The following is a 72,089-nucleotide window of genomic DNA, read 5'->3' on the forward strand; positions in this document are numbered from 1 at the left end:
ACGCCTCTAGCCATTGTTGAAACAAACGACCCAGGTGGATTGAAAATTGTTGGTATGTTTCCCCTGCTCTAATAACCATCAGAAGTCTCGTTAAAACTTCGCAAGAGAGCTTGCTTCAACAAAAAGTAATCTCTAGTGATGTCGGCAGACAGGGACGTATAAATCTGTACCGGTTTACCACCCGGTAGGCTACCCAATCTTACAGCATAGCTATCTTTGTCCACACTAAGCACCTCAGCTACCCTTTCAAACCTAACAAAGTGGGAGGCGATGTCTTCTCCTTCACGATAAACAGGCAAACTAATTTTTGCTACATTATCTCGTATAGGGCCAGAGGATTCTGGTCTACTTGAAGCATTAATCCTAGCTAGTTCTATGTCTTTTTCTGACTGCAACTTAGCTAATTCGAACTCTCTTTCTCTGCTGCGCTCCTCTCTCTCTCTCTCTTTCTCTCTCTCTCTGTTGCGTTCCTCTCTCTCTTTGTTCTGCTCCTCTCTCTCGGCAGTTTGTTGGGTTGTCACATATCGACCAACGTCCGCACCCGTCAGACCCAGGGCCACTGCTTGACATTTCAACTCCTCAAAACTAGACATAATGATACAAAAGGCCAAGAGCCAAAGTGACAAATTAAACAACTTACCCCACAACTAGCCAAAAGTAACTACTTAGTGGCTCAATCAAACAATTAAATGATTCGATCCGGCTGGAGGAAACCTTGTTTCGCACCCAGTCCAGTTAAATCACCTCAGGGAAAAAAACAGCACCAGGTAAATCAACAACAAAATGCTATGGCAGCATCCACAGTGCACCCCAACCAACACTAATTAACTTCCGTAGCACGATGGAGAGCAACAAAATTAGCACAACAGAAGGAAGGGAAAAGCACCAAACAACACTTACTTCCGGGCCTCAGACAGCAAGCGGCGCGCACACGGCGACTTACAACAAACACTGGTAACGAATGTTAACCCTCAGAAACCAAGATTAGAGACAATCCTGGCAAGGTCGCCACTTGTAACTTGGACTTTGGGATATAAATCCATGGCCGGCCTAATCAAGATCTTATAAAAGGAAAGTCAAGAACCATGGGTTTCCAAGGAGTAACAAACAACATTTAGAGATTGATATCTCTTTACTACGAAAATAATCACAATAATTGACACTACTCACACATATATCAAATAAAAAATTACAGGAGTCAAACAATTAAGGGAGTCGACAATTACGGGAGTCAAACAAATACAGGAGTCAAACAATTAATGGACAATATCTTGTCTGGTAATGGGAACAAACCCATTATCTGCCTCAGTGCAGGAGGCAATGATATTGGCCGGTGTAGGAGCGAGGAGCTTCTTGATAATTTCAAGGCAGCTATAGATCGTATTAGGACTAAGGGAGGGATCCCTATCATATGCGGTGTCCTGCCTAGAAGGAGAGTTGGCAGTGAATGGTTGTCAAGGGCAGTTGGTGTCAACGACAGTCTTGACAGATATTGCAAGTCAATATCAGTCCCATTCATTGACAACTGGGACAACTTCTACGGCAGAAGGGACCTTTATGCTAGGGATGGGGTGCACCTGTCTAGGGATGGAGTAGCAGCCCTGGCAGGGGCTCTAGAGAGGGCAGTTCAAAAGATATCGAAGTCTTTAAACTGCTAGGAGAACATATGAGCACGGGGGTGGAGGAGACTGCAGTGGGAGAGGGTAAACAAAGTGAAAGATTACAGGGAAATAGTGTTACGAATGATGACAAAACTAAATTAGACAGGGAGTTTAAAACTAAACGCGGTAAGGGGAGGACTCAGAACACGACTAACTTAAATGTATACTACGCAAACAGTAGAAGTATGAGAAACAAAATGGATGATATTAGGGCCATGGTATGTACCGAAAAAATCGATATAATAGCATTCACTGAAACGTGGATCAACCTAGACACACGTGAGTTACCGGTCGAATACCAAATTGCGGGTTACAAACTGTTCCATACCGATAGGCAGACCAGGAAAGGAGTCGGCGTAGCAATCTATGTTCGGGATAATCTGAAGTGTGAAATAAATAAGGAAATAAAAACTGAGCGGAGTACAGAAACAATTTGGATAGAATTAATCGACGGTAGGGAAAAATTAATCACAGGAGTAATATATAGACCTCCCAATCTTGATAGAGTCAATGAGCGACTTATCTGGGATGAAATGCGCAGGGCTTCCATACACAACAAAGTCTGTATAGTAGGCGACTTTAACCTTGGCCAAATAGATTGGACTGACCTTACAGGTAACTCAGAATCAGAGGATTTTCTCGAGACGATCCAGGAGTGTTTTCTAAGTCAACATATAACCGAACCCACCCAGGGTAATAATATACTCGAATTAGTTCTGTCAAACAGAGAAAACCTCATTAGCAATGTCAAGGTAGGGAACGAACTTGCAAACAGCGATCACAAAGAAATTAGATTCCAGTTAGATTTTCAGGGCAGACGTAAGGCAAATTCCATTAAAGTAACAGATTTCAGAAGGGCAAACTTTGACAGTTTAAAGAGGCAGCTGAGAGAGGGGGTGTCGCGCTCGGCCGTGAACCTGACAGATGACACAGACCTGATAACGAGATCTGAGATTGCCGAGTTCCACGACAATTTAATTAGTGAGCTACTTAATGCACAAAGGCAGAACATACCATACAAAAAACTCAGATCAGACAACAATGACCCTAAATGGATAAATAATTATTTAAAGAACATCATTGGCCAAATGAAGGCTATAGGTAGAAGGATAAATCGTGGCGAAATTTACCTCCGGGATTATTATAGGGGATTGGCGGGTAGGGTTAAAACTGAGATAAGGAAAGCCAAGAGGAATAATGAGGTAAGGATAGCAAGGGAGGCGAAGACAAACCCCAAAGGATTCTACCAAATGTATCAAACTAAAACACGAGAAAAGATTGGACCAATACGGTCAGATACCGGTGAGCTCACTGATAACGACAGAGAAATGAGCAATAATTTGAATAAATATTTTTCAACAGTTTTCACCACCGAAAATTTAAACATGATACCCGAGGCACCGACTCTATTCAGAGATAGTGAAGAAAACAAATTAAGAGAGATAGTAGTGACTAGTAATGATGTTAGTAAGCAAATAGACAAACTAATGCCTAATAAGTCACCAGGTCCTGATGAGATATTTGCCAGAGTATTAAAGGAATGTAAGGAAGAGCTTAGTATGCCCTTAGCAAAGTTGTTTAACATGTCCTTAAAAACAGGTGTAGTACCAGAATCCTGGAGGATAGCGAATGTAATACCGATTTTCAAGAAGGGGATAGATCACTATCCTCTAACTACCGCCCAATCAGTCTAACATCAATAGTAGGCAAATTACTGGAAGCAATCATTTCAAACTCTATTCGAAATCACCTGGAGAAGCACCGATTGATCAATGATTCCCAGCATGGCTTCACAAGCGGACGTTCATGTCTAACTAATCTATTAACATTCTTTTTATCAGTTTTCGAATCGGTGGACGAGGGGCATAATTATGATGTGGTATATCTCGACTTTAGCAAAGCCGTCGACAGAGTCCCCCACGAAAGACTAATTAGAAAGGTAGAAGCACATGGCATCAAAGGTAATATCCTTAAATGGATTAGGGCGTGGTTACAGGACAGGAAACAGCGAGCGAGCATTAATGGCACTAAGTCCCTTTGGAGCAACGTCACAAGTGGAGTTCCCCAAGGCTCAGTCCTCGGACCATCATTATTTATTATATACATAAACGACATAGATATCCACATAGACAGCAACATAAGCAAATTTGCTGATGACACTAAAATAGGACGCGTTATTAAATCTGACGAGGACTCCACAAAACTAAAGGAAGATCTAAAAAAAAATTTCGAATGGTCTGAAAAATGGCAGATGAAATTCAAAGTTGACAAATGTAAAGTACTCAGTATAGGAGATGTAAACAGGGAAACCAGATACCAGATGAACAACGATGCCATAGAGAAATCCGACTGAGAAAGAGATTTAGGAGTAATGATAAGTAGAAACCTTGAGCCAAGTAAACAATGTGTTTTTGCTCGTAACAAGGCTAATAAAGTACTTGGGTTCATACAAAGGAGTGTTAGTTACAAGACTAGCGAAATCATCCTTAAACTGTATCTTGCTCTTGTGAGACCACACCTGGATTACGCAGTTCAGTTCTGGTCACCGTATTACAGAATGGATATAGAATCCTTGGAAAGAATTCAGAGGAGAATGACAAGACTAATCCCGGGCATTAGGAACCTTGAGTATAGTGACAGGTTAAAGCATCTTAATTTGCACTCCCTCGAGAGACGTAGAGCGAGGGGCGACCTGATAGAGGTGTGTAAGTGTAAGGCAGGGCTAAACAAAGGGGACATTACAAAGGTGCTCAGAGTATCCAACCAGGAGCGAACCGGTAACAATGGTTTTAAATTAGACAAATTTAGATTTAGGCGTGAAATAGGTAAACACTGGTTTGGAAACAGAGTAGTGGATGAATGGAACAAGTTACCAAATATCATCATTAACTCGAATACGCTGAATAGCTTCAAACATAGGTTGGATGCTTATATGAGCAACAGGGGTTGGGTATAAACGGGACTGCCCAGTATGGGCCAATAGGCCCGCTGCAGTTTCCTCCATTCCTATGTTCTTATGTTCTTATATTTCCTACGGCGGCAGCCTGGTGGAATGTTCCGTTGACGCTGTGGTCAGCTCTCAGGGGGAAGGTCCAGGGCAGCTTCCTCACTTGTCGCCGGCGTTTGGTGGGCCACACAGGGCATGGACGGTGGATAGGGCTTGGAGGAAGTGGCGATGACGTGACAGCCGCGGTAGTAGCTGGAGCAGGTGTCCGGAGGTTGACAGCCGAATAGTGAAACCCACGAGCCCCAGGAGCCTCAAATGAGCACACAACCAGAATTTGAACGAACAGCGGGGTGCAAGTACAACTGTGTTAACGGCTGGGTAGTGTCTGATGTGTGACGAAGCTGCAGCGACATTCTCACCTCCGTCTACCCCCCTAGTGGAGCCGCGAACAAGCAAATGAGCGGCGGACAACCATCCCGCTCGTTACAGCCCTTACAATACCAATGAAAAAGAGTACATCATCTGCAGACTTTGGTATAGGATATTTACGGATGGCCTCAACTTTGTTATCAACAACACTAACTCTGCCTTGGTCAACCACATGCCCTAAATATTTTATTCTAGGTTATAAAAACTTGCATTTTGACAATTTTAACTTTAAATTAGCATCTTGTAGTATAGCTAACACATGTTCCAGTCTCACGAGGTGTGAGGACACATCTGGAGACATGACAATTATGTCATCCAGGTACACTAGGACTTCAGAGCCTAATATGGAACGAAAGATACTTGTCATCAACTTTGAAAACGTAAATGGGCTACTTTGTAGTCCAAAAGCATGCACAGGAATTCCCAATGTCCCGAGGGTGTACTGAAGGCCGTTAAGGGTCGACTTTCCTCGTCCAATGGCACTTGCCAGAAACCTGATAGCAGGTCCCGGGTTGAAAAAACTTTACTATGACCTAGACTCTTCAACAGATCTCCCAACAAGGGCATCGGGAAACGGTTAAGACGACGATAGTCTACGTAAGGCCTCCAGGTACCGTCTGGCTTTGGCAAGATTTTAGGGGGCCATAGCGGGCTAGTGTAAGTAGTATATGTTTGGAGATAATGTGGAAACTGTGATTCAACTTTTTTGTTTTGTTACTTTGCCTTGTTAGGGGAGAAATCGGGTTTTTTTATTTGTCTTTTTTATTGCCATTGTGTGCAAACACAATACCTGTACGGTACAGTTTTGATATTTACATACTATGGTGCAGCAGCTAGTTTTTCATTTCAAACGGATTCGCTCAGATTGCATGATTCTAGTTCCTGTCAGCAGGGTGACGGGCGCTGGACTGAGTCACTGATGTCACATGTTCTGTACATGTCCGTGTGTCATCGCTTTACTAGTGGTGATCAGACCGAATGTTCTCAGTCTTGCTAAAGATATCATTAGGAAAATATGTGAGTGTACTGTGATTGGACTGTATGTGTAGGTTTTACGTGTGATTGCATAGGCATTTTATGTATGTTTACATACATTATGAATTGACTTCATGCATGTTTGTGTGTTTGCCATTCGGATTATTTTCTCATTTTTGTTTTTCATTATTTATTTTTAGTCTTTATCATTCGTCTGTTTCTGTGACATTTTGTGTTTTTTTAAAGAACTAGTCAACATTTAGAAAGGGAGAGAGAGAGAAAGATAATTTTTTTAGTAAAACCAGGAGATTCATGATTGTCTTATATTTCTGTGTTTTATTATTAAAATTTTTAGTCTGTATAATTCGTCTATTTCTGTCTCTTTGGCAATATTTTTGTAACAAGTCAACACTCGTATAGAAGATATAGGTAGAATATTTATAGTTGTAGGATTGTAAAGTGAGGAAGTTTGGTAGCGTGGCTGGTTAGTTATTTAACTGTAAATACGTTCTTAGGGGAAATCCTTCTCAACACCGCTTTCAATACAACTATTTATTATTCACTCAATGACGCGCACACATTAATAGAACCTAATATCGAAGTTACTAGAACATTATATTTACGTTGATAGACACTGACTCTCGGACACAAAAATGAAATGAATACACTTCCCACCGTAAGTAACTCACCCTATGGATAGCTCTGACAATGACTCACGTGTGACCTGAGGGAGGCTCAGCAGGTGCTGTTGAAGGGAGTGCTGGACTATGTCTCCTATGGGAGACTCTGCTCGCTGGAGACGCGGTGCTCGGGAGGGAAGTCTCCCTCCCGACCTCGACTAGTGACGAGCGTGACTCCGTCTTCTGTCGATAGTGATGTGGAAATCATGCCGTGGACATGAGCTGCAGGGCCTTTATATTGGAGGAGAGCTGGCAGATGACCTCTCCTAATTAACACTAAACTGGTTACATCTGGACAAATGTGTTTGTCTAGGTGCGTGGTCATGTCGCTGGTCGGTAATGCTTCCAAATTATTACCACTTTGGTGTGTCTTAGCTAGGTGTGGTTTCTTTAACACGGTCATGTCGCCGGGTTAAGCTAATCGCGCGGCGGTGAGGACTCTGGGTCAATGAGACTAACCTCTCTTGGGTCAGGTTTGGACAGCTTGTCCAGGTGTAGTTGTAACACAGTTATATCGCAGGGTTAACTCAAGTTCTTTGTGGCCATCAGCTCTCTTGGGTCAGGTCTTCATCTCACTGTAGGTTGTGTCAACCTACATGGGTTACCAAGTGGGCATCTAGTTACTGTTATATATGCTGTTCATCTCTGCTCTGTAAGCTATGGTCTGATAAACAATCATTTCATTTTTTTATATTTCCTTAGAATTACGATGATTGCCAGTGTTGCTAAGAAGCAGAAGTACAGTGATGAATACATGAACTACGGATTTACATCAATCCTCGCTGATCCCAACGAGAAACCTCAGTGTGTGTTGTGTTTCAAAGTGCTGGGAAACGATTCCATGAGGCCTAGTAAGCTGAAGCATCATCTGACGACAATCCACCCCCAGTATGCGGAGAGGGACCCCGATTTCTTCAAGCGTCATGAACGGAGTTTGGGAAAACAGAGACTGGATGAGAGTGGTGCCTTCCAAAAGCAGAACTTAAGTGTAGTTGAGGCATAATATGAGGTTTCCATTGAAATAGCAAAGAAGAAGAAGGCCCACACGATTGGTGAAACTTTAATTAAGCCATGTGCTTTAGAGATGGTCAGCAAGTTCTTGGAGAGGCAAGTGAACGTAAGATTCAACAGATTTCCTTGTCAGGCGTCACGGTGAAACGGAGAATTAGTGAAATGTTAGATGATATCATGGAACAAGTGATACAGGAGATTAAACCGTCTCCAACTGGTATGTTCACAATACAGTTGAATGAGTCAACGGGTGTGAGTTCTTGTGCACAGCTACTTGCGTTTGTTAGGTATGTATTCCTGCGTGACATCAAGGATGAATATCTGTTCTGTATACAGCTTGAAACTACCACAACAGCTTTAGATGTGATGGAAAAGTTGACTTCTCTCTTCACAACTAACGGGATCACCTGGAAAAAAATCTGTGGAGGCTGTACTGATGGGGCCCCGACGATGCTGGGATCGAAATCGGGGTTACAGAAGCACTTCAAGGAAGTAGCTCTGATTGCCAAAGGGGTTCATTGTGTGATCCATCGTTTTACACTGGCGTCGAAAACCCTCCCTGATGCCCTCTGCAAGATCCTGGAGGCAGTGGTAAAATGCGTCAACTTTGTGAAAACAGGAGATTTGAACTCTCGCTTTTTCCAGAACCTCTGTAGAGGCATGGATTCAGAGCATGAAGCCCTCCTCTTTTACTCCAAAGTACGATGGCTTTCCACGGGTAATGATGTGAATCGAGTGTTCGAACTTCGGGGAGAACATAAGTTGTTCCTGGAAATGAAAGGGAAGGATGATCTACTAAGTCACTACAACGAGGTGTTGTGGGAGCCACGTCTTTCGTACCTGGCAGACATATTTGAGCAGCTAAACAGGCTGAATCTCAAGCTACAAGGCAAGGAAAGAAATGTGTTTCACCACATTGACTGTATTCGTGCATTTCTTGACAAACTCCAGAACTGGCAAAGGAAAGTCAGTGCAGGAAATTTTGCCATGTTTGAGAATATCTCAATTGTTCTTGACGAGATTGAAGAGGATCATCTACTTGACCCATCACTCAAAAATTTTATAATTCAACACTTGAAATCTTTGGAAAGTGAGCTCAAAAGGTACTTCCCAAAATTCGAGAAAGAAAGGAAATTGGTGAGGAATCCTTTCTCTGGCACTCTTGATATTGCTGTCATTCCCGACGATGGTCAGCACGAATTCCTTGATCTCAGGAACGAATCTGCTGTCAGAGACCTCTATGAAGAAAAATATCTGACTGTTTTCTGGTGCTCAATGTATCAGTCATATCCAAAAGTTAGTGAGATCGCACTTCGAGTCATTTTGTCATTTTCTACTACTTATTTATGTGAATCTGGTTTCTCCATCCTTCTTCAATTAAAGAATAAAATCCGAAACCGGTTACATGTGGACCCAGACATGAGAGGTGCTTTATCAGTGACTCAACCTCGAATCAACCGACTGACTGAAAGGAAACAATGTCATCCATCCCATTGAACTGTAACAAAATATGCATTCTGTTTGATGATTGAAAACATTAAAATAAAGGAAGAGTACCAAAACAGTTTATTTTCATCATTATTTGTGAGGGACTTGGGAAAGAACTGAAGGGGGGTCACGAGGATTGTTGAGTGTTCCTCATGGGGGGAATGGAGTGAAAAGTTTGAGAAACACTGCTCTAACCAGTTAGTGTCTAGCTTGAGGGAAACTGTGGTTAACTGATCAGGGCTCAATTGTACATCATGTGTTAGTTTTCCTGAGCACACGCCAGAGAAGTAATAAGTGTTAACTTGTGGGCCAACCCCCACCGCTGAATTGAAGACTTCACCTAATTGGTCATTTCCGTGTGAGGGAATCTATCTATCTAAATTAATCGGGACAGGAACCTCGTTAACTTCGGACGACGCGTCGGTTAATCTGTAATTCTGTACGGTATTAGGAATTTGACGTAAATACGCGGCTAAGCTAACGATTTCTTGGTTGACAGTAATTAAATTCTCATGAGGGACTATTACTATCGGTGGGCTTTCATCTTTGGGAAGCCGACTAACAAATGCCCAGGAATGTAAATTCCGTCCGCAACATGGAAGAAGGCAGATATACAGCCCATTCCGAAGCCCAGAGAACCAGACAAACCAAGGCCCATCTCCCTTCTCAGCTGCATAGCGAAGACGGGAGAAAGAATGGCTCTCAACCGACTCAAGTGGAAAGTAGGCAGCCCACACCCTCACATTTTTGCTTACACCGAGAACACCGGCACAGGCAACAACATCGCCGAGATACTCAGCACAGTGGACTACAAACCAGCTCTGGTGGTCTTCCTCGACCTGGAGAAGGCCTTCGAACTAGCAAATCCACTGGCCATTACAACGACGCTCGCTGAAAAAGGCGTCAAAGGAAGGTTGCTGGGGTGGATCCAGAACTACCTCACACAGAGAGAAGCAAGAGTAGAGAGCAACCTCAAGCTACAGGGTCCATGAAAACGGAACCCCACAAGGAGGCATCCTCAGTCCAATGCTGTTCAATGTCCTGATGGAAAATCTTGTCAAACTTCCTTTCAGACAAACAGCCAAGCTCCTATGCTATGCAGACGACTTACAGCTTATAATAAGAGGATCAAACAGACTAGCCAACACGCAACACGCACTCCAACTTACAGAAGAGGAGTGCAACAAACTTGGACTCAAGATAAATCCAGCCAAGTCGAAAGCGATGGCCATCTGCACAGACACACCAGACAAGATGCTCTCCATACAAAACACGACGGTAGTCTGGACCAACACCCACCAGTGTCTTGGAATCTGGTTTGACCAGAAACTCACTTTCAAGCCGCAACTCGAGTATCTCAGGCACAGGACGAAGAGCAGACACAATATAATGAGGTCGCTCACCAGGACAACCGCAGGAGCAAACCTTCATGCGCTCAAAGCCTACTACACGGCCGCCATCAGATCGCTGGTAGATTACAGTGCTCCAGCACTCATTGGACTGAGAGAAGACCAAATAGCTAAGCTAGAAGTCATCCAAAATAATGCTCTCAGGACCATGCTCGGAGCACCCATGTGGACCAGAATTTGCAATTTGCAAATGGAAACTGAACTACCACCCCTGGCAGTACGAGTCAAGCAGGTGACAGCCGGTCTCCTCGCCAAAATCTGTAGTTCAGATTAGCCCACAGCTGCCAAAATTCGAATCAGTGCCTCCCTCCACCTGGACCACAGAGTGCGAGGGGCCACCTGGTCGCACGAGGCAAGCGAGGTCATCCGACACCTGCAAGGAGAAACACTCGTCAAGAACAACCAAGACACACGAGACAATGGTTACGTAGTTCCTCCACCATGGAGCTCTCCACCAGCCACATTCAACATTACCGACCTAGGTGATAGCAAAGCCAACCTCCAGAAGGAGGACCTCAAAAAAATAACTCTGGAAGCCATAGCCACCGAGACACCGGCTGATGCAGCATCATACTTCACAGACGGCTCGGTGGATCCAAAACATCATATATCCGGAGCGGCCTTCTGCACCCAAGGTCAGACCCTCCGATGGAGACTTTCTAATGACTGCTCCACCCTACAAACAGAGCTGGTAGCAATCTCAAAGGCCCTACAACACGCTGCAACACAACACAACAAGTCCATCATAATTCACACGGACTCGAAATCGGCCATGCAGGCGCTGCAACACAGTCAACCAAGAGACAATGTCCACATCATAACCTCGATCCTCGCACAGCTACAGGAATTCCAAAGACAAAACCGCCCAGTCGTCTTACACTGGATTCCCAGTCATGTAGGGATCGGAGGAAACGACGTGGCAGACGAAGCAGCCAAGGCAGCTACACGTTCTAGTAGCGTACACATTCAAGTTCCAGCAAGCGTGCAACAGATCAAGAATCACCTCAGAAATACTAGCAAGCTCCACATCAAAAAGAGCTTCCTTCACGCATTCAACGCTGGTTCCCAATCAGCCAAATGGTACCTGGCGGCTACAAAAGGGGAACCACCTTTCGCGGACAAGAAAACACCAAGACAAACCCAAGTTAGCCTTCATCGACTACGACTAGGGTACAAGTGCTCCTGGCAGATGATCGGAAATGACGTCATGGAATGCACCTACTGTCAGGAGCCAGCAGCCAACCCACTTGAACACTATCTCCTCGACTGCGAAGTCACACAAAGCCTCCGAAACAGAACTCAAATCTCCCAGGAAGCACACACAACACCAGCGGCTACTCTAACCCGAAAGGCCCAAACAAACCACATTCACCACCTTCTCCGGGTCATCACACGATACCCACCACCCAGATAGGTTAGAAGGTATCCTCTCCCAGCAAGTGCGGACCCCAGTTCGGGGGGCGCTCCACTCCGAAACTGACCACGTCCAAGAGTGGGGGTTGGTGGTAAGCGTCCACTGATCGGGGGTCCGCTCACACTTGCAACCTGCAGTATCCTTCCAAATCTGCAGGTAGGACCACCTCCAATCCCAATCCGGTCTGGCTGCTCCAGGAGCTCCAGCCGGAACCACCAAACGGGCCGCCTATCGGCAAAGGCCCGTGTCGGACTACGGTCCGACAATCTCAACAACAACACAACAACCCAATTTAAACTTAAGCTGCATGGCCCCAGTAACGTCAACTCCTGGGCCGTCTATACCTGTAATATGAGGTAGTTGAATGTCTGTCCAAGAATAGGAATCCGTAGCTAAAGTATTCAAAATATGAGAATCTATGACATTAACTTCAGCACCTGTATATAAAAAGACTGAAATGTTAGTCTGACCCCATATAATGGGTCCTGTTCTCCCTCGAGCCTGGAGAAAAGCGTCAAAGATCTGGGGTGAAGACAACACTTGTGGATCACAGGTACCGGAAACTGATAAAGTGTCATTATTTAAGTGGTTACTTGAGGAGGCAAACTGTAGGTTTCCCGTTATGGAAAAACAATTGTGTTAGGGTTCACCTGTGACTGAAGGAACTGTTGATATCTATAGCACTCAAGTGTGTCGTGTGTCCGGACTTTGTGGATGAAACAGTACTTGTTCCCTGGTGCCGGAGATGACTGACTCTTCCTAGGCTGTGACTGAAGGTTGTGAAACCCGTACCCTGTGCAGAAGGTGTAATAGGCTTGTAACCCGTAGCAGGAGAACGCCCGCCAGGAGCCGCTGAAACAATATGGTGAGAATTAATGCTTGGACATTTTGGTTTAATATGACCAGGGAGACCACAGAAGTGACAAACTATTGGTCCCGTTTTCTTAGGTTTCTGTTTTTTAGCACCTGTGGACGACTCATTGCTGTCCTTAGGTTTACTTGTCACTGTACAGACCAAAGCTTCCTTAGAAAATCCTCCCTAATGATTAATAAGTTCCTGTAATTCCATCAATGTAATATCAGGGGTTGTAATAGCTCCAGACACCTTACGCCTAACCTGTATAGGAACACTACGTAAAATGACACTAAATTGTAAAAACTTGACAATGGACGCAGCACTCGTCCCAGGGTTACTCCCGTTAACTGAAGGTAGGTCTAGCCATGTAGACTTTGTGAGTGAATTAAGTAAGTTTTGTCTTGTGAGATCAACACGCACTAAAAACTGTGAGGGTTTTTCATCAGAGTTCCGTTCCGTTGTCAAATAATCATGCAACGTTGAAAAAAATCAATCTGACGTTCATTTGAACAGGCTGATCGCCAAGCTTTCTTAAATTCATCCCAGGTAGAGATCTTACTCATCTCCCCATACTCGGCAGTATACCTGGCCTCAGACTAGGAACCCTTGTGATCTATTAAATTGTGAGTACAATTAATTATCTGAAGATCTGTGGGGTTCGTACATGAACACTTAGACCTAGCAAATTCTACACTGTTGGCAAACCAAGCCCCAATCTCGCTCAATTCCCCTGAAATGAATGGGTACTTGAGGTCGAAATTGGTATAGGTGTGGTTTACCACCTGGGTGGGAGGAGGGGTGGTTGGACGAGACATGTTAAAACTGGTTCTTCTAATCTCTTTCCTAAACCTTTTAAACACTGAGATAATAGGAGCACTAGACGATCTATGTCGGAATTTATAACTATGGGGCATAGAGAGAGCGTTTGTAGTAGGCAGTAGGCAGCTACCAAACAGGGAGGTACTACCGCCTGGGAGATATTGGAAGCATAATGTATTGTCTAATGGTAGGCCCTGCTGCCATATGGCATCACGAAAATTGTGACCAAGTCCCAGGTTGCTAATCTGACTTTCTGCCACATTTACACACAATTGCACGGTCTCAATTGTTTCTCTTACTTTGAGAGCACAGCATACTGTACATATATCGTTTCTGACTATTGATCCTTTTTTATTTTTTTTTATTTCTTTATGGTTTTATATTATCATTATTATTATTATCAATATTATTATTATTATCATTATTATTATTATTATTATTATTATTATTATTATTATTATTATTATTATAATAATCATTATTCTTATCAGTGTTGTTATTATTAGTATTGTTATTATTATTTTATTTTTTATTTTTTATTATAGATATTATTTACTATGAACTAATTATTATTATTACACGTATATATATATATATATATATATATATATATATATATATATATATATATATATATATATATATATATATATATATATATATATATATATATATATATATATGTAATATTCAGAAATTTCAGAATAATTTCAAACGCCACGTCATTGGCGATACTGAGTTTTCAAGGTCGTCTGAGGGAAGAGAGCGCTCCCCGCACATAGATAGAGGTTGTGGAACTAGGCCTATAAGATATTAAATGTAATTTGCCGAATTAATAATGATGCCATTCATGAAGTTAAGGGACTATTATTGAATTTGAAATTATTATAGATCGTTTATCAGTCTCAATAATGTTACGGGTGTCCCAAGGAGTTATTAGTTAGGCGGAAAATATGTCACGTAGGCCTAAGCTAACGCCTTGAGAGGACACGAGGCTGGCTAGTCCTCAGTCACGCGACAGTGATCGGACCACCAAGACGTCCCTGCGCGTCTGTCCACAGAAATAGTCACGTGGCCTCGTCACCTGTGTTGTGCTATGGCAGTATAACAAGTAAGTCTCATTCGATCTCAGATAGTGGTTAGATAGGGCAGTGATAAAGTTATCAAGAGCTAACAGTAAGATAATTTCAGGGTTTCCGTCAGAACCCACTGGACTGCGAGAGATTGACTGCCGGGGTAGCAAAGAATCTCTTGAGTGAACCTAGCCGTCTGGGTGCCCAGCTAACGACGGGACGATCGTGGGGTCATCAACTCTCCTCTACCTCGGCTCACAATACCACATATCTCAAGCAGCTTAGTGAAACCCTTTTGCTAACGGGAAGCTAAAGCTTCTCTCAACTGTATGAGGTCTGATTGGCTCACTCCCTTCCGCTTCATGGATGTACTGGGGGTAAAGTGAAGCCAGCTGAGTGATACAGGGTCGCACATAGGGACCATGAGTCAGTGGAGCTTAGAGGTACACTTTTCAAGGTGGAGAAAGGCTGATTTGGGCCTTAAACTACGGGTGCCTGTTGGGTGTGCCTTAAACGACTACGGAGTGCAGGTGGAATCTGTGTGTGTGTGTGTTAGGTTAGGAAGCATGGTTCACGGGTATTGGTGGACTTAGTAACTTCTTAATAATAGTGACAATATTTTTGTGTGTAGTTAATACTATTTTTTCAGTTACTAAAGTATGCTGTGTGCATTTAATATTTCTTTATAATCTCAATCTCAGGTATAACCTTTGTTCTCCAGAGTAGTGTTTAAGTTAGGTTAGGAGGTGTGTATCTGTTGGGGTAAAATAATTCTGTTGAGCGCCCTGAAGGCCTATTCAGGGTGGAGTTAATAAGCTCTGATTTTTATACCATTTTCTCAGTGCTGGATATAATTTTGGTGAGCGCCCTTAAGGCCTATTCATTGTAGAGTTATTAATTTCTTATTTATTTAATATCATTTTCTCAGTGATTGATATTTTGTTGAAAGCCCTTAAGGCCTGGTTCATGTGTGCAAGCAACATTTCTTAATACTTTAAACTTATTATACTCTAATGAGGCATTGCCTGAGTTTCTAATAATTTCAACATCATGTATAACTTTTATTCCCCAGAGTAGTATTTTAAGTTCAGGTTAAGAAGTGAGCATATTGGTGTACCATTATTTGATTGTGTTTGTAGTGTTGGAGGGAATATAAGTGTAAATTTTACAGTGTGTCTCATTCATCCCAGTCACAGACGCTATCCTCTTGTGCTGGTTCGGGATTTCTCACTATGGGGCGCTTCCACTGCAATTACCATCTAATAATCTTTAATAAACCCAAAGTCAAGTGACAAATTAAAGTCCAGTAATTCCGATCGGTTACATATATATATATATATATATATATATATATATATATATATATATATATATATATATATATATATATATATATATATATATATATATATATATATATTTCATGTAGATCCACAATGAAAACGTGCCCTGTTCGTTCATGTGAGGAATAATAATCATCCCATTGCTTGGGAAAAAAAGCTTAGAAGTATTTAAATCATCTTGTGTCACAGAAAGACTTCTGGTTGAAGCTAGTTTGATAAAGGAATTAAAATCAATAAACCTTAGTGATGGTCAGTTCAAAACTGATAATATGTTACATAAATATATTTGTCAGTGGCCCAAGGTTAAAAATGCTTTGAAAACCTCTGATCTAGATGTATGATAGCTATTTAGTGGGTCCCGTATTTTTTACCTGACCTGACTAGTCACGTCACCCCCTTCTCTTAAGCTCCTCTACGTATGTGTTGGTGTTGGTGTGGGGATTAGTGGATGACATTATTATGACCTGACCTCATGTTTAATAAGGTCACCCTGTACATTTAAGCCTCTCTCTGTCCATGTAATCCAGTTGCCTCTGAAGATGTCTTGAATAAAGACTTTAATTTGTCACTTGACTTTGGGTTTATTAAAGATTATATATATATATATATATATATATATCAAGAGTTCAAGTGATAGTGTGAAATTAGCCTTTAAGCACAGTGATCAGTGTAAAATACTTATGCAAAACAGTGTTTGTGTTGATAAGTGGCACACCATTCGTGATTTTGTATATCAACTTCTTAGTGAAACTGACAAAGCCCAATAAAGAAGGTTAAATGCCAAATTTAATGCTCTGTTTGACGAGTTACTGGACCCTATGGAGTGATCCAAATTTGTTCATAAACTTATCATCTTATGATCTACAGACAAATGAGAAACTTGTTCTTGGTTTTGTTAGGAAGTTTTCTATCACTCAACGGTGCGTTAATCCACTTACTATTGCTAAAGGTATAATCAACCTGGAAAAGAATAAGTCGTCAGATGTTACAAATGAAGATATTTCCATAGCTAAAGGTTGTATACATAGTGTATTACATAAGAAATTTGTTTCAAACATTCCAAAAAGATTTGAAACAGCCTTGATAAACTTGAAAAGAAATAAGAATATCCATATTACCAAGGCTGATAAGTCTAGTGCTATTGTAATTTTGGATAAAAGTGACGACAATGATAAGATGAATTCATTACTTAGTGATGTAAGCACGTATTGTGAGCTTACGAAAGATCCCCTGGAAAATATTAATAAGTTATCTAATTCCAAAATGAAGATGTTATTGAAAAAGAACCCCGATCTCATCAAACAGCTCTCTCAAATCAATCCCACTTTACCTTATATGTATGGATTCATCAAAACATACAAGCTTAACAATCCATTACGTCCTATCGTGAGTTCTGTGGGTTCTGTTACTTACAAATTATCCAAGTGCTGGTAAAGATGCTATCCCCTCTTACAGGCCAAATATCTAATATATATATATATATATATATATATATATATATATATATATATATATATATATATATATATATATATATATATATATATATATATATATATATATATATACAGTATATATATATATATATCATATCTGTAAATTGTCCAAATTACCAGAACAGAATGACAAAAAATACTCCTCAGGTAAGTCATGAACTCAACACTTCACTGGTTATCAATTAACAATGAGTACAATTAGTGTAAAGGCCACTTAACCTGGTCAGAAGTAATAGCAGGCGGTGAGTGAGGAGGGAGGAGTGACTGACTGTGGTGCTCCCAAGGTTGCTCAATGGTGAGCGGTGTACTCCCCTCTCAGCTGATCGGCTGTCAAGGTCTCGAGTGGAATGATTTGATTTTGCCTCTTCCAGCGGCTACTTTATTGTGCACCCCCACACTCATCCTGTGAGCGGTAGCGCAAATGGATAACAGAGTAGAGTTTACAACGGGTCATAATAATTAACCCCCGTTGTCAGGATATTTTGGCACTGAATGGTACACATTATTTCAATTACATTATTTGTTTAGTTCTATACACTAGTGATCGCTGGCCCTTCATGCCCCGTGAAAGTTTGAACGCTCGTGCTTGTACAGCGAATGAGGGTGCGCCAAGTCCGTAGACTTCCATAGTTAATTAGGGTGTGCCCAGTCCATAGACTTGCATCGTTTTCCATCATAATTAAAATGGTTAATTAATGCCTTCCTAAAGAAACCATGGACATGGGACCAGGTTTGGTCCACTCTACGAATTTTTTGCGATTTTTTCACCAAGTTTGATGAAAAACGATTGTGCCGTTTCGGCTGCCCAGAACAGACAGACAGACAGAGCCACGGCTATTCCTATAGTATATTAGACAAATGATCGTGGGCCCTTCTTGCTCAGTGGCGAGTCTTGTGGTACAGTTTACCAGAGCGTGAAAGTTCGAACGCTCGGGCTTGGCTAGGGGGCAACTGCCAGCCGGCTGACAGCTTACAGCGACATCTTTTTCCAGCATAAGTACAATGGTTAATTATGCCTTCCTAAAGAAACCATCGACATGGGACCAGCTATGTTCCACTCTACGAATTTATTGCGATTGATGAAAAGCGATTGTGCTGTTTCGGCTGCCCAGAACACACACAGACACACGGCTATTCCTATAATATATGAGATAATCATGGTCGCGGCTGTTATAATCAAGGTCGTGGGGGTTATAATCATAGTCTTGGTTGTTATAATCATGGTCGTGGTTGATACAATCATGGTCGTGGGTGTTATAATCATGGTCGTGGGTGTTATAATCATGGTCGTCGTGGTTATAATCATAGTCTTGGTTGTTATAATCATGGTCGTGGTTGTTATAATCATACTCGTGGTTGTTATAATCATGGTCGTGGGTGTTATAATCATGGTCGTGGCTGTTATAATCATGGTCGTGGTTGTTATAATCATAGTCATGGTTGTTATAATCATGGTCGTGGGTGTTATAATCATAGTTGTGGGTGTTATAATCATGGTCGTAGGTGTTATAATCATGGTCGTAGGTGTTATAATCATGGTCGTGGGGGTTATAATCATAGTCGTGGTTGTTATAATCATAGTCTTGGTTGTTATAATCATGGTCGTGGTTGATACAATCATGGTCAAAAGCAGTAACTGGCGGCGAAAAAGTTATAATCATGGTCGTGCGTAATCATGGTCGTCGTGGTTATTATAATCATAGTCTGGTTGTTATAATCATGGTCGTGGTTGATACAATCATGGTCGTGGGTGTTATAATCATGGTAGTGGGTGTTATAATCATGGTCGTGGTTGTTATAATCATACTCGTGGTTGTTATAATCATACTCGTGGTTGTTATAATCATGGTCGTAGGTTTTATAATCATGGCCGTGGTTGTTATATTCATAGTCGTGGTTGTTATAATCATAGTCATGGTTGTTATAATCATGGTCGTCGTTGTTATAATCATGGTTGTGGTTGTTACAATAATGGTCGTGGTTGTTATGATAATGGTGGTGGTTATGATCATGGTCGTAGTTGTTATAATCATGGTCGTGGGTGTTATAAGCAAACTCGTGATTGTTATAATCATGGTCATGGTTGTTATAATCATGGTCGTGGTTGTTATAATCATGGTCGTGGTTGTTATAATCATGGTCGTGGGTGTTATAATCATAGTCGTGGTTGTTATAATCATGATCGCAGGTGTTATAATCATGATCGTGGTTGTTATAATCATAGTCGTGGTTGTTTTAATTATGGTCGTGGTTGTTATAATCATAGTCGTGGTTGTTATAATCATGGTGGTGGTTGTTACAATCATGGTCGTGGTTGTTATAATAATGGTGGTGGTTATGCTCATGGTCGTAGTTGTTATAATCATGGTCGTGGGTGTTATAATCATAGTTGTGGTTGTTATAATCATGGTCGTGGGTGTTATAATCATGGTCGTGGTTGTTATAATCATAGTCGTAGTTGTTATAATCATGATCGCAGGTGTTATAATCATGATCGTGGTTGTTATAATCATAGTCGTGGTTGTTTTAATCATGGTCGTGGTTGTTATAATCATAGTCGTGGTTGTTATAATCATGGTGGTGGTTGTTACAATCATGGTCGTGGTTGTTATAATAATGGTGGTGGTTATGATCATGGTCGTAGTTGTTATAATCATGGTCGTGGGTGTTATAATCATAGTTGTGGTTGTTATAATCATGGTCGTAGGTGTTATAATCATGGTCGTGGTTGTTATAATCATAGTCTTGGTTGTTATAATCATAGTCATGGTTGTTATAATCATGGTCGTGGTTGTTGTAATCATGGTTGTGGTTGTTACAATCATGGTCGTGGTTGTTATAATAATGGTGGTGGTTATGATCAGGGTCGTAGTTGTTATAATGTTATAATCATGGTCGTGGTTGTTATAATCATGGTTGTGGTTGTTACAATCATAGTCGTGGTTGTTATAATCATGGTGGTGGTTATGATCATGGTCGTAGTTGTATAATCATGAATCATAGTCGGTTGTTATAATCATGGCCGTGGTTGCTTTAATCATGGTCGTGGTTGTTATAATCTTAGTCGTGGTTGTTATAATCATAGTTGTGGTTGTTATAATCATGGTCGTGGTTGTTACAATCATGGTCGTGGTTGTTATAATCATGGGCGTGGTTATGATCATGGTCGTAGTTTTTATAATCATGGTCGTGGGTGTTATAATCATAGTCGTGGTTGTTATAATCATAGTCGTGGTTGTTATAATTATTGTTGTGGTTATGATCATAGTCGTGGTTGTTATAATCATGGTCGTGGTTGTTATAATCATGGTCGTGGTTGTTATAATCATAGTCGTGGGTGTCATATTCATGGTCGTGGTTGTTATAATCACGGTCGTGGTTGTTATAATCATGGTTGTGATTGTTATAATAAGTGTCTCTTTCTTCTTTATTTTTTATCTCATTATTCTTACTCTTTTTACTTACATTTAGCCGACTAATTTCTACATGTTATCATCCAAATACTTGTTCTGATTTTTGTTTTATTTATCGCTGTCCTTCCTTTGTCTCCTCTAGTCTCCTTCTCTACTATCCTTCGATACCATTCTTAATCTGTCCTTCCATTCATACTCCACCTCTCACTATCCATCTCTCCCATCTCCTTTCCTCGCCTCTTAAGGATAATAATGCTTCAGTCTCTCTTCTTCTCCTTCTCTTCTCCCTTTCTATCGTCTGCATGCATTCCTGTTATTATCTTTTTCTCTCTTCTCCTTTTCCATGTACAGTCAGCCACAGGAATAATTATACTGTACATACTGTAGCTGTAAGGTCCGAAAAAGGTCTGGTAACGTTGAAACTGCGCATCCAGACGCATGATGAAACTCCCCCCCCACCTGTTATCTCTAACTATTTTCTGTTTCCCCTTCTTTATTTTTCTATTTTCTCATCTTCATTCTTTTACTAATCCAAACAACATTAAAAAAAGTAGGCAAAGAAAAAAGTGGGGGGAGGAGGAGGGAGACGTACGATAACTGCAATCGTGGGCTGACAGCGTACAGCGAATGAGGGTGCGCCAATTCCGTAGACTTGCATCGTTTTCCAGCGTAAATAAAATGGTTCATTAATGGCTTCCTAAAGAAACCATCGACATGGGACCAGGTTTGTTCCACTCTACGAATATTTTGTGATTTTTCCACCAAATTTGATGAAAAACGATTGTGCCGTTTCGGCTGCCCAGAAGAGACAGACAGACGGCTAGTCCTGTAGTATATTAGATACAGGGTAACTTATTCACAAATGCCTGAGTACAGGCGTGTGAGGCAGTATATCTGGACGCACACTTTGTTATTCACTTTTGCGTGAGAAGTATTGAAGCACATTGTGTATTTGGTACTATACATGAAAACGGATATAGTTACTAAATGCAAAAAAGTGGATACAATCTTAATATGGCTGCTATCATGCCATTAGAGCTGAAGTGTTGTGCCATTTCACACACAGTGTGCTTGGACCTGTCCCTAAAAGGTTCTATCTTCACACAATCGAGGACGTAGTGTTCAGGTGTGTGGCTATATGTCTGGCTACATACTTTACATTTAGTCTTGTTTACATTTGCTTGAGGAACATACTGCCACATTTACTTATATCCTAACCTTAATCTAGCGGTTACAACATCTTGTAATCTAGTGATCTTGTTACTTGCTCCATATACATGTTTCACTTGATACATCTCATCATGGTAAACTATGGATCGACTAGTGCCTGTTTGCACTTGTCTACTTGCGTCAAATTCATCAACAAGTTCTTTCCAAATTAAAGTTTTAAGGGTTCTTTTTGACAGACCCAAATTGTATTCAACGGTGTCTTTGTTAGACGCGAGTTTGGCGAGGGGATCAACTCTGTCATGTTTGACCTTGACACCCCGGTCAACAAAGTAAGCATATTTGAGTCTGGCTTCAGAGACAAGAGCGTGACAACTTGAGTTGAGGATGTCAAGGGCAAGTAGTGAGGATAGAGTGTCAGTGATGATGAGACTGTCAGTGACAGTGGTTTCAATGAATTTAATAGCTGTGAGTATTTCAACTAATTCAATTTGTAGAGTGGATGCCCAGTTGTTAAATCTAACTCTTTCTCAATTATATTACCGTCAGGTTGATTCACAACAATAGCACTCCCAGCCCTCCCACAGGCGGTGTTAAGAGATCCATCAGTGTAGATGGTCTGCGTGATATTATCATCAGTCTGTAGAGTGTGTATGTGTTCAAGAGCTCTCACTTTGGCAGTGTGTTGGAGATAAATACTTTTCATAATTGATTTTTTAGGCGGATATGTCGGTATTGTGATATCGAAGGGAACTGTCCGCCAGGGTGGCAGGAAGCGCTGTTGTGTCTCAACTTTATACAGGTTTAGTCTAAACATCTTCATATGTGTAGCTGTAGTTTGGATCCATTTAGACTCACCAGTCCTATGGTTCATACATTCTAGCAATTTTAAGGAAACAATGTTATCAGGATCACCACGCAGAAGCCTCAGGGCTATCATGAGGTTGACTTCAATTATTCTATCTTTAACACTGGGTATACTTAGTTCTTTCCTCATATTAAGTACTTTAGTGCTCATAAGACATCCTAGGATAATTCTGAGGGGTTTATTTTGCATTTTCTCGAGCTTGTCAACGCCTTTCCTGTCACGAAGGACCAGAGCTGTTGCGTGGTAATCTATCAGAGATCTTATATAGCCTAGGTACATTGTTTTAACAATTCTAATATTAGCACCATAGTGCTAATATTACTCACATGTGTGAGTAGAGCTAGGATCATAATACACATAATTGGGCAGACTGGGTGGGGGCTTACCATTAGGTGTGAGACACTCCTGCAGACACACAATATCGATGTCCTCAGTCACAGCTTTGTGTTGTAGGTCAGGGTATCTTTTTCTAAGAGATGTTCCAACTCATCACCTTCACCGCTCTGTATCTTTGTCTGGTATTAACACTGGCCATTATGAACTGTATTTGGAAACAAGCAAAAGGCACTGTGTGAGACTGTTTTTTTATACGCTGCCTGTCCCTTCGGCAGGCAGTAGGCCATTTAACCTTATTGAAACATTTCTGGAGCATGTACTGCGCAACAATTGTTGTATTTCAGTGGCAGACAACAACACACTTTGGTTACACTCGACATCACCACCATTTTCTGTTTGTGTTTGTTCATCATCACTGACCATGTCCACAGAGGCATCAGTAGAACTGTTATCAGTATCACTATTTTCCTCTGTGTGGACACTAGTTCCTGGTGGGTCTTGAGTTTCCACATCTGGTACTGACGTCTGAATGTCTTCAGTTTGACTGTAATCTTTCCATAGCTGCTGCACTGTGTTGGTGGTGTTCTTTTTCTGTAGTGTATCACAGAGGCTCTTTAACATATCAGTTTGAGCTGTAAATTGAGCTTTGAGTTCTTTAATTTCATTTTTCAAATCATTGATCTATTCACTTTGTGCGTGTTCACTGTGTGTGTTGGCAGCTACCTCTTGTGTCGGTACGTCTGTGTTGCCCATGCTGATCTTTCGATGACTGCTGGTGATGATCCTGGAGCTTTGGTGGGGAGGGTGGGCCAGGGGTTGGTCGTAGGGAGCAGCAGTAATGTTTCTTGAGACCTGCCTGGGTGGCGGGTCTGGGCGTTGAAGGAGTGTAGGAGCTCTTGGACAGTCAGGGTGCCATATAGGAACTCCAACTGTTTTGCAGTTAATACCCAGTCTACAAAGACTGCGTGTTTGCCCCTGAGTCGCTTCGTCCTTCTGATGTAGGGATGGGCTTCTAGTAGTGTAGGGGTCTGGTACTGGTCGAGCCCTATGATTAAGATGGTTTTCTTGCTCGATGGTTGGGATGATTGTTCCATGGTTATTCTCCTTATGTTATTGGTGAGGAGATCCTGTATGACTGCTGGGTCGCTTCTAATCAGAACATGATCTTGTGTACCGACTCTGAACTGAAACTCAGCGTCTGGGTGTTTATCTTCCGCATCGTCCAGCCATCGATACTTGACTTCAGGTGATGTACCTACAGGGAAGCTTAATCTTACTCTCATGGGGGTTGAGGTTGTAGTTGATGGTCTCTATTTTTTCTGCATTTTCGGCCTTCCGCTTGTTCCTGGACTGAACTAGTTGCAAGCCATCCTCTCCATTGGTGTCAAGGTCAACACCATAGTCACCTGGCTCATTCAGTGCATCAGGAGAGTTAAACGAGTAGCTGGGTCTCCAGTCAACTCAGACATGGTGGAGTTACAGGACTCGACCTATATGCCTACGTCAGAGAATCGAGGACTTCTTGGCACTCCTATGAAGTCAGCGGTGTTTGGGAGGCGTAACCCTCTTACAGGACAAGGGAAACTGGCATCTACAGCATATCAGCAGTGTGAGGGGAGGCCATGAACGGTCCTCCCGGGAGCGGAGGGAGTGTGGTGTCAGAGGGACCAAGGTAGCAGGAGTATTCTCAGTTTATAAACACAAGGGTATAGGTATAGGCCTTGCCTCGCGGGCACCTACACACGCCACAGTGCTCAACCCACACGTTAGTTCACTTGTTATACAGGCAACATATTTGCAGTTGTTAACCTATCGGTTAAGGTATTCCTCCAAGTGATAGTGTTAGGAAGAACACCTAATATTCAGTAACACCTTCTGAGAATCCTGCTCCTCAAATCCCAGTGTGTACCAACCACCGTAATCTTAAAAAGATCACAGGTGGTCCACGCACACAGCCCTGCCCACACACACACACTGAGGGGAAACTGCGCGAGTAGAAGCTACCCTCCTTCTGGTGCGTCACAGATGATGCATACAGTAGGTGGCGTTGTTTAATGACGTGTTTGTACGTCAGTCAGGGCGTCGCTGAAGACGTGGTAGTTGGAGTTGTTTAATGACGTGTTTATGCGTCACTCACTGCATCACTGAAGGCGTTGTAGTTGTTTAATGATGTGTTCATGCCCCAACTCTGCCGCCCCTACTGGCCTCTCCCTCCCTCCCTCCCCACCCCTCCTCCTCACCTCTTCCTACCCTACATCACACATTGTTCGAGTACCATAACACACACACACAATAAACCACTCTCTTGAAGCCATTATAATAAGCAATTACACAAACAAAATTGAACTATTAAAAACTTTTGTTCCAACCTTTCCATCAACCTGTCTAAACTTACAAACCGTATTGGGTTTTATATCTAGAAGTGTAAGTAATAAGAGTGCAGAGGTCTTATTGCAACTATATCTTGCGCTAGTCAGGCCGCACTTCGATTATGCGGTTCAGTTCTGGTGCCCTTATTATAGAATGGATATCAATTCACTAGAGTCGGTGCAGCGACGAATGACGAAAATGATTCATCCAAGTTTCGGTGATTGCTATGACGTCTACATTCTCGGTACATACAACCGCTCTCAGCAAGTCTATTTTATTTCTAACGCTCCTACGGTTTGTATAGTATACATTTAAACCTACCCCTCCCTGGTCCTGTTTTACCCCTTGTCTTGAGTAACCAATTTTGCTTCCCAGGATGAGCCTGTTTTTTGACTCCCACTTACCCCAACCTCTCTCTACTGGCGAACCCCCCCTTTGGAGTGACAATTTACTCCAGGGATGCAGACAAAGTCTTTACCCCCGCACGAGACAAGTGTGCTCCGTCACGACTGTACAGGTAGTCGTTGCCATAGAATCGTTGCCAATTAATTATCAATGAATGCCCAACCATTGTTTGCACAATGTTCTTCCAGTCGGCAATTTATAGCAATTGCACTGGACAGCCATTCACGACCAACCCCTCTTCTAGGCAAGACACCACATATTATCGGGATCCCTCCCCTATCTCTAATCTTCCCCAGCGCCTCCCTATACCTCTTGAAAAGTTCCTCACTCCTAACCTTTCCTATGTCGTTTCCTCCCACACTAAGACACACTACTGGATTGGTACCCTCCCCTGACAAAACCCTGTCTAACCTCTCAGCTACATGCCCTATCCCAGCCCCAGGAAAACACACCCTAGTCCTACGTTTCTATCCCTTACACAAAAAGTCCTATCTAAAAACCTCACCTGGCTGTCCCCAACTACCACGACCTTACCTGTGGGCAGGGTTTGTACAACTGCCCTTTCCTCTCCTTGCTCCATACCGTCCTGCCTCTTCTCTTCCCCGCCAGCTTCCTCCAGCACCTGGTAGGGGTTACTGAACTCCACACCCTGGTCAGCTTTCCTGAGTCTGACCCTAGTCCCCTTGGAGACAACCACTCTCCACGCCTGCTCCTCCTTCGCAGGTGTCCTGCTAGGCAGGACACCAACCTGAAGGAGTTCAGTCCTGAGGGCCTCATTTTCCCCCTTTAGAGTGTCAAGCTCACTCCTCAACTGCCCCAGATGCCTTAACAGAGTGGCCAGTAGGTCGTCTTTCCCCACACTACGTTCCTCTTCCCCCAAGACACAACGATCCAGGGCGGCCATTTTCCTTGCTCACTACGGGAGCACTTGGGGGCACGACCTTCTCCAAGCTGGGTCAGGTAGCGTTGAGGAGTCAGGTAGTAACTCTCGACAGGAGCTGCCATGCACAGGCCAACCGGCCTATTGCAGACTCCTTATTTTTCTTATGTTCTTATGTTGTAAAATTGTTCACTGGCTTTCAACTAGACGTTGCTCTCTGATGTTGATGTGTGTACTGAGCACTTGTTACTCAGGAACTCAGTAGGGATAAATCAGGTATGAACTGTCTTGTTACTTGTGGACCCGGTGTTGAACGTTGACGTGAACGTTTGTAGACGTAGGTAGATGGGTTGTCGTAACTTGTATGAAGTTGTAGACACTGTAACTCTCTTCGTAGGTTAGGAATAATCCCTTCAAAGCTGCCACCACTGTAATTTCCCTTTAACTTCACTGTAACTTCTTTTGAAGACTCACACTTGTTTAGGGAATTACCAGATGTTGTTCACAAAAACAAACTATCTTAGTTCACTTCTTTGGGATGGGTGGACGGATATAAGGCGTTATATATATATATATATATATATATATTTCATGTCTTTGGCCTAAAAACAGTGACCCATTGGAATTTTTAGACAAGCTTAATAATATTGTCCCTAATATCACATTCAAAATTGAAAAGAGAAATAAGTGATCCCTTCCATTTCTTATGCTTATCATGAGAAATGGCCAAACTATAAATTTAAGGTATATAGAAAGCCCACACAGGTAGACAGTTTCATTCACTTTTATCGAATCACCTTGAGTCTACCAAAATGTCAGTTTTTTATGTGTTCCTAAGATGTCTGCGTATTTGTGACTCTGAATTTATTGACGATGAATTGAAACACATTCGTTCTATTGCACAGAAACTTGGGTACCCTTCTGTGTTTGTTGATCGTTGTTTTTAAAGGGCTAAAAATCCTTTCATTCCTCTCAAACCAGACAAGTTCCTACACTTAAGAATATTTTGACTCTCTATCGTAATGAATTTGTCCCGTTAGTTCGGCCCTTTCTCAAATATTAATGTTGTCAAGTATGACTCAACCATTACCAATATGTTAATAAGTGAATAGCCCAAGTTTGAATGTAAAAATATTGTATTCCATGTAGCAAATGTAATTGTAATTATGTAGGTCAGACAGGAAAACACTGCAGCTCAGAACATCACATAAGTATAATATCAGAACTGCATCTGAAAGCAGTCCTTGTTCGTTCATGTTAGAATAATAATCACCCCATTGCTTGGGAAAAAGCTTAGAAGTATTCAAATCATCTTGTGTCACAGAAAGACTTCTGGTTGAAGCTGATTAAGGAATTAAAATCAATAAACCTTAGTGATGGTCAGTTTAAAACTGATAATATTTACATAAATTTATTTGTCAGTGGCCCAAGGTTAAAAATGCTTTGAAACCTTTGATCTAGATGTATGATTTTTTGTGGGTCCTTTTTCTGACTGAACTGGCTAGTCATGTCATCAACCCTTTTCTTAAGCTCCTTTCATGTGTGTTGGTGGGGGATTAGTGGATGTCATTGAGGACTCACCTTGTTTTTAGGCCAATTTAGGTCTTCGTCCATAGTTGCCTCTGAAGACGAAAGCTTCTGTGATTTTATCAAGATATATATTGATAAATGGAGCACCTTAGCTTGCCTTTATTTAAGACATTCTTTAGAGGCAACTAATTATATGAACTGAGAGAGGCTATAAACAGGTGACCACTAATCATGAGGTGGTCATAAATATGAGCTCAACTAATCTCCAGCACCACATGCACATTAAGAGAAAGGGCGACGTGACTAGTGTAGATCCACAATGAAAACGTGGATAAGATAAATCTTGATAAAATCACACAGGAAAAGGGGAAACAATGGAACACCTTAGCTTTCGTCTATATTCAAGACATCTTCAGAGGCAACTGAATTACAAGGACCGAGCGAGGCTTAAGAACACAAGGTGACCTTACTAAGCATGAGGTCAGGTCATAAACATTATATCCAATAATCTGCAGATCAACACCACCACACAGGCAAAGGAGCTTAAAAGAAAGGGCGACATAACTAGTCATGTTAAGTCAGGTCAAAAATATGGGACCCACTAATCATCTATCCTACATCTAACTCGAATGCTTTCAAAGCATTATTAACTTTGGGCCACTGACAAATGAATTTGTGTAACAGTATCAGTTTTGTACTGACCATCACTAAGGTTTATAGAATTCAATTCTCGATGTGCACCCGGCTAAATTTGCACTGGCACGAGTAAGGAAGGCAGCCAAGATATTTGACAAGAGATTTTGTGCCAGAACATACCCTGTTTGGATGGGGAAGAACTGAGATTGGGTGCCGCTGTGCAGGACACTGCCGTTCATACTATTGTAAAGTTGCCTCATAATGGCGATGAATTTTGGCGGGCACCCAAAACGGCTGAGGGTCCATCAGAGGGCTTCCCTGTTGACCGAGTCGAAGGCCTTGCTTAGGTCGATGAATGCCATGTACAGGTCTCGACGCTGTATTGCACTTTTCCTGTTTCTGTCGGGCAGCAAAGATCATGTCAGTGGTGCCACGTGATGGTCTAAAACCACACTGAGACTCTGAGAGGACGTTTCCGCCTCTGGAAAAAGTCTGTTTAGGAGGACTCGGGCGATAATCTTGCCAGGTACGGAGAGCAGTGAGATGCCACGGTAGTTGCCACAGTCTGATCAGTCTCCCTTGTTCATATAAATATTGATAATGGAAGCGTCTTTAAGAGCTTGGGGATATTTCCTCTTTTTCCCATATATTCTCCAGGAGAGAGTTGAGACGCCTGGTAAGCAGAGGTCTTCGTGCTTTATACACCTTGTCTGGGATTCCATTAGGCCCTGAGGCTTTGTTATTTTTCGTCTGTTTGATGGCAGTAACTACCTCATCCCTGGATGGAGGATAGCTGAGGTGGGTCAGCTCTGGATGCTTATGAACCTGCTGGGTAGTCAGGTCACCCTCATTGGTGTTTCGGTTGAGCAATGAATGGTAGTGATCTTTCCAGCGCTGTAATTATGAAGTTACAGTGAGATGAGCAGAGGCCGAAGCCATTAGTGATTGGCCCGAGTTTTAATGGAATTGAAAAATTCACCCATCTTGCGCAGATTTGTATTTTTTTATATTTCACATTCTTTATTTTTAAGCCATTCATTCTTTTGATTGCGAAGTTTCCGCTAGGCAGCCACTTTCTTCTTGCAAAAGGTATCAGCTTTGGTCCGAGATTGAGGGTTGTTGTGCCAGTCAGTAAAAACAGCATGTTTATCATCAATGAAACTTTGATTGCCGGGTTATTTTTATCAAACCAGTCCTGGTGTGTTCTTTTGATCTGGCCGAGGGTCTCTTTGCAGATATTTTTCATAACAGTGTTGAGAGTATCCCATTCGGCACTAGGATTCGCCTGTTTGCTGCTGGGTTGTTTATAAGCCCATGTTCGAGCTGCTCTCTGAAAGCATGTGCTACCTCTGGATTTTCCAGACACTTAGTGTTAAAACCTCTTCTGGAGGCTTGCTGCCTTGGCCGCTTTGGGGCGACGTGAAGTGAAAGCTTGGCTCTGACTCATCGAAGATCAGTGTTACATTGGTCTGAGCCACGCATGGGACGGGTGATGAGGAGATCTCGGCGATCTCTTTCTCTGACAATGATGAAGTCAATGAGATGCCAGTGTTTGGATCGTGGGCGTTGCCAAGAACACTTGAACTTGTCGGCCTGCCTAAACAACGTATTGGTGATAGTGAGGTTGTGCGCAGTACACTTGCTGAGGAGAAGTAAAGGTTGGGATTGCACTTCCCTACTCCATTTCGCCCTATGGTTCCTTGCCAAATGTTAGCATCTCTGCCAACTCTATCATTAAAGTCGCGAAGTAGCACAACCTTGTCTTCTCTGGGGATAGAGGTTAGCACTCTGTCGAGGTCGGCGTAAAAGGCCTCCTTCATGTCATCCTCTGCATTCAGTGTTGGAGCATATGCACTGATGAAAAAGGCATGACGTGAGTGAATCATTGGGAGTCGAAGCGTCATGAGGCTCTCGTTGATCCCAAAAGGCATTTCAGTTAGCCTGTGAAGGATATTTTGGCAGATGGCAAAGCCAACTCCATAAATGCGGTTTCTCTCTGCAGCAGGCTTACCCCCGTTCTGTGAGTTGGCCCTCTTCTGGTAGCCGGGACTCACTAATGGCTGCTATGTCGATGTTATACCTAGCAAACTCATTTACCACAAGGGCAGCTCTTTTTTCAGGACGCTTATTTGTGCCAGTATACAGTAGGGTCCTGACATTCCATGCAGTGACCATAAGAGGTTGTATGGTTTGTTTTTGTTTGGATTTGTGATTTTGATTGTGTTTTTGACCACATTAAGATGACCTTACTGGGTGCGGTTGCCCAGTCAGGTTGGGTTTTTCGGCAGGCAATGTTTAGGGCACCTTTTCTAGCCCTCTTCCCGTGTAGGGTGACCAGAGTGGCTCCTCGAAAGGGCTGCTCAGTCGCACAGACAGGACCGGATTGCACTGCTGCCTAGATCCCAATGCATAAATGACCCTCTTATCTGTGCCGCCCATCTGCAGAGTTGTGACTGGAGACTCCCGGCAGTCATCTCTGCCTGTCCCCGTCGCCACGCGTCCGTCACCAAAGGACTTTTGGGGGTATAGGGGTTTTGATGATGATGATGATGAGAGGTATGATGAGCTGGATGATGGCTGCGCGTGAGTAGATTTATGAGGTGAGGCAGGAGCGCATGCTGGAACCAAACATCTTGGCTCACACTTTTCCTGATCCAGTGGTGCACACACACAAACACACACACACACACACACACACACACACACACACACACACACACACCCCTTAGTGAACGATCAATGTATGTTGCTCCCTAAGTAGAAAAAGCCCATACCCCTATTATATGGTTTGTTATGAAAGGACAATTGGTTAATATTTTGTTTTTGTTTCCGCGTTATACTTATTAATCTACATAAAGGAACCATTCAGTCATTGACGACATATGGAGCAGACTTTTCATACGTGTTAATTAGAGATTGATTAGTATCCTATACGCACTGATTTTATGATGATCGTTGAAAATTTTAAGACCTAATGGAAAATGATATGCATGACGACACATATACTGTACACGAGAACTTTCAAGGTCCAAAATATACTGTTAAAAATATTAAAAAAAATCATGATATTAATTAGGTAACTCGAGAAGAGATATTTTCTCTTTGAACTTATTTTTATACCATGATTTGAGAAAAAAAATAACTGAGGGCAGGCAGGTTCTCCCTCGTGAGCACTCTCGGGACTCTGAAGACCAGGAGCTATCAGGACCAGGCATACTCAGGAATAGCCACTTCAAGGACCAAGCAATCTCAGAGGCCTTTTTTTTTTTTACGGGAATTAGCCCACCCGGGCACAGCTCAAACGACCCACAACGGAGCCTCGGGGGCGAAAAAAAAAGAACGGAAAGAAATTGTAAATATAGAAAAAAAAGGTTATGCTGCATTAATCTACACCACGAAGATGCCGGAAAACCAGCTTTTTAAAGTGAGACAGATTGTAAAAGCATGGAAACACAGAAGAAGGCAGAGCATTCCACAGTTTGGCTGTGTGAGGAAAGAAGGACGTACTATAACGGGTTATTCTCGTGTGACCGACATCCACAGAGAAACGGTGGGCACCGCGGGCAAGACGTGTGTTACGAACCCATTGTCGACTAAAGGAGGAGAGTTAATAAGACGAAATGCCTTTGATTCCACCCTATCTAATAGTTGGACAGAAGAAGAGCCACCCCAGATATGAGAGCAGTACTCCAAGCTAGGACGAATGAATCCCTTATATACTTGGAGCAACTGCTCAGGAGTGAAGTAGCTGCGGCATCTGTACAGCATTCCCAACTTTCGGGAGGCAGCTTTAGTTATACTAAGGATGTGTGATTTCCAGGACATATCGGAGGAAATGGTGAGGCCTAACATATTTATTTCAGAATTGGGAGGATGATAGCGTCTTTAAATGTAACTGATGGGAGATCGTCTAATTTACAAAGTGTAATTGGTAAATATTGAGTCTTATTACTATTGAACTTAACCAAGTTTGTACCTCCCCATTCAGAGATGCTGCACAGATCCGCGTTGATAGAAGTAATGATATTAGTTCTAGAAACAGATTTACATAGTTTGAGAGTTAGGAGGAAGAGGAAAATGTGAGGAAGAGTGAAGAGTAGAATCATCAGCGTAAGAATGGATAGAATGAGTTGTAGTGTGAAGTAAATCATTGATAAAAAGAAGGAAGAGAGTTGGTGAAAGAACAGAGCCCTGTAGGACGCCACTACTGGTAGAGAAAGAGCGAGAAATCGATCCCTCGACAACAACTGCCATGGATCGGTTCTCAAGGAAGCTAGAGATGAGAAAACAAAGTGGGGGAGAGAAACCAAAAGAGGGAAGTTTAGATAGCAAAGACTTGTGCTTTGGAGATGTCGAGAGCCACGACAAAAGTTTCCCCATAATCCCTAAGAGAGGATGACCAAAGATGGGTGCAATAGGAGAGCAGATGACCAAAGATGGGTGCAATAGGTGAGCAGATGACCAGTAGATCTCGCCTGGCAAAAGCCATACTGGTGATCCGACAAAAGAGAAAGGCGTTCAAGGTGACGGAGAAAATGTGAGTTCACGATAGTTTCGAAAATCTTAGAGAGGGATGAAGTTAGGGCAATGGGTTGATAGTTAGAGGGATTAGAATGGTCACCCTTCTTTAGGATGGGCTGAACCAAGGCATGCTTCCAAGAAGGAAAAGTTTGGGTTTTGAGGCAAAGGCGAAAGAGGCGAGCAAGCACAGGGGCCAGGGCTTCAGCACACTCCCTCAGAACACGAGGGGGTATTCCTTCCGGTCCATGCGCCTTACTCACATCCAACCTGGATAACACACCGGCAACCCTGCGAGTGGAGATTATAGGAAAGTGCATAGGTTCAGTGGGAGGTGCAGGGGTAGGAGGGATAGAGTGGGAATCGTCTAAGGTGGAATTAGAAGAGAATAAGGTGCCAACGAGGTTGGCTTTGTCAGAGGGAGAGTTGGCTATATAGTTATTGGGACGGAAGAGGGGAGGAAAAGAAGGCGTGCAGAGGTTGTTACAGATGTTTTTAGTTAAGGACCAGAAGCATTTGCTAGAGGAAGAATTAGTCAGGACAGCGGTCTTTCTTTTAATAAAATTCCGCTTGGCCCTACGAAGAATAGCCTTTCAACGATTCCTAGAAGTAATGAAAGAGGTGTGGGTAATAGGAGAAGGAGATAGTTTCATAGCTCGATATGGCCTGTCTCTCGCCCTGCAAGCAAGAGAGCAGGAGCGATCAAACCATGATTGTAATGTGAAAGTTTTGGTAGAAGATGGGATAAATGCACTCATACCGCCCTGTATAACCCCAGCAATGCTGTCAGCACATACCGAGGCATCCCGAGTGGAAAAGCAACATTCATCCCAAGGAAAGTCGGTGAAGAATTCTCGCAAGGATTTCCAGCTTGCCCTCCGATAGTTGACGTTTAGAGTGGGGTGGGGGAGGTGGTCGTGCCCAGTTTGATTTAATAAAAATAAGGTTGTGATCAGAAGACCCTTAGGGGGCAAAAATTGAGTATGAAAAGTGTGAGGGGTTAGAGGAAAAACAAAGATCAAGAATGTTAGCAAGTTGGTCGTGTCGATCAGGAACGCGTGTAGGGTGTTTGATTATTTGTTCCAAATCATTAAGTAAGGAAAAAGAGAGTGCCTCAGCTCCACCTGGGTCATCCCTTGCAGAGCCAAGCCACTCTCTGTGATGTACGTTGAAATCCCCTAGGTAGAGGATCTCGGTGTTGGGGTGTGTGGATAGCAACGACTCATGGCAAGAAGTGAGATAGTCAAAGAGTTCGAAATAGTTGGTAGAGTTGGGAGAACAGTATAGGAAACAAAGAAAAATAGTCACAGTAGGTAGAGATATTTTGAGCCAGATGACATCATAAAGGGGAGATTCACGATCCGTGAGTCGGGCTATAGGTGTACGTGTGTTGCAGTAGGCGCATACATCTCCCTTAGAACGTAAGTAGGTATAAAGGTTGTAGTTAGAGACTTGAAAAGGTTTGGGTGAAGCTGCTTTGGTCAGTTGAAGTTCGGAGAGTAGTAAGAGGTCTGGGGAAGAGGTTGATAAGTGGTGCTCCACAGAAGAAAAATTGGATCTCAGGCCGCGAATGTTGGAAAAATGAAGTGTGAAAAAAGCCGATCCTCCAGCAACCGCGGTGGCGTCAGTTGAGGCCCTAGTAACTTGATGATGATCAGGTCGGCCCTGAGGTCCGCAACCTTCCCGACCAGTGGGACCCATCCGAGAAGGCCCTGCTTCAGTATTAATATCAACTGACATAGGAGAATAAAATAGAAATGAATATAACAGATCAAGAATGAGTACGGTTTTATTTGTGGTGTTGTCAATAGTAAGAGAGACAGTTGAGACCCTGCAATTGTGTATAAATGAGGCAGAAAGATAGAGCAGCAACCTGTGGCTTGGTCACAATTTTCGTGATGCCATATGGCAGCAGGGTCTATTATTAGACAACACATTATGCTTCCAATATCTTCCCAGGCGGCAGTACCTCCCTGTTTGATAGCAGCCTTCTACCTACCAGATATTCTCAGGACTCTCTTGACCAGGCACTCTTATGACCAGACAGTCTCAGGGCCCAACACAATGAGAACCAGGTCCCTAAACACATGCATACACACACACACACTGTTACGAGTTGGGGATTTAGAATATAGTTATACGTCTACCCAGATCCCAACAGGTAACAACAATAAAAAAACAAACAAAGACAATCGGACTATAAAAGGGTAGACAAAGGATGCGAGTTTTCGTTGTATATAATAGAGTACCATAAATCCCTTAACAAAATATTCAGCTTATAAATTACCCTTAACCAAACTTAACCTAAACATTAACAGTATATACATATTAATAAACATAAAACAATCTCGAAGCAAGTGGACGTGGGGAAATTAACACAAGATACTAGTACTTAAGTGAGGAGCTGAGATGGCTGACGAGTAAGGCTGAGTATTGTAGAAGACGGTAGGTAGTCACTGCACGTAGGTTTAGAGGATAGATGATCCTGTGGTCACTTCCCAGAGCCAAGTGCTCTCTCCTCGAATTGGAGCTGACAAAGAAGACTGAGGAGATGACGCAACAACCAGGATAGGGAGAAGGGAAACCTCGGAGTGGTAACTAAGACGAGTCATACTCGTGTCTCGTCCCTAGATGGCGTTGCTCGTGGTGCTGGGTAGGTAGATCAGGACAATAGATGGCGTGGTTCGTAGTGCGGGGTGGAGGGGTTCGTAACAACACACACACCACGTCACCAACAACCACGTCACCATCAACCATACCAAGACCATGGATATGCACATCAACCTCTCCTCCGACATTGTCCCACCCCCTTCCATTACTTTAGGTCCCAACACACTCCAGGTTGTAGATTCCACTAAACTCCTCGGCGTCACCATATGCAACAAACTAAATTGGAAACCACACGTCAGTGAAGTTGTTAAGTCCTCCAGTTTCCGTCTCCACCTCCTCCGCCGACTCAAGTCCCTCGGAGTTCCTGCACTTGAGCTCCTCAGTGTTTACTCAACATTCATACTTCCCAAGCTCGCCTATGCCTCCCCCACCTGGTCTTCCTCCCTAAATGCCACAAAACGAAAACACCTAGAAAAAGTGCAAAAGAGGGCATGCAAGATTATTCTCCCCCCTTCCTACTCCACATATTAAGAGGCGCTCAACACACTGACCCTTTCGACTCTCACTGACCATCACCACGACCTCATCTGCAAATTTGGTAAGAAGCTTCTGCACCATCCTCGACACCGGCTCCTACTACCACCTGAGATCCCTAGCCCGAGAATTGCTGTTCGACACCACAACCGCATCCAGCCCATACGTGCACGGACTGATCGCTATAAGAACAGCCCAGTCCCAACCATTGTAAAAATTATCAATAACTTGTAATAAACCAGTGTATTCACTCCCAGTAAATCCTACTTCTTGCACTGTCACTATGTTGAAATGCCCTGTAGTTTGAGCTTTTCCCCATCTAGTTATTATATATCTTATTTGTATCACTTATGTTACTTGTATATTATTTGTAAATCGAAACCCATTCCCCAATTATGTAACTGTATATTTTCAGCCTTCTGGCTGCTATGCTATTTCAATAAACCGTTAATTATTATTATTATTATTATTATTATTATTACACACACACACACACACACATAGGTAGTTTGATCCTTGGGGATAAGGAGCCTCTTACGTTTTCAAGTAGAGACTAACATCTTAATGACAAGTCCGGAGACCCTCAGTTCTAAAAGTGAATTTACGTAGACTTTATGACTCAAAATTTATTCAAGTAAAAGCGACAAAAGTTAAAAAATAAAAATAATACTGTACTGTATGTGTGTAAACTCATAATATATGTTGAATAATGTAATTAACAGAGAAAACTACCTTGATCTGAAGAGTGCAAGAGACTATAGGAAAATATAGATAGAATTTACCCCCAAAATAAAGAATTTATATTATTTCCTAATATTTCTTCAACATCTTAGACTTACAAAGATGTTAAAATGATAGATCACTAAAAAATATGTACAAGTTATGGAATACATATACATATATAATACAGATTTAAGAGAATTACGCCTACTGATGTGTTAAGAAGAGTGCGGCAGTCTAATGGATATATCAGTAGCCTCCCGTTCCGAGGGTATGTGGGTCGATTTTCGTGCACTCCCAGTTCACCCAACTGTTAATGGGTATCAAAGTTTACAATATAGGGAAGGGAAAGTGGTCGAGAAAAGTATCGGCCATGCGTCCTCCTTGTGTACCGAAGGCTTGGTATACAGCGTGATGTACCCATACGGGCAGTCATGCCCATGGGACCCACTTTCATTTTTCAATGTGGTAAGACGAATTGTTTTGGTTTTTTAAACAGTCTGGTAAAACAGAATTAATGAATTCTGAATGGTGAAATGCGTCTAGTGTGGCAGCATTAGGTTTGTGTTAAGCTGCAGGCAACGTCTGCTTTCTCGCTTTCAGCTACTTCCGCTGGCTAGCCTTCGTGGTGAACAGGGAAGCAGCCTTGCATAAGTCTTCCCCTGCCAGTACACAGCCTCTTCACCATCAAGACTCTTGCTGTGCCTCCTTGTGGCAACACACGGTAACTGGGTGCCTCACGGCCCCAGGTTACACCAGCAAGGAAACTCGGAGCAGCAGTAGTTCCCAAAGAGACGGTGCATAGGCCCACTGGCATGTGGACGCACCCTGGTGCCTACCAACCACTGCTCTCCTGCTGTGCGGATTAACCCCGAACGAAAAATCTGCCGTGGAACCCCCGCATCATGCAGACATGCTTACAGACCTACATTAAGACTCCAATGGCGAAATAGGCAGAAGAGATGATGTAAGGGCGGAAACGATCTTCCTGCTCGTTACCGCTGCTTACTCGCTTGTTTGCTGGTGCGACGACACTTGGGGCGGTTGGACAGAGGTGAGAACGGCAGCGACTATCTGGGTCACCAGCAGATTCAACCCAGCCGCCATACAGTCACTATGTAGCTATGCAGCTGTTCGTCAAATTCTGGCTGTGATCTCATCATAGGTCCTGGACTCATGGGCTGTGTCCCCAGACACCTATCTACTGTCAATTCTCTGGTCATCTACCACTACCACATACCATGACCGTCAGTTCATCTCATTCCGTCGCTCGAGTGTGGAGTTGAATGGACGCTTCCCTACCATGAGTGTGAATCACCGTGTTCCAGAACCTTCCCCCAGGGTCACTGCCGTAGGAAATATCTGTTCATTGTTTGATTCTATGGTTGTTTAATTCCATAAATTGCTGATGTATATGTTCTGGGTATCAAGTTCTATCTACAGGAGCGAACACGAACACCTGTAGAGTTTTCGTAGGTTCTATTTACTGGATAAACAGAGATACACAAGGGAGGTGGCGTTCCTTACTCTGTCTGGGGGGTCAACTAGCCTTTTAGGCGACATGTGGCAAGTGATACATTAGCAGCTTCCATATGTCGCCAGGCACATTAATTAAGCGTGTGGGACATGGTAAATACATTGCCACAGGCTGCTAGCAAGGCTGAATAAATAATGTATATAAATGGAGCACGTACATAATATACATACATAATATACATACAGCATACATAATGTACATACAGCTGACTCCCCTTTATTGTTCGATTCTATCAATCGTTGACTCCCATTAATTGTTAGATTCCATTAATTGCTGACTCCCATTAATTGTTCGATTCCTTTAATTGTTTGCTTCCCTTAATTGTTTAACTCCATTAACTATTGACTGCAATTAATTGTTTGACTCCCGTTGTTATTTGATGTTTGTTGAGTGGTGTCAGAGTTTTGTGTTATATTTTTTATAGTAAAGAGATGTCAATCTCAAACGGTTGTTTGCTATTCCTCAGAAAACCATGGTCCTTGACTTTCCTTTATTAAGAACCTGATTAGTCTCGTAAGGGATTTCTATCCCTAAATCCCAGGCCTTTACAGATGACCAACACGGGAACCCAACGACTACATCTACAGATGAAGTCATTGCAAGATGGACAGGCTACAAAGGCAAAACCCAACAAACTGGATTATCGGCAGTTTATTGTTACTCACCCTCTCCCCAGTCATTATAACTACCTGCACCACTGGAACAGGAAAAGGGAGAGCCAAGATGTGCGCTTGCAGCCTGCGTTCCTGCCATACCACATATTGAACTCACGTACAGCCATCATCCAGCTCATAAAACTTCTAATCATCATCAAAACTCCTATCCCCCAAGACGTCCTATGGCGACAAACAAGTGTCGACGGGGACAGGCAGAGATGACTGCCGAGAGTCACTAATCACAACTCTGCACATAGGTAGCATAAATAAGGTGATCGTTTATGCACTGGAATCGAGGCAGCAGTGCAATCCGGCCCTGTCTGTGCGACTGAGGAGCCCTTTCCAAGAGCCACTCTGCTCACCCCACATGAGGAGGGGGCTAGAAAAGGTGCCCTAAATATAGCCTGCCTAAAAAAAAGAATGACTGGGCAACCGCACCCTAATACGGTAAAAAAAAAATTATATATATATATATATATATATATATATATATATATATATATATATATATATATATATATATATATATATATATATATATATATATATATATATATATATATATATATATATGCAAGTAAATCACTGTAGGTGTGTGTGATCTAGGTATATTCTGATAACCACAAGGAAAGAAGAAAACACGAAGTTCCCAAGCGCTTTCGTGTAATTCACATCTTCAGGGGTGAGTACAGACTAAAGAGAAATACAAACCAAGGTGAATATATACAGAGGAGGGTGAGACCAGGTCCACAATGGTCAGGTATTAGGTAATTGTATGTATATTCTGTATTATGTATGCTGTATTATATATTATGTATGTATATTATGTATGTGCTCCATCTATATATATTATTTATTCAGCCTAGCTAGCAGCGTGTGGCAATGTAATTACCATGTCCCACATGCTTAATTAATGTGCCTGGCGACGTATGGAAGCTGTTAATGTCTCACTTGCCATACGTCGTCTATAGAGCAGTTGACCAGCGGACAGGTTGAAGAGCGCTACTCCCCTTGTGTACATAACTCTTATCCAGTAAATCGAACCTACAAAACTATACAGGTGTTTGTGTTCGATCCTGTATATTGAACTTATTACCCAGAACACGAACAGTAATGACCCTACTAATCTTTAAATAGCACACAACAGTTGGTGGTCATGTCAGATGGTAAGGTGACCCGACCTTCTCACCTGGTTACAAATCTTCTTAATTACAAAATTGTCCAGTTTGTACATGCCATTACTCAAATTCATGTTGAATGCTTCGGTATGTTTAATAAGACTAGATTCTATGATGTTCCTACTATCAATTGAATTACACGGTAATACTGAGGAGGCATTATCCCAGTCAATGCAATGCTTGTTATCCCTCAAATGAACAAACAGAGCATTGGATTCCTGGCCTGTCCTAACACTATATTTATAGTGATTAAGTCTAGTGACAAGAACTTTACCTTTACCTAATACCTGACCATTGTGGACCTGATCTCACCTGTAGGTTATGTATCTAAGCTACTGTGCCGAGTAGCAACCATGTAAATAAGCTACTGTGCCGAGTAGCATTTATATATATAATCACGTGGCAACACTGCACGTGTTATGTGGCAACATTGCCCCGAGGCTGCCATATGGCAAGGCAGCCTCAGTCTGACTGTGTGAGCCGTGCATGGCACACGCTGGTCAAGACTTGTATTTCTCTCATCCACAATAAACGGACTCAGTGTTACACAGTGTTTCCCGAGCCATCACTGCATTCTTCAGGGCACACTAGTAACCTTCATGGCGCAGTGTCTAGGATCTGTGGACTTACAAAGTGTGTGAACAATGCCGACAGTTACGTCTGCCGGTGATGCGCGTCGACTCAGTGTGTTGTGTTGTGTTGTGTTGCGCTGTGTTTCGCCGCGATGTGCAGTGTTGCTCCGTCACAGTGCGTTTTAGTGACGGTGCCAGTGTTAGTGTCAGTATATTAGTGTGTGTCTAGAGCTGAGTTGAGCATTGGCCTGTCTTTTTTTGTGGTACCCACGGAGCACGCAGGCGTACACCCTTCTCGTGCGACATCCGGGGGACACTGACGGTCTTGCCGGACCACGCAGCTGTCCACGCTCCCTCCGCTCTCTCAGACACACACACGCACGCACGCACTCACTCACTCACGGACAGAACAGTGGACCTGGACCATAAGTGTGATTTTTGTGCTGTTTATGTCTTATATATGTGGTTCGAGCTGTTGAGGCGCCACTTTATATATTAAACAGTGCAGTCCACGCACACACAATGATGGGAGGTAAGAAGGAATGTCAAGATGGGAGACACGACTCCCCACCACCTTCCCCTCCACCGGGCGCAGACTCTCATCCTCCACCTCCTGTGACGGACATTGCCACAATTCTGAGGTGGACGTGGGACGAGCATGTCAGTTTTCAGAGGAGGAGACCTTGCGAAGAAGGAGATTGCGTTTGAGGCTAAACCCTGGCGCTAACCCTCCTCACTTGCAGGTAGCGTGCTTCAGACTCCAGCACTCCCTCTCCCCACCAGCGTCCTCCAGTGCTCTTGCTACCCTAACAGCTCCCGAGCATCTGTTCAACCCCCCACCCGCCCTCTCACCAGGCGATCCGTTTCCAGCTTTTAGTAGAAGTGGGTAGGCGTTGAATGAATGCCTCCAAACAAACAGCTCATCCAACTGCGGATGTGTTTGTCGCTGGAGACCCAGAGAGTTTTGGAGCACACGTTGCACGTGCCTCCCGACTCTACCTCTTCAGTGACGGATGTGCTCGACCTTTTACAGGAGCATGTTAAGGGTCGGAACAACGAGGCTTTGCGTCGCCGTGCCTTTACCAGCTGCAAGCAGGCGGAGAACGAATCCTTTGACGACTTTTTTGTACGTTTGAAGAGTTTGTCAGAGGAGATCGACGTCTGCAAGGCGCACAGCCGGGAATGTGAGGAAGCCTGGATCAAGCACGGGATCTTGACAGGTGTCAGGCACGAAGAGTTGATGCAGCGACTCATCCCCCTGGACGCTTCCTCCACACTCCAGGTGGTAGTGACTGAATGTCGGTCATACGAGGCCACCAAGTCCGCCACCTCTGCCTTATGGGCCCCACCTGCTGTGAGAGCTATCTCACAATACAAGAAGGATAAGAAGGCAGCCAACAACGTGAAGGCTGCCGCACGTTCTTCCACGCCTCCGCCTAGTGCTTCCTGTGGCAGCTGTGGAAAGCAGCACAGCCCCAAGACTTGCCCGGCCGCCGACGCACTGTGTCGTGGATGTGACCGTAAGGGCCACTGGTCTAACACAGACAGGTGCCCTGCACGAGGCCGCAAGTGTCAGGCCTGTGGTCGCTATGGACACTATGACAAGTGCTGCCGCCAACCCAAGCCCAAAAGCCCGAGACGAGGAGGACAGCAGCGCACTTCCCTCAGGGTGGTTCGCACGCAGCCCCCTCCAGATGGCCCACGCAGCCCCAAGTAGCAGCGGAGTCACATCAGGAGGGTGGAATCGACCACACGCCCCAGGGCTACCCCTGCCCAGATCCTGTATGGTCACCCTCTCCGCTCTTGCGTTCCTACACACGCCAAGGCCTTTGCGAAGGACTGGCAGACCAAAGCCGAGAGCTGCTACCGCCGCACCGCTACACGTGCCCAGGACGCCAAGGCTCGATATGACGACCGTGCCCGCCCTCTTCAGCCGCTGGAGATTGGTGCCCTTGTCCGCGTCCTGGACCCGACGACGACACGTCGGCACAAGGTTGGCATAGTGATGGGCGTCGGCCGGTCGCGGGACTACAAGGTCAGGATGCCGAGTGGCCGTGTCTGGTGGAGGAACCGCCGCTTCCTCTGGCCAGTCCCACCCTCTGCTCCTGGCCCCCTGACCAAAGACGAGTCACCTACACCTCACGAGGATCCGCCCCACAGTGCACCTCGACGCTCGGAGCGACTTAGAACTAAGAAGTCCGCTCAAGACAAAGACTATGAGCGTGAGGGGGGAGGGAGATGTAGGTTATGTATCTAAGCTACTGTGCCGAGTAGCAACCCTGTACATAAGCTACTGTGCCGAGTAGCATTTATATATATAATCACGTGGCAACACTGCACGTGTTATGTGGCAACATTGCCCCGAGGCTGCCATATGGCAAGGCAGCCTCAGTCTGACTGTGTGAGCCGTGCATGGCACACGCTGGTCACCACTTGTATTTCTCTCATCCACAATAAACGGACTCAGTGTTACACAGTGTTTCCCTAGCCATCACTGCATTCTTCAGGGCACACTAGTAACCTTCATCACCCTCCTCTGTATATATACACCTTGGTTTGTATTTCTCTTTAGTCTGTACTCACCCCTGAAGATGTGAATTACACGAAAGCGCTTGGGAACTTCGTGTTTTCTTCTTTCCTTGTGGTTATCAGCATATACCTAGATCACACGCACCTACAGTGATTTACTTGCATAAATGGATTCCACGCGCCACTTCTTCATCCTCTCTACAAGCTGTCCTGGACTGTCTCCTTTCGTTACTGAATACTCCTCTTCGATGATCAAGGCCCACAAATTGAAAATACGTTTGAAATTTCTCCAGACATGCCTCAGTGAAAAGTTATGCCTAGATCAATCCTCCCACAACGTGTCCTGAAGATGTCTGACCGCCCCTTTGATGAGTTCCAAGAAATCATCCTTAAGAAACATTTTGAAATAAAGAAAATTGAAGTGGATGAAGCCTTCCATATTGTAAGACAAAAAAAGCGTGCTTTTAATATGACCATACCGAGTTATTGGAAAAAGTTCATGTTGGATTACTGTTTTGATAACCTGAGACGTGAGCGTTCTGATCTTCAAGCTAAGATAGACCACAAATTGGCACTCCTTATTAGAAATAGTGACTGGACTAAGGATGCCAATCAAAACTGTGTAGTGAATCTCTCCTCTAAACAACTAGACAATAATACCTTGTGTGCCCTCGGCTATGGTTTAAGTTTTGATGGTTCTAACAAGGGAGTCGACAGTGTTGACATAGCCAGAGCATTTTGCAATTTGGAGAAATTCAGTAATTTGACAAGTGAAGAAGTGAACATGTGTAAAGGTGTTGTGTATGCATCGATGTCTAAGCCTTGCGTTCCAAACTGTCCAGAAAGATTCACCAAAGCAATCCAAGCCCTTAAGAAAAATAAGGATCTACTTGTCACTAAAGCAGATAAAGCCAACACAGTTGTGATTTTAAACAAAGATGACTATATCTCTAAAATGAATGACCTTTTATGTGATACTACAACATATTCTAAACTCATAAATAATCCTCTCAACACTGTCAACACCCAGTTCAACAAAAAACTGAAGTCTCTATTGAGAGGCAAAGCTACTCTCATTAAACATCTTACTTCAACGTCCCCTCCACTGCCATACATGTACGGTGTAATCAAGACCCACAAGCCCAATAACCAAGCAAGACCCATCATTAGCTCAGTTGGGTCAATTCCTTACAAACTATCTAAATGGTTAGTTTCTTTACTAAATCCCCTAGTTGGCAACATTTCTAATTCCAATATCAAGAATAATATGGATTTGGTTGATAAACTCAATAGCTTACACATTAATTATGATTTTAAACTGGTAAGTTTTGATGTAACATCACTCTTTACAAAGGTCCCAGTTGATGATTTACTAGAGTTCCTCATAGATTCCCTGGAAAATATTTCACTGCCCGTCTCGAAAGACGACTTCATCGAACTCATCAAACTATGTATTAAGGATTGCAAATTTGAATTCAATGGAGAATATTATGCTCAAAAATTTGGGATGGCAATGGGTAATCCACTCTCACCTGTATTGAGCAACCTATATATGGAATTCTTTGAAAAGAAACTATTAAGTAATATTTTACCACCTTCAGCAGTCTGGTTTAGATATGTTGATGATGTATTATGTCTCTGGCCATGTAATGAGGACCTAAAAGCTTTCCTGCCACAACTTAACAGCTTAGCCCCCTCGATCAAATTCACTGTGGAATTAGAGCAAGACTGTAAATTGCCATTCCTAGACTGTCTGATACACAGAATAGGTAACACTTTTAAGTTCAGTATTTATAGGAAACCAACTAATGTGTGTTCATACATTCATTATTATTCTGCTCACCATAATAAAGTCAAACAGTCAGTATTTTCAACAATGTTTTTACGTGCTTTGAGAGTTTGCAGTCCGGAATTCATTGATGAGGAATACAAATATATATATAATATTGGCTCAAACCTTAAATACCCTTGATCTTTCATAGACAAATGCCTAAACATTACTAAGAAAACTTTTTATAGAACTGATCCCAAGCCCACCCATGACCATAAGAATATCTTAATATTACCATTTCACAAAAATTTCTCACACATTCCTTCACAACTAAAAACCTGGAACGTCAATGTGGCATTTAAAAATCATGCACTGTTAAACAAATGTTAATCAAGAACTCCCCCAACAACACAATTGGTTGCATTTATAAAATTCCTTGCAAGGAATGTAATATGTATTACTTAGGCCAGACAGGTAAAGATCTTGCAACTAGAATTAAACAACACAAATACAGTGTTAGGACAGGCCAGGAATCCAATGCTCTGTTTGTTCATTTGAGGGATAACAAGCATTGCATTGACTGGGATAATGCCTCCTCAATATTACCGTGTAATTCCATTGATAGTAGGAACATCGTAGAATCTAGTCTTATGAAACATACCGAAGCATTCAACATGAATTTGAGTAATGGCATGTACAAACTGGACAGTTTTGTAATTAAGATGATTTGTAACCAGGTGAGAAGGTCGGGTCACCTTACCATCTGACCTGACCACCAACCGTTGTGTGCTATTTAAAGATTAGTAGGGTCATTACCTAATACCTGACCATTGTGGACCTGGTCTCACCCTCCTCTGTATATATACACCTTGGTTTGTATTTCTCTTTAGTCTGTACTCACCCCTGAAGATGTGAATTACACGAAAGCGCTTGGGAACTTCGTGTTTTCTTCTTTCCTTGTGGTTATCAGCATATATATATATATATATATATATATATATATATATATATATATATATATATATATATATATATATATATATATATATATATATATATATATATATATATATATATATATATAAAATATCACAGATCAAAGCCAAAAAAAATACTAATTAACTTCTTATGGTCGCTGCATGGAATGTAAGGACCCTTTTGGATAATGGTACAAATGAACGTCATGAAAGACAAACCACCCTTGTGGCATAGATCTATCTAGTTATAACATCGACATATCAACCATTAGTGAGTGCCGGCTCCCAGACAAGGGTCGACTCACAGAACGAGAGTCCGGCTATACCTTCTTCTGGAGGCGTAAGCCTGCTGAGGAAAGAAACAGCATATATGAAGCTGGGTTTGCCATCCGCCAATCCATCCTACATAGGCTAACTGAAATGCCTGTTGGGATCAACGAGCGCCTCATGATGCTTCGAGTCCCACTGAATCACTCACGTCATGCCTTGTTCATCAGTGCATACACCCCAACACTGGATGCAGAGGATGACATTAAGGAGGCCTTTTATGCCGACCTTGACAGTGCTAACCTCCACTCCCAGAAAGGATAAGGTTGTGCTACGAGACGACTTCAATTCCACAGTTTGTAGAGATGCTGACTTATGGCAAGGACCCACAGCAAACAACACAAATCCTAGTGCCGAATGGAGTATCCTCGACTCTGTCATGACAAAAACCGAAGAATACACCAGAACTGGTTTGATGAAAATTACCCAGAAATCAACGTATTTTTCGATGATAAACGTGCTCTTTTAGCTGACTGGCAGAATAACCCTCAGTCACGGACCAAAGCTGAAACCTTCCACGAGAAAAAAAGCGGCGGCCCAGCGCAAGCTTCGAAATCTAAGGAACAAATGGTAGAAAAATAAGCGTATGGAACGCAAAAATTTTCAGATCATCACATGATGCACGATTTTTTCAATTTCGCTCAGAGTTTATATGGCCCAATGACTGATGGCACGGCCTCCCTCCTCTCATCCGATGACAAAAAAAAGCATCCATCAGCACTGGAAAGAGCACTACCATTTGCTGCTTAACCGAAACACCGATGTCGCTGTCAAGACTATGCAGCAGGTCTCTCACCACCCAGAGCTGACCAACGTCATCTATTCTCCATCCCTGGATGAGGTAGGTACTGCCGTCAAGCAGACGAAAAATAACAAAGCCACAGGACTTGATGGTATCCCAGCCGAGGTATGTAAAGCAGGAGGACATCTGCTTACCAGCCGTCTCTACTCTCTCCTGGAGAATATATGGGAGAAGGAGGAAATCCCCTAAGCTCTTAAAGACGCCTCCGTCATTAATATTTAAAAGAACAAGGGAGACCGGTCAGACTGTGGCAACTACTGCTGGATATTGATGCTGTGCATAGCAGGCAAGAATATCGCCCGAGACCTTCTAAACAGATTTCTTCCTGAGGCTGACTCACCCCCCCCCCCTAATCTCAATGTGGCTTTAGACCATCACCTGGCACCACTGATAGATCTTTGCTGCCCGTCAGATACAAGAAAAGTGCAAAAACCAGCGTCGAGACTACTACATGGCCTTCATCGACCTTACTAAGGCCTTCGACTCGGTCAACAGGGAAGCTCTCTGGTTGCCCACCCAAATTCATCGCCATTGTGAGGCAACTCCACGATGGCATGAACGGCAGTGTCCTGCACAATGGCACCCATTTTCTTGGCTGCCTTCTTTACTCGTGCAAGTGCCAATTTAGTACTGTATGAGAGGTCCTTTCAACATAAGACGACTCCAGGCATGAACAAAGGTGCCGGCCGCTTCAATCACTGAACTTCAGTATGCAGACGACCCACCTCACCTCACCACAGATGCGTATGCACACTTCGGCCTAGAGGTGAACGTACGTAAAAGTCAGGTTCCCTTCCAGCCTGACCCTGGTTCAACCACACCTCCTCCATCCATCCAGGTTAACGGGATTACCCTTTTAATGTTATCTACTTTCAGTATCATGGCTCCCACCTTTCCACCACCGCGGACATCGATGAAGAGCTTCATCATTAGATCAGATGTGCATCTGAAACCTTTGGTAGACTCCGTACCCGTGTTTTCAGCTGCAAGGAGCTGAAATTATCTCCAAAGTTGCAAGGTTATGGAACAGTAGTCGACATTCCGTTCTCCGACTTCGCTTAAAAGGCAAGAGAACAAATGCCTGTATTCTCGGTGACACGAACTGTAGCACCATCGAGGCAACCATTCTAAACATGGTTACCATGTTACTAGCATGAACGACAGTAGACTGCCAAACCACATACACGCCATTCACAGTAAAGTCAATAAACAGTGCTGTATCATGTAACACACTCGACAGTCACTCACTCTCACAGTCTCACAGCAATGAAAGAAATCTATCATGATCGTGTTTACCAACACCTGATTCACTGTCACACACTATGGGGGGCCTCTGGCTCTTCAAAAACACAATCCCTGGTTACAGCACAAAAAACAGTTGTACAGACAATGACATACTTGAAAAAAAACGGATCACACAAACGAAAAATTTGCTAAATTGTAAATGTTAAAATTCGAAGATATTAACACCTACTGCGGTTCCCTCTTTGTTTACAAATCTATCAATTACTTGCTTGACAATAATTATTTTCAGTTCCGGAATAATCAGAGATACAACTTAAGGCACCCAGAGCTACTAAGATCCCCCCCTTCCATGCGCTCCTCTCAGTCCCAGACCTCCATAAAATATCACGGTGTGAAGGTGTGGAACAACTTGCCCCAACCCATCCGAGCAAAGACTTCGCTCTCTTCCTTTAAATCATCTCTTAAAAAATATCTATTGTCTATGTATTAATATTTCTTGTAAAGCCAACTATATTTACAGTACCTGCTTTTATTGTACCATCAAACCATTCTATCGGAAATTATCATGTAAATAGATAAGAAATTACCATTGCAATAAAAATATTTGCCAACTAGATATAATCCTGACAGCTCTGTCCTCTTGTTCAACCTTAATACTGCACAACCCATGTTGTACTGCTCCCCCATTATACTTATGTTTTTCAATACCACTGTTATTTATGTATATGCTTATAATATAAATAAACAATAACAAATAAATGATAAATAAATAAAATAAATAAATATTGAAGTGATAAGAGTGGTAACATTATGAGATATTCTTATCACCACCATGCTATTGTACTATTCCAGATGTTACTAAATGTTACATAATACTTCCTTGAGATAAATGTATAGTATATATCAGGTGCCTACGAGAGAGCTCAGGTTCTCAATTGGCTCAGCCATGTTAATATTGTTATTAGTATCCACTCTGTATCTGTGTTTTTCTGGCTAATTAAACTGTTTCAATTCAATTCAAAGCAACTACTTTATAGTCACCTAATGTATGGTAAACGTAGCGCTGGGAGACGATCACTCCACACCGTAACTCATTGAAGCGCACCATACAAGAAGGTTTCAATAATTTCGAGTTAGCCAGACTTCATACCGAGGCAGACTAGCGCCAGCGCCGGAAAGACGCTGCCGCCGTCCGTTCCATACTAGTTGTAGCCCTCCACACGTGTAACATCAGTGGACGGCCCTGCCGTTCTATATCGGCCTCTCGAGTCACCTCAGAGCTCTCTCATATCATTATATCTTAGCTGGATGATCGTTATCCTCCATTTCGAGTGGCCGTATATCACCGTAACTTAGCTCTCGATGCTGCACACAGGATGAACGAGAACGACAAGATAAGAGTATTCGGGGAGAGAATTCAGAACGTTGATCAAGGCAGCTTCACTCCTCTAGTGTTAACAACCTCTGGTGGGATGGGACCAAGTGCAAGATGCTTCTACGCCAGACTCGCGGAGATGATATCCGAACAGAAGCAGGAGCCCAGAAGTTATGTTACAGCCTGGATGAGATGTCGACTGTCCTTCTCTCTCCTTCGGTCGGCTTTGCTCTGCCTCATGGGAACGAGAGCGTCGGCCCCAAAGCCGACAACAGTTGCAGATTTTGACTATTGGGCAACAGTCATTGAATGCCGCATAGATTTGCGGCTCAACTAACTCAACACAGCTAGGATAGCTACTTATGTATTAAGATATTTAATATTAAGGTAATAAATGGCGGCGAAGGTGTGGCTATCGGGGGAGGCTGAAGGCTACGTTAAAAAAAAAAATGTAGTAGAAGTAGCATTGATTTTGATTTTGCCGCTTACAGAGGCTACTTTATTGTGCACCCCACACTCATCCTGTGAGCGGTAGCGCAAAAGGATGACAGAGTAGAGTTTACAACGGGTCATAATAATTAACCCCAGTTGTCAGGATATTATGGCACTGAATGTTACACAGTATTTCAATTACATTATTTGTTTAGTTCTATACATAAAGGGTAACTTATTCACAAATGCGTGAGCACAGGCGTGTGAGGCAGTATGTCTGGCCGCACACTTTGTTATTCACATTTACGTGAGAAGTATTCAAGCACATTGCGTATTTGGTTCTGTACATGAGAACTGATATAGTTACTAAGTGCAAAAAAGTGGATACAATCTTAATATGTCGGCTATCTTGCCATTAGAGATGAAGTGTTGTGCCATTTCACACACAGTGTGCTTGGACCTGTCCCTAAAAGGTTCCATCTTCACACAGTCGAGGACGTAGTGTTCAAGTGTGTGGCCATATGTCTGGCTACACACTTTACATTTAGTTTTGTTTACACCTGCTTGAGGAACATACTGCCAAAGGTACTTATATCCTAACCTTAATCTAGCGGTTACAACATCTTGTAATCTAGTGATCTTGTTACTTGCTCCATATACATGTTTCACTTGATATATCTCATCATGGTAAACTATGGATCGACTAGTGTCTGTTTGCACTAGTCTACTTGCGTCAAACTCATCAATAAGTTCTTTCCTAATTACAGTTTTAAGGGTTCTTTTTGACAGACCCAAATTCTATTCAACGGTGTCTTTGTTTGACGAGAGTTTGGCGAGGGCATCAACTCTGTCATGTTTTATGAGGCCTTTGTGAGAGGGGAGCCACAGCAGTTTGACCTTGACACCCCGGTCAACAAGGCACGCATATTTGTGTCTGGCTTCAGAGACAAGAGCGTGACAACCTGAGTCGAGGGTGCCAAGGGCAAGTAGTGAGGATAGAGAGTCAGTGATGATGAGACTGTCAGTAACAGTGATTTCAATGAATTTAATAGCTGAGAGTATGGCAACTAATTCAGTTTCTTGAGTGGTTGCCCCAGTTGTTAATTCTAACTCCTTTCTCATTTATATTACCGTTAGGTTGAGTCACAACAATAGCATTTCCAGCCCTCCCACAGGCGGTGTTAAGAGATCCATCAGTGTAGATGGTCTGTGTGATATTATCATCAGTCTATAGAGTGTGTATGTGTTCAAGAGCTCTCACTTTGGCAGTGTGTTGGAGATAAATGCTTTGTATAATTAATTTTTTAGGCGGATACGTCGGTATTGTGATATCGAAGGGAACTGTCCGCCAGGGTGGCAGGAAACGCTGTTGTGTCTCAACTTTGTACAGGTGGTCTAGTCCAAACATCTTCATATGTGTAGCTGTAGTTTGGATCCATTTAGACTCACCAGTCCTATGGTTCATACATTCTAGCAATTTTAAGGAAACAATGTTATCGGGATCACCACGCAGAAGCCTCAGGGCTATCATGAGGTTGACTTCAATTATTCTATCTTTAACACTGGGTATACTTAGTTCTTTCCTCATATTTAGTACTTTAGTGCTCATGGGACATCCTATGATAATTCTGAGGGCTTTATTTTGCATTTTCTCGAGCTTGTCAACGCCTTTCCCGTCACGAAGGACCAGGGCTGGTGCGTGGTAATCTATCAGAGATCTTATATAGCTTAGGTACATTGTTTTAACAAATCTAATATTAGCACCATAGTGCGGGCTGTACCCCGCTACACTTCTAAGAGGTCTCAGTCTGTCAGTACATTGACGGGTTAGCTGTTGTATGACAGGTAGGGTACAAGGGACGGAAACACCAAGATATTTAAAAGAAGAAACATAGTCAATAGTGCTGTTACCTATCTTGAACTTGGTGGGGCCGCGTTTGTGGTTACCAGCTTGTTTGTTGAACACCTTAGTTTTCTCGGTGGAGATAATAAGACCGAGGTGTTCACAGGCTGCGTATACATGGTTCAGGATGGTTTGCATTTCACGATGAGTTTTAGTATGTATAAGAATATCATCAGCATAGCTGATTGAAATATTGCTGGGGTTGTCTGGTATTAAATTTAATTATGCATTCATAAGAACATTGAACAAAGTGGGGCTAAGTACTCCACCTTGAGGTGTACCTAGTTGCATATCTTTAACTTCACTTTTGTAACCCTGAAACAGTGCGGCAGACCTTCTGTTGGTTAGGTAACCACTTATCCAGTATAACAGCCTACCTCCTATATCTATTTTGGCTAGTTCGTACAATATCAGTTGCCTATTGACAATATCAAATGCAGCTTTTAGGTCAAGAAATGTGGTGTATCTGTGCCTTTCATCACCATATACAGTTAGGAATGTGGTGATGCAATTATGTACACCTTTACCATGGGTGAAGCCATTTATGTTAGGAGACATGTGTTCTCTGATTCTATATAAGAGTCTGCCAAGAACCATCCTCTCAAAGGTTTTACACAGGCAGCCGGTTAGTGATATGAGACGAAAAGCATCAGGCTGTCCTGGTTTCGGTATTGGTAGAACAATACTGCTGGTCCATGATGTGGGTAGTTGGCCCTCGGCATGACTCATATTGTACAATCCCAACAATGGATTGCCTGGGACGCGCCTTAGTAGTCTAACGATGTTGTAGGTGACTCCGTCCTCTCCAGGGGAAGTAGACCTACCCCTGGCGAGGGCGGCGTCAAGCTCCCACTCAGTATATGGAACATCACACTCATCGTGCTGTTTGCCCAGCATAAAGTTAATAAGATTACTTCTCTCTACAGACTTCACACCAAGGAGTCCCCGAGTCCTAGCTGGTAACATGTCATAGCTAGAGACATGAGCCCACTTTGTTATTAGCTCATTCGACTTTTGCAGAGGGTTTGGATGGGAGACGTGTCTACTGTTTTTACCTCTGATTATGTTTATGTCTTTCCAGGCTTTGCTGAGGGATGTGTGTTGGTTCAGGCTGTTGACATATGTCTTCCATGCATTTTGTCTGAGTTCGCTTACACGTTCCCTGACAGCAGCAAGGGAAGCTTGATACAATTGTAACATTTGAGGTGTTCTAATTTGTTTGTAACCCTTACCCACCCTCCTGACCCTAGCCCTGAGTTTTTTCAGCTCAGGGTCATTATAGCACTGCTGTTGCCTGTTCCCATTATGCTGACCACGTTTTCTCCATTTTTTGGTGGAGGCATTGTTGGTGAAGTATGCATAAGTCCTCTCTATCAGATCGTCATGGAAACTTTGGTAGTTGTCAGACTTGTAGTCCTTGTACCAGTCATGGATGAAGTCTATGAACTGGCTTTCATGTTCTTGCTTGACTGTGATTCTACGTCTCTTGAGTATACCACCAGTGGGGATGTCATTGGCTACATGTATACTAGCTTGGATTGGGCTGTGGTCAGACATAAGATCAGTGACAACATCAGAGCTATGAGTTGTGTATGATAGATTAAAGCCAATACATTTGTCTAGACCCCCGCCATAGATGTGTGTTGGTTCATTATTACCTATAATTTGAACATCTTCATATGCGCTGAGAAGTGAGATAAGTCTCCTGACCATTGGTGCTAGTGGTGGAGTCACCTAATTTCTTGTGTCTAGTATTCAGGTCACCCATCAGGACAGTGGGCTCAGTGTGTAAAAAGTCTGGGAGATCTGTGTACTGAAGCTGATCTGAGGGAGCATAGGCGTTTAGCACGTTGAGTGTGGAGTTGCCCAGGTGGATAGTGATCCCATGGTACTGAAGGTTGGTAGTCTTTTTGGATACAAGAGGTACATGCGGGAGTGACTTCTTAACATACATCATACATGTGTGAGTAGAACTAGGATCATAATACTGATAATTGGGCAGACTGGGTGGGGTCATACCATTAGGTGTGAGACACTCCTGCAGACACACAATATCGATGTCCTCAGTCACAACTTTGTGGTGTAGGTCAGGGTGTCGTTTTTCAAGGGATGAGATGTTCCAACTCATCACCTTCACCGCTCTGTATCTTTGTCTGGTATTAACACTGGCCATTATGAAATGTATTTGGAACTTTGTCTGGTATTAACACTGACCATTATGAAATGTATTTGGAAAGAAGCAAAAGGCACTGTATGATACTGTTCTTTTCTGCGCTGCCTGTCCCTTCGGCAGGCAGTAGGCCACCTAACGTTTTTGAAACATTTCTGGAGCATGTACGGCTCAACAATTGTTGTATTTCAGTGGTAGACATCAACACACTTTGGTTACACTCGGCATCACCACCATTTTCTGTTTGTGTTTGTTCATCTTCACTGACCATGTCCACAGAGGCATCAGTAGAACTGTTACCAGTATCACTGTTTTCCTCTGCGTGGACACTAGTTCCTGGTGGGCCTTGAGTTTCTACATCTGGTACTGACATCTGAATGTCTTCAGTTTGACTGTAATTTTTCCGTAGCTGCTGCACTGTGTTGGTGGTGTTTTTTTCCTGTAGTGTATCACAGAGGCTCCTTAACATTTCAGTTTGAGCTGTAAATTGAGCTTTGAGTTCCTTAATTTCATTTTTCAAATCATTGATCTCTTTATGTTGTGCGTGTTCACGGAGTGTGTTGGCAGCTACCTGTTGTGTCGGTACGTCTGTGTTGCCCCATGTTGATCTTTCGATGACTGCTGGTGATGTTCCTGGAGCTTTGGTGGGGAGGGCGGGCCAGGGGTTGGCCGTAGGGAGTACCCTAGCAGCATTAGTGTTTCTTGAAACCTGCCTGGGTGGTGGGTCTGGGCGCTGAAGGGGTGTAGGAGTTCTAGAACAGTCAGGGTGCCATACAGGAACTCCAACTGTTTTGCAGTTAATACACTTCTGTTGAATGACACCCCCTTGAGCAACTGTATCTCTGCAAACCTGTGTTGCATGTTGCCTTGAGCAGAGATCACACCACGGCTTAGTGGAGGGGCATAACCGGGCCACATGGCCCCAGTGCTGACAATTGTAACACCTCCGGTTAGGGGGCTGATAGAGAGTTACCTTCAGAGTCCGATAGGCACCACGGACTCGAATGGTCTTGGGTGGGTTCTCCGAGCCAACCCAGTCTGCAATGACTGCATTCTTGCCCCTGAGTCGCTTCGTCCTTCTGATGTCGGGATGAGCTTCTAGTAGTGTAGGGGTCTGGCACTGGTCGAGCCCTATGATTAAGATGGTTTTCTTGCTCGATGGTTGGGATGATTGTTCCATGGTTATTCCCCTTATGCTAATGGTGAGGAGATCCTGTATGACTGCTGGGTCGCTTCTAATCAGAACATGATCTTGTGTACCGACTCTGAACTGAAACTCAGCGTCTGGGTGTTTATCTTCCGCATCGTTTAGCCAGAGATACTTGGCTTCAGGTGATGTACCTTCAGGGAAATTTAATCTTACTCTGGGGGGTTGATGGTCTCTAAATTTTTCTGCCCTTTCGGCCTTCCGCTTGTTCCTGGACTGAACTAGTTAAAAGCCATCTTCTCCGTTGGTGTCAAAGTCAACACCATAGTCGCCTGGCTCACTCAATGCATCAGGAGAGTTAAAGCGAGTAGCTGGGTCTCCAGTCAATTCAGACATGTTGGAGTTACAGGACTCGACCTATATGCCTATGTCAGAGGGCCGAGGACTGCTTGGCACTCCTAGGAAGTCAGCGGTGGTTGGGAGGCGTAACCCTCTTAAAGGACAAAGGAGACTGGCATCTACAGGGTATTAGCGGTGTGAGGGGAGGCCGTGAACGGGCCTCCCGCGGAAGGAGTGTGGTGTCGGGGGGACTAAGGTAACAGGAGTATTCTCAGTTTATAAACACTTTTATTACACTACACTTGTTCTTAATAGTATCTCTGTTTTTCTGGTTAGACCCAGTATCAAAGTCAATTTTAGTTTCAAAAGAACTATCCAGCCTGGCACACTATGAGGAGGGGGGTTTGTGTAAACAACCCCTCACCACATGGCCGAGCCTGACCACAAGGGTATAGGCCTTGCTTCGCGGGCACCTACACACGCCACAGTGCTCAACCCACGTTAGTTCACTTGTTATACAGGCAACATATTTGCAGTTGTTGGCCTATCGGTTAAGGTATTCCTCCAAGTGATAGTGTTAGGAAGAACACCTAATATTCAGTAACACCTTGTGAGAATCCTGCTCCTCAAATCCCAGTGTGTACCAACCACCGTAATCTTAAAAAGATCACAGGTGGTCCACGCACACAGCCCTGCTCACACACACGCTGAGGGGAAACTGTAGAAGTAGCAATAGTGTGTGTGTGTGTGTGTGTGTGTGTGTGTGTGTGTGTGTGTGTGTGTGTGTGTGTGCCAGACACGGAAAATATTCTTTGTAAAACTCATTGATGAAATTAAAAATCTTTATTTGTGCGAGAAGCGACTTGTTTAATTTGTAGGTTTACTGAAAAAATATATGTATTCATTAAAGCAAAGTGTGTTAGAAACGCTCTGGGGTTTTACTGTTCACATGAGTTGATAAGTACAAAGAATAATTCTATGGTGTTTTTCACAGCATTTTAATAAAATGTGGAGATGAGGTAGCTGAATGAATACAGAATACAAAGCTGGCCTCCTGTCCTAAGAGTCGCTGATTCCATCCAGGAGCACTCCTATTCCACCCAGTTGTCAGTGTTGTCGAGTAGAATGTAGACCACCCTGCCTTCTTGTATACCAAAGCCTTAGTGTGTGGATTCCATATATTCAATTTTCTTATATATATATATATATATATATATATATATATATATATATATATATATATATATATATATATATATATATATATATATATATATATATATATATATATATATATTATAAAACACACACACACACAACGCATACATCCTGTACATACCAACCTGTGTGACTGGTGAAGACTTGAGGTAATCGTTGTTCCAATCTTTGCTCTTAATATTCCCTGACACATGAAAGGTGAAGGTTAAGAAACAAAAAAACAAAACATTTCCCTTTATTCTTATTTATTGATATTTCTACCCAAACACGATATTTGCAAACATACATATGGACAAACGAGCATTTATAATTCAATAATTTTTTCTTTTATTTCCATAAACATATAAACGCACACCGAGGTTGTCAGTGTAGCAGCCTCATATTTTTTTTATTAAAATTCGACGTTATGTTAGTCGACGTGATATGAGTTTCTGTAAACATTCGGAAACCCTGATATGTCTAAATGTTTAAAGGTTTCAGTTGTAAAAGGTGGACAAACATACAGTACAGAGAAGCCTGGGAAGTTTTGGGAGAGTTTACACTAATTCGGACACTTCGGCTGAATGAGGAAATTTTATTATTTTATCCATGTATTTACTTATATGCAGAGAGATTTATTTTGTGACCAGAGAGTCTCTTGGGTCAACTTTGCTTAATTTGGGTCAAATGAGTAATTAATTCAGAATGTGATAGCAGAGTTTGAGGGCATTTTCCGGTAGGTTGTACAGTATATACACTTAGCCCAGACCTGTTCAGGAGACCCATCGACTTCTTGAGAATAATGATCTTACTTTGAATATTAGATCAATTTCCCTAAATTCTGAAGATATGAAAAGGTTATCGTAAAAGATAATCCCCAAATTTAAATGGTTGTATATATTAAAATCTGGGGATTCTTTTTCGATTAGCCCGTATTTATTCTGAGATTAGAATACAAATATCATCTCCAGAAGATTTTATATCCTGTGTGGACAGAGAACAAACAGAAAATACCACATCAGTCCTGACTACTACTAAAAGGGGTCACTCAGTCGGCCGAATATCTCCACGTTACTACCGCGTTAGAGCAGGTTGGCTGCTGGTCAGAACACAGCATCAAAAACACCTAGTGTGATATAACCTTTAAGCGAGCCACAGTAGAACTAGAACTCCACACATATTAAGTTTCATTAATGAAGTAGTCTATGGCAATATCACTTTCTGACGAGTTTCTCATTGGTTGTGTCTGCCTCACCAAACACTCATTTATTTACACATTTTCGAGGACTCTAGAAAAATTAATGTTTCCTATGAACAGTTTTTTATGGTATGAACTACTATGAAGAAAATATGATTGATAAGAAGACGTTATGTTAGATACAGTAGAATCAATGTGATTTATTACATATATAAAAAAAAAGTTTGTATACAGATTTCTTATCAAAACTGAGTGATAACAAAGAAAGGAAAGCGAGCTTAGTTCATCACCAGACCTCGTAACATGGATAAGAAGACTTTTTAGTCCTTTGATCTCGTTTGTCCCGTGGTGAGAGACACTAATGAACCTAAGTGGCATAAGTCTACCTCTTCATATCATCAACTCCCAGAATCAACATGGATAAAGTGAAGCATCAGTTGTGTCTTGTGTTGTCATCCTCAGTGTTTACATTACACAAAGTAACATTTCCAGTGTTTACAATATTATGTGACTTACAACTCACACTACCATTCCCTCGAAACTCATTCACAGTTCACTCTTATATGAATGCTTATATGCATATACATTAGCCATTGTATATACATATACTGTGTGTAGCAATGGCATTGTCATGTGTCTTAGGGATAGCTGTGGCATAACGCCAACGTCATTACATTCCGGATTTCTTCAAAAGATTCAAGCAAGTTTATATACAGGAGTAATCATATAGATGAACGTAACACAAACTATAATCCAATATGATTTTGGTAATAGCAAACGACATTGTCAGTAAAACATAGACCCAATTTATCCCACATTCAATAACTTCTATTTAATGATAATAATAACGCCAAAATATGAGCTCTAGTGAGCTATCTCTAGTCAGATGATTTTCCCTCAAACATATGACGGCATTAACTCCCATATAGCAACATTAAGCAAAATATTCCCTATCATCACGGCATAGGACACTCCCCAAAGGCTGCCATCCAGAGTGTGAACTGTGCTAAAATTTTCAGCTCCAGCCCTCACATGTGTGGCAGCCAGTGGTGCTACGGAGACTGCAGGATTGGTGGTAAGGCTGGCACACGACACGCCAAGACAACATAGAGACGTGGAACATCAATTTATGTAATAGATAATTCTAATATGGGGAAAAAATATTCGCGTGTGTACGTGTGTGTGTGTGTTTATATATGCCTACAGTAAGTGTTTGTTCATTGAATAATAATAATAATAATTATAATAATAATGATAATAATAACTCAAACACACACACACACACACACACACACACACACCACACACACACACAAAGATAAGAAAATACGTGTCATAATGTCCACAAGATTCTCTCGTTCCAGCCATGTGTGTCGTGAAAGACTGCCACATACGTCTTAATACATCTTGAATTTACTCCACCTTGACTTCTACTTTAAGCTCCGCAGATATTAAAATTCTTACGATTTATTGCCATATTCTAGGATATATTGTGACACTGAGTCGTAATATACAGTATGTGGATTAATATAGTTCTTAGTTTTAGGGGTCCTTCCTATATTTTAAGGTGATTTGCTTTGCTTTTTGTGAGTGGTAATGTGAGTTCGTAAGATATAGCTCTAATTTTTAGAAGGTTTTAAGGTGCCTTGCGAGTCTTTAGGAATCATTATGTGTGGTGTTAAATATTTTTGAGCTATAGGTGTTATTGAAATATTGTGTCTAGTGAGTCAGTGTGAAACATATTGTGTTGCTATAATTTAACGTTACTTTTTAAGTCAGTAAAAGTCATAAAATGTCTGGACTAAAATAGTTCTTACCTTTATGGTGTTTTTCTATATTCCAGAGTGGCTTATGAGTTATTATGATTCAAAATATGTATATTTCTAATAAAGTATTTCAAAGTATTTTATGAATCAGTGCGAGTCGTAATGTGTGTGTGTGTCTGTGTGTGTGTGTGGTCTGAGTCTCTGTCACCACCTTCCACCTTACGCTGCTTCTCCTCAACCATTACTCTTACGAACAATAATGAACTTTCTCAGACTTACCACATTTAAAACTTGTTTAAAAAAAAATTAAAAGTTTCATTACATTTTTAAACTCCATCCTCGGGTTACTGGTGAACACGAGAAATTAACTTATTACTATATATAATTAAGTGATCACTTACCAATACAATTAATTTATCTAGTATAATTATAAGCATTTATCCAGTATAGTCAATGGATATTCAGTATCCAGCATAAAGTTCATCATTTTTGTTTACACTTATTTTTCCAATGATAACATTCACTGTCAACACCACACACCGGTTATTGTATTATTGCCGGAGGAACACATTCACGTTATCCACCTTTTATGGATAAGTTCAAAGTCGTTTATGCTAACAAAAAAAAATATACCGAATGCTGAACAGTTATTTACATTATAAACAGACATCGAATTTGTTGTTCACGTTGTATATACATTTATTTGTCCAGGATCACGGTCAGGAGTGAAGCCAATCATTAGCTGGAAAAAATAAGAAACGTATACGCATTAATTGAACTGATATACAGTACAACTAAATAGTTAAATTATTAATGTGATTTTGACATGCATAATTATATAGAACAACAAAGACATATTCCTGTACTTAAATATATAAATATACATATGCAGTCATGACTCTATTAAACAGTATTCATGAATCAATGCCTAAAATATGACGAAAATATGACAAAATACCAGTTGTCCACAAAAGAAATACTGTATATAATCAACGACCTCACCAGCAAGGAATCGACCCCTCGACCTACTGGGTGTGACTAGGGGACGCTTACCGGCTAGGCCACAAAGACACTAAAAGCAGTTCTAGACTCTGTTATATTTCACACAAAGCCTGTTCATCGAGCTGATGGCGCCGTGAACCTCATTGGGAAACTGTCCCACCCAGTAGGTCGAGGGTTCGATTCCTTGCTGGTGAGGTCGTTGATTATATGTTCAAAGTCCGCGTGTTATATGGACTAAAAATGAAGTATATATATATATATATATATATATATATATATATATATATATATATATATATATATATATATATATATATATATATATATATATATATATTTCATGTAGATCCACAATGAAAACGTGGATAAGATAAATCTTGATAAAGACGAAAGCTAAGGTGCTCCGTTGTTTCCCTTTTCCCGTGTGATTTTATCAAGATATATATTTAAAATACAGGGTATATCAATCAATAGCGTTCACATATGATATCACCTATATATCACATATTACAGCACGAAGAATAAAATACATTAGTTTTTATGATTCTTCTGTGGACACCGTGTACAGTATACTCGTATAATAAATTATTCAGGATATACTCTTATATCACAAATAAGTTTACACAGTTTACGTCAGGTGAGGATATAAAGGTGTTGTGATCCCCTGCTCATGTGTATAAAATATGATCCTTTTAACTTACCTCGATAGTGGAATTTCGGCTCTGATACTGAACACTTTTTCCCCTGCAATGATGGACAAAAATATTTTTTTAAGAATTTTCTATAAAGTCGGATTTTATTGTCATTTTTAGAAATGGATATTATTTCCTTGTTTGTGACATGTATATAGTCAATGAGAGATGTGTAAGTTGAGTCATATTTCACTTTAATGACAGTCTTACAAATGAGATATAACTCTAGCTAATGACAGACAGTGTTAAGTGAGTCAATATTCCACTGTCCATAACTACAGTGGGTGTATGTTGTTGTATGACAAAGAGACCAGTGGTGGGTTTATATATTACTCCCGAATGCATTTTGTTCCACCTGTGACATTTGACCCCGACAAACAATTGTCTGAGAGTTAAATTTATTTTAGTTAAATCATGATGATCAAACACATTAAACCTTACTACTGTATACATTACACCTTCGTTATAAACCTTATTGGTAATCACCGGAATCAACAGCAAATAAATTGTTAGTAATCTTACCAAATGGAAATCAGCATATCCTAATCCTCTTCCCTTCCAGCCTATTTTAGGTAATCTTTCACCAATCCCTGACCATTTAGTCCAATTAAGAGTTAACAGTATTAGTGCCTTAGGTATGTCGAACTTTGTCGAGTCAGGGCTCATACCTGGTATTTGTTGTATTACAATTGTCACTGATATACTTCGTCAACCCCTTCTACTGAAACCTCCACACACCTATTCTAACCTAACCTAAAGTAACCTGCCTTAACCTAACCTAACCTAACCTAACATAACCTAACCTAGCCTAGCCTTACCTAACCTAACCTATGTTCCAGGAGGTCAGATTCACTTAAGTGAATGATGTAATATTATATTCTTAGCTGTATTAATATAAATTAAAGTACTCCTGTGTTCCGCGCTCTCTCTCTCTCTCTCCTCCTGTGTCTTGCACTCGCTCTCTCTTCCTCTGTCTGTCTGTCTGTCAGTCTGTCTGTCTCTCTCTCTCTCTCTCTCTCTCTCTCTCTCTCTCTCTCTCATTAAAAAAGATGGCTCCAGTATTAATACTCTAAAAGCACACTCCAACAGGTCGTGGTTGCACAAACTTGTATAATAACAGATTTTCCCCCGTTAATTCCGGTGACAAAAATTGACGCAACATAACTCTCTCACTTCCCGCCCACCAAAATAATTAACCTAGTCGATATATTATCCAATTTTAATCTGTGTACACTCTTTCATCTCAATATATCTCAGGGAAGGATTACGATCTTTTAACATATATATATATATATATATATATATATATATATATATATATATATATATATATATATATATATATATATATATATATATATATATATATATATATATATATATATATATATATATATATATATATATATATATATATATATATATATATATATATATATATATATATATATATATATATATATTTTGAGAGTATGATTATAATAGAAGAATTTGTTTTTATACCATGTCATAAAATGAAAAGAACAAATTTATTAATTCAAATTGAACTAAGTCTTAAAAATACAATAATGATGGAATTTTATAAGATTAATAAATTTTAGGGAACGGAAAAGGGTAAATGCAATTATTTCTTGCTCAATAAACCACCCTAATTATACAGTGAATTTCCATATAATTTATTTTAAGTGTATTCCACACTGTTATAGAAGAGTAAACTTTAAAAAAGGAGACAATTATCTTTCGCAAAAATATAATAAATTAGGTTCATCAGAATATTTTATCATGATTATTTGTTATTATACTTTTTTTATCGTGTAATTTCTGTCTTATTTTCAACTCTTATAAATATTACTTCAGTGATATTATTTATTTTAAAATAAATCAGAAGGGAATCGAACCCTGGACCTCTGCGTGTAAACAGGGATCGCTATCACCATGCCATAAGGACAACAAAATGCTACTCCGACCACACAGTTGGCACGGGTAATCCCTAATGGAGGTTCACCTTGTTTAACAAAGATGGATGAACAGGCTTTGTATGAAATAAAACAAAGCCTAGGATTGTTTTTGTTGTCCTCGTGGCACGGTGATAGCGATCCCTGTTCACATGCAGAGGCCCAGGGTTCGATTCCCGACTAGTGAGGGATTGTTTGTATACGGAAGTCCGTGGGTTCGAATCCTGGCGGGTTGAGGTGTTGATTATATATATATATATATATATATATATATATATATATATATATATATATACACACATATATATATATATATACACACATATATATATATATATATATATATATATATCTTTCTGTCTTCATACATCTCCGTTGATCACCTCCCACCACAACAATAACCGTACATTAATGGCCCGGGAATCAGAGCTACGACCTCTCCCTCAGAAATAGTTACACACCTGTTTTACATAAAAAATCCATAGTAATCATGGTAATAGCAGCTTGGTAATAATGAACGCGTTAGCTTCACAAATATATGAGAATAACCCGAAGTTTAGCAGGAGCTTAAGTTGTAAGTAATAGCGAATATCCTTTTTGATTAAGTCAGTTGAGCTACTTTGTATATTATGTAGTATAATTTTACATTTGTATGACACTTCGGTAATGGATGTGTATCTTGTAATGTGATTTATTTTAATGGTAGAATCCTCTTTGTATGATTAACCAGGACCAGATTAAAATTGCTACAGCGATTTACTTAAAGCATGAATTCTTGATTACTGGATCGTGGTACAAAATTGAATTATAGTAGTGTGTGTGTGTGTGTGTGTGATTGGCTCTCATAGACCAGATTAAGTAGGGATGTACTGATACTACGTTAGCTCGCTTAGGTCTGTAAGGATGCTTGCTTATTATGGTACCCTTTTCAGTGTATAGACCGTTAAGTAAAAATGGTATATAGAAAATGAATTTCCTATATACCATGTATTTGAACGTAACCTCATATAATTAATAATAAATAGATAAAACTCAATATTGCACTTATTTCAGAGTCGTCGTTTAAGTAAAATAATGTATAGAAATAATTAACTAAATTTTACACTTACAGCTCCGTAAACTCCCAAAAATATCAATCCAGGTTCTACTTTTACTTAAAATTGCTAAGATACATTAAGATACTTAACAGATACTTAACATTAAACATTAGTGTATACATTCCAATACATACTTAACTTATAGTGAAAATGGATTGCATTAACGAGGTTCCTATTCACATATGGCTATCATTGTACTCGTCAACAGATTTTAGTATGTATACCTCCTTATATTTTGTTAGTTATCTGAGCCGACAGTAGGGATAGACCTATACTTACAGTATATACTTATAATTGCCTAATATTCTATGTTAACCTCTATTACACCACCTACACTGCGCCTACACCCACTATTGCCCTCAAATACTCTACCAACATTGCGCCTACACAAACTATATTTCTCAAATAATCCACCTACACTGCGTCTATACCCATTATTATTCTCAAATATTCCACTTACACTGCGCCTACAATAACTCCTTGACCTACCTCGGTGTCTGAGGAAAAGTCAATATTGGTTCGGACGGTCCGGTGATGCGCTGACTGCAGCGGCCGGAAGTTGTTGGATACGGGCGCATTTCTGCGGAAGTCGGAAGACCCCTGCTTCAGCCGCCGAAGACTGCGCATCTATTGAGAGAAGGGAACACTGATTATGCGAACTGTGAGCATCTGTTGAGAAAAGAGCTGCGCATGTGCTAAATAAGGAATACTAAAAATTGTTAAAACACGAATATGGGTTTTATAAACTGGGAATCGTTTCAGTAAGAAATAATTGTTAAACGAACTGCACTTGTCGAGAAAAACTCCTGCCATATGGACTCACACCTGATGAGAGAGGAACACCAGCAATTATTATTATTATTATTATTATTATTATTATTATTATTATTATTATTAATACTATTATTATTATTATTATTATTATTATTATTATAATTATTAATTCCATATTTAACTTACGCTACCCTTCGCCCACTGCTTCTTCTTCCTCATCTCACAAGAAGGATCACAAAGCCGACAGAAGAACCTTGAGGTTTTCTCGTTGTTCGACCGACTGTGTGCACGTGTTCTCTCGTAAATACTCAAGTTAAAAACAAAATCCATCGACTTATCTCCCAAAGCAGTGATGATCCGATTATTCAGTTACCGAAGCAGTGAAAATCGGCTTATTTTATACACAAGATGGTGGAAATCTGACCATTCAATCGTCAAGGTCACTTGTGATAATACGAATAACTTGTTAAGAAAGCAGTGGAAAATCTAATTTTCCAGTTATGAATGGTCAGGGAGCCAGAATAAGTTAGTCCCGTTGCTATATATATCATACTTTTTTTTTAGTATTTTGTAATTAAAATCAGACTTATTCAATTTCTTTGTAATAAATACCAGACTTATTCAACAATACTGTCATTGCAATGAAAGTTAGGCTACACTGCTACCAAGACAGTAAATCCGCTTGACATAACCTAACCCTGCCAAACATAACCTATCCGAACTAAACTAACCTTCCCAAACTAAATTAAAACTAGCTTAACCCAACATAACCTAATTTCTCCTTATCTAATAAAACCCAAAACTAACCTAACCTAACTAAACCTAACCTAACTAAACCTAACCCATCATCTCCCAACCTAATTTAACCTAACCTAAACAAATAAAACTTAACTTAACCCAACCAGACGTAGATTTATCTAACCTAGACTCATTTATGTTAGTGTTTTGGGTTTAATAAAGACACGACAAAAATAAACAAAAACAAAGACATTTTTGTTAGTAACTAGGTATAGAAAAAACACATACAAAACAACAACAACAACAAAAATAACAACAACAACAACAACAACGATAAACCAAAAAAAAATCATTTACTAGAAAATATTGAGGAAAGCTTTAAGGGTTTTGGGCATGTATCAACATTTTCTCTGGCGTGGTGTGTGTGTGTGTGTGTGTGTGTGTGTGTGTGTGTGTGTGTGTGTGTGTGTGTTTTGTATGTATGAATGTATTTTAATAATAATCAACGGTTTATTGAAAGAACATGGCAGCCAGCAGAGTTAAAATATACCGTTACATAATTCTGTAATGGGCAATGAATCACTGGATCGATAAATAATATACAGTACAAGTAACATAAGTGATACAAATATGATATATATGAACAAGGGGCGGGGAAAGGTCATACTAAAGGGCATTTCTACATAGTAACAGTGCAAAAGTAAGACTACCTGGGATTGAACATACTGCTGTTGCAGTGTCGAACATTAAATCGCAGACAAGGGCTCTGGTGTGTGTGTGTGTATGTGTGTGTATGTGTGTGCCCTTTTGCCTTGCAGATGATTAACCTTGGCAGGTATAAGGCTACGGGAGTAAACCACAAATGAAAAATCTGAGGTGGAGCCCCGCATCAGGCAGACATGCTTACAGAGCTCCAATAAGACCCCAACGGCGGTATAGGAGGAAGAGGTGACCAAAATGGAAACCCAACGACTACACCAGCGGATGAAGGCAATGCATGATGGATGGCTACTAAGGCGAAACCCAACAAATTGGGCTATCGGCAGTCCATTGCAACTCTCTCTCTCCCCAGTCGTTTCAACTTCTTACACCATTGAATCAGGAAAAGGGAGAGCCAAGATGTGTAAATGCAGCCTGCGTTCCTTCCTCACCCCATAAATCAACTCTTGCGCAGCTATCATCCAGCTAATCATACTTCTCATCATCATCTAACCCCAACCCTCCCCCCCCCCTCCCTCCAAAAGTCCTATGACAACAGAGGAGTGGAGAAGGGGACAGGCAGAAATGAATACCGGGAGTCTCTAGTCACAACTCTGCACCTAGGCGGCATAGACAAGATGGTCGTTTATGTTCTTGGATCTAGGCAGTAGTGCAACCTGATCCCGTCTATGCGACTGAGCTACCCTTACCAGGAGCCACTCTGCTCACCCCATATAGAGAGGGGGCAGGAAAGGGTGTCCTAAACATAGCCTGCATATAGAACGAACCTGACTGGGCAACCACACCCATTAAGGTCATCCTTATGCGGTCAAAAACATAATCGCAATCACAAATCAAAGCAGAAACAAACTAAACAACCTGTTAAGGTCGCTGTATAAAATATCAGGACCCTTCTGGATAATGACAAAAAATGAGGGGGTCCTAAAAGAAAAACCTACCTTGTGGAAAAAGTGCTGTCCAGGTAAAACATCGACATAGCAGCCATTAGTGAGTCCCGACTCACAGACGAGAGTCGACTCACAGAACAGGGGTCCAGCTATACCTTCTTCTGGAAAGGTAAACCAGCTGCGGAGAGAAACAGCATTTATGGAGTTGCCTTTGCCATTCGCCAATCCATCCTACATACTGTAGGCTAATTGAAATGCCTATTGGGATCAACGAGCGCCTCATGACACTCTGAGTCCCAATGAATCACTCACGTCATGTCTTCTTCATCAGTGCATGGCCCCATCACTGGATGCACATGATGACATCATGGAGGCCTTTTACACTGATCTTGACAGAGTGCTAACCTCTATCCCCCCAAAAGATAAAGTTGTACTCCTAAGTGACTTCCTTGCCAGTGTTGGCATAGATGCTGACATATGGCAGGGAAACATAGGGGGAAACGCAGTCAGTAAGTGTAATCCCAAAGGTCAACGCCTCCTCAGCAAGTGTACTGAACACAACTTCATTATCACCAACACCTTGTTTAGTCAGTCCACCAAGTTCAAGGGTTCTTGGAAACACCCACGATCCAAACAGTAGCTTCTCATGGACTACGTCATTGTCAGAGAAAGAGATTGCCGAGATGTACTCATCACCCGAGCCGTGTGACACAGATCATTGGTGCGTCAGAGCAAAAACTCTCCCTTCTCGTCGCCCCAAAACGGTGAAGGCTACAAGCCTCCAGAGGAGGATTTAACACTAAGCAACTGGAGGATCCAGCGGTAGCACATGCATTCAGTGAGCAACTCAACACTAGGCTGATAAATAACCCAACAACAAACAACCAAAATCCCCATGCCGAAAGGGGTCCTATCACAGCTGTCATCACAAAAACCTGCAATGAGACACCCAGCCCGATCAAAAGAAAACACCAGGATTAGTTTCATGAAAACAACCTGTAATTCGAAGTACTCGTCAATAGTAAATATGCTGCTCTCACTGATTGGCAGAACAACCTTAAGTCTAGGACCAAAGAGGATACCTTCCAAGAGGAGAAAGTGGCGGTCCATCGCTTATTTCAAAAACTAATGAACGAATGGTGGAAAAGTAAAGCATGTGAAATTAAACAAATTGCACATCATCACAAGATGCACGAATTTTTCAATTCCACTAAAACAATATATGGCCCAACTACTCATGGCGTGGCCTCCTCTGCTCATCCGAAGGTAACACACTAATCAAAGACGAAGAAGGCATCAGTCAGCGCTGGAAAGAGCACTACCATTTGCTGCTCAGCCAAAACACCGATGTGTATGTACTAACTACCCAGTAGGTTCCTCAGCACCCAGAGCTGACCCACCACAGCTCTCCTCCATCCCTGGATAAGGTAGCTCCAGCCATCAAACAGATGAAAAATAACAAAGCCGCAGGGCATGATGGAATCCCGGCCTAGGTATATAAAGCAGGACGAACTCAGCTGGAGAAATTATGGGAGAAGGAAAAAATCCCCCAGGATCTTAAAAACGCTTCGATCGTCAATTTTTATAAGAACAAGGGAGACCTGTCAGACTGTGACAACTACCCCGGGATCTCATTGCTGTCCATAGCTGGCTAGATTATCGCCCGAGTCATCCTAAAAGACTTCTTTCTGAGGCAGAAAAGTTCCTCCCTAAATCTCAATTTGGTTTTAGACCATCACGTGGCACCATTGGCATGATCTTTGCTGCCCGCCAGATACAGGAAATTTGTAGAGAACATCGTCGTGACTTGTACATGGCTTTCATTGACCTTACTGTGTCCTTCGAATCAGTAAACACGGAAGCCCTCTGGCGGACTCTATCAGTCGTTTTGGCTGTCCACCAAAATTCATTGCCATTGTGAGGCAACTCCACGATGGCGCCCAGTCTCAGTTCTTCCACCATCCAAACGGGGGTGAAACAAGGATGTGTACTGGCACCAACACTCTTTTCTATTTTCTTGGCTGCCTTCCTTACTCGTGCCAGTTCCAATTTAGCCTGCAGGGTAGACATCCAGTACCGGATGAAGGGACTCTTCAACAAAAGACAACTCCAGGCAGGAATAAATGTGTCAGCCACTTCCATCACTGAACTTCAGTATATAGACGACCTCACCCTCGTTGCTCACACTGAACTCGACCTACAGGAGATCCTGAACACCTTCGCAGATGTGTATGCACACTTCGGCCTTGATATGAATGCACGTAAGACTCAGATTCTCTTTCAGCCTGCCTCTGGTTCAGGCACACCTCCACCATCCATCCAGCTTACCGGTACTACTCTCTCTAATGTTACCCACTTCCAGTACCTTGGCTCCCACCTCCACCGCGGATATGGATGAAGAGATCCAACATCGGATCTGATGCGCATCTCAAGCATTTGGCAGACTCCGTACCCGTGTCTTCAGCAGTAGGGAGCTGGAATTATCTCTACAAAGCCGCACGTGTGTTAAGCAGTGGTCCTCCCCACGCTGCTGCATGGCAGCGAGGCATGGGTCACATATCGAGGGAACCTCAAGGTACTTGAAAACTTTCACCAACGTATTCTACTTTCCATCCTCCGAGTTTGCTGGGAAGACAAGAAAACAAATGCCAGCCTTCTCGCTGACACCAACCTTAGGAGCCACGAAGCTACCACACCGGTCTGCATTTTAATAAAAGTTGAATGACGGACGAGGATTTTGAGCTGGTGGTCGCTGGTCGGTGGTCAGCGGAGCCGGTTGTGGTTGGTAGCAAATTGTGTTACTCTGGCTTCGAATGTAATGTAAGTTTGTAATGTTTATGTATATTTCTATGTGGTAGGATTAGGGTGATTGTTAGAGTATTGTTTTATATTTATGTAACTGTTGTATGAGTGTGGCGATTGTTAATGTTTGATTATTGCTGGTTGTTGGTGTTTCTTGTCAATACAGTATATTGTGCATTCCAACATTGCGTTTGCTACTCCACTTCTATAGTGATGTAGAATACCTGAGTAAGACTGAATAGTGCAGTAGCAATAGGCTAAACATAAGGTGAAATGTAAGTAAACAAAACGTTCGAGTCTGTGGGGGTCGATTTAGATCTTTTCTATTGCATAAAAAACAATACATAACATTCTTGAAACTATTCCATACTTCTTTCTCACACTGGTTCATCGATTCTTCAAATTGGTGGTCCAACAGTAACTTTTGGATTTGAGGGCCCACGAAAATGCCAGCTTTGATTTTTTCATATGTGACTGATGGAGATCCCCTGCATATGTACCTGAAACAATCACTGTCCTTTTCAAGGGTCAATCAATGGTTCATGTAGGATATTTTTTTAACCATGCACAAAAGCCTGTCTAGGTGGCCAGTGTTTTTTGTCCCATTGTTCACGTCTTGCTCTGCTGTCCCACTCACACAAAAAAAACATGGCATTTTCGTGTATCCACTCTGTTGACCAAGCAACAAAGCAATGACTTTGAAATCTCCACAA

The 72,089-nt window shown here is 41.9% G+C and overlaps 1 protein-coding gene and 1 long non-coding RNA gene across 2 annotated transcripts in view; one reads left to right on the forward strand and one right to left on the reverse strand.

Moving 5' to 3' along the window:
• The first annotated feature begins 7,763 nt into the window (after positions 1-7,763).
• LOC121853928 (zinc finger BED domain-containing protein 5-like) lies at positions 7,764-47,709 on the forward strand. The gene is made up of 2 exons (XM_042348329.1): positions 7,764-8,999; positions 47,605-47,709. The coding sequence occupies exons 1-2, from the start codon at positions 7,764-7,766 to the stop codon at positions 47,707-47,709; spliced, it is 1,341 nt and encodes a 446-aa protein (XP_042204263.1).
• A 10,285-nt stretch (positions 47,710-57,994) lies between these two features.
• The window catches only part of LOC121853906, a 22,692-nt gene continuing 8,597 nt past the window's right edge, over positions 57,995-72,089 (reverse strand). Inside the window, exons 2-4 of the long non-coding RNA XR_006086424.1 lie at positions 65,945-66,082; positions 62,413-62,455; positions 57,995-61,451 (exon numbers count right to left, since the gene is read on the reverse strand). This is a non-coding gene — a long non-coding RNA (uncharacterized LOC121853906). The remainder of the gene's footprint in view (positions 61,452-62,412; positions 62,456-65,944; positions 66,083-72,089) is intronic.

This window comes from Homarus americanus, unplaced genomic scaffold (genome assembly GCF_018991925.1).
Source record: "Homarus americanus isolate GMGI-L3 unplaced genomic scaffold, GMGI_Hamer_2.0 scaffold18703, whole genome shotgun sequence".
In the NCBI taxonomy this organism is placed as follows: Eukaryota; Metazoa; Arthropoda; class Malacostraca; order Decapoda; family Nephropidae; genus Homarus; species Homarus americanus.

Coding starts and splice junctions, on each gene's coding strand:
- LOC121853928 (XM_042348329.1), top strand. CDS start 7,764: ATGTGCTTTAGAGATGGTCAGCAAGTTCTTGGAGAGGCAAGTGAACGT. Junction 9,000..47,604: donor TGTATCAGTCATATCCAAAA/GTTAGTGAGATC, acceptor GTGCTCTTTTAG/CTGACTGGCAGAATAACCCT.